The following is a 72,089-nucleotide window of genomic DNA, read 5'->3' as shown; positions in this document are numbered from 1 at the left end:
GCACATAAATATGAGAAAAAACATCACAATAATTAAGAATTTCATTAAAATAACATTGTCCATACAATGAGAAACTACATAATGGAACCAAGTCCCATATTCATTACATGATCCTTGAATTTAAATGGTGGCATGCCCTTAGTCAAAGGATCAGCGATCATCAACTCAGTGCTGACGTGCTCAATGACCACTTTCTTTTCTTTAACACGTTCCCTTATAGCTAAATACTTAATGTCGATGTGTTTATTTCGACTCCCACTTTTGTTGTTTTTAGCCATAAAAACAGCACCTGAATTATCACAATATATTCTCAATGGCTTAGAGATAGAATCCATAATTCTAAGCCCAGAAATGAAACTCTTAAGCCATACACCATGTAAAGTAGCCTCAAAACAGGAGACGAACTCGGCTTCCATAGTGGAAGTGGCAATCAAGGTCTGCTTGGCACTCCTCCATGATACAGCTCCACCGACCATCATGAAAATGTAACCTGATGTTGATTTACGTGAATCAACACATCCAGCAAAGTCAGAATCTGAGTAGCCAATTACTTCCAAGTTGTCCGTCCGTTTATACATAAGCATGTAGTCTTTGGTTCCTTGAAGGTACCTCATTACTTTCTTTGCAGCTCTCCAGTGGTCTAAACCTGGATCACTCTGATATCGTCCCAACATTCCCACAACAAATGCAATGTCAGGTCTTGTGCAGACTTGAGCATACATTAGGCTTCCGACAGCAGAAGCATATGGAATGTTCTTCATTTGTTCCCTTTCAAAGTCGTTCTTCGAGCATTGGTTCAAATTGAACCTATCACCCTTCACAATGGGAGCTACACTTGGTGAACAATCCTTCATCCAAAATCTCTCTAAAATTTTATTAATATAGGTTTCCTGTGACAGACCCAAGATGCCTCGAAATCTGTCTCTATGGATCTTAATGCCAATGACATAAGATGCCTCACCCATATCCTTCATATCAAAATTTTTAGAAAGGAATTGTTTCACCTCATGTAGCAAACCCTTATCATTGGTTGCCAGCAAAATGTCATCCACATATAAAACAAGAAAACAAATTTTACTCCCACTAACTTTCAGGTATATACATTGATCCATAATGTTTTCTACAAAACCAAAAGAATAAATTACATTATGGAATTTCAAATACCATTGGCAGGATGCTTGTTTTAAACCATATAATGACTTCTTGAGCTTGCAAACCAATTGCTCACCATCACTAGAGGGGAATCCTTCAGGTTGTTTCAGGTAAACCTCCTCCTCTAGATCTCCATTAAGAAACGTTGTTTTCACATCCATTTGTTGCAACTCTAAGTCAAAATGGGCTACTAATGCCATAATAACGCGCAAGGAATCTTCCTTAGATACAGGAGAAAAGGTCTCTGTGTAGTCGATTCCTTCTTTCTGAGTGAATCCCTTAGCAACAAGTCTTGCCTTGTATCTCTCAATGTTGCCCAATGAGTCTTTCTTTATCTTAAAGACCCATTTACATCCAATGGCTTTTGCACCATTAGGCAACTCAACAAGATCCCAGACTTCGTTACTCTTTATGGAATTCATCTCTTCCTTCATGGCATTGTACCATAGTTCTGATTCTTTGCAACTCATGGCTTGTGAAAATGACTCGGGATCATTTTCGGCTCCAATGTTGTAGTCAGATTCTTGTAGATACACAACATAATCATTAGGAATTGTTGATCTCTTTGGTCTAGTAGATCTTCTTAATGTTGTACCATCATCTTCCTGAGAAGTATGTGGTTCAACTTGTTGTTCAAAAGTTCTTGGCAACTCTTGAACTCCTTGATCTACTGGAATATCGTCAGCAGCTTGTGGAACTTCAACAATTGGTTGTTCAACACCAGTTTGTACTTGAGGGGTGCTATGAATAATAACCAATCTATCACTTGAAGTGGAAGGTTGAGATTCTGAATGATCCTTCTCAGAAACTATGTTTCTGGTTTGATCGCTCCCATTGATCAAGTCATTTTCAAGAAACTTTGCATTTCTTGATTCCACAATCCTAGTGCTGTGAGATGGACAATAAAATCCGTAACCTTTAGACCTTTCAGCATATCCAATGAAATACCCACTAATGGTCCTTGGGTCCAGCTTCTTCTCTTGTGGATTATAAATTCTCACTTTAGACGGGCATCCCCAAACGCGCATATGTCGCAAACTCGGTTTCCAACCTTTCCATAATTCAAATGGCGTTTTAGGAACCGCCTTGGTTGGAACTCGGTTTAATATATACACTGCCATCTTAAGTGCTTCAGTCCACAAGGATTTAGGAAGATTGGAGCTTCTAAGCATACTCCGCACCATGTCCAATAATGTTTGATTTCTTCTTTCTGCTACACCATTCTGGTCGGGTGAACCATGCATGGTGTATTAGGCAACAATCCCATGCTCTTGAAGAAATTTAGCAAATGGCCCAGGTGCTTGTCCATCTTCTGTGTATCTACCATAATATTCTCCACTTCTATCTGATCTCACGATCTTAATTTGCTTGCCGCATTGTTTCTCTACTTCAGCCTTAAAGATCTTAAAGGCATCTAATGCGTTGCTCTTTTTATGAAGCATGTAGAGATACATATATCGTGAGTAATCATCTATAAAGGAGATGAAGTATCTCTGACCATGTGAGTCCATGTCTGGACTACATATATCAGTATGTATGATCTCTAATATGTTCGAACTCCTATTGGCACCTTTCTTTGACTTGTTGATCTGCTTTCCCTTTATGCAGTCCACACAAGTCTCAAAATCAGTAAAATCCAGAGTATTAAGTACCCCTTCATTTACCAATCTTTTAATTCTTTCTATGGAGATATGACCTAGTCTCCGGTGCCATAATTTAGAAGAATCTTCATTAATAACACATCTTTTAGTGCCAGTGTGAACATGCATTGAATCATAAGTGACATTGTTTTGTAAATTAATGCAGTAAAGACCATTAGACAAAATACCATTCCCAACATAATCAGATTTATAGAATAGACTGAAAGATTTTTCTGAAAAGTTTAAGGAATATCCAAAAGGTACAAGCCTTGAAACTGAAATCAAGTTTCTAGAAAAACTTGGAACATAGAAGGTCTTTTCTAATTCTAAAACAAAGCCACTACTTAAATTTAAATAACATGTTCCTATAGCTTCCACATGTGAGCCCATCTTGTTTCCTGATAAGATGCTTTGCTCACTTCCCACTGGCTTCCTTAGGTTTTGCAAACCCTGCAAGGAATTCGAAATGTGAATTGTTGATCCAGAATCAATCCACCATGTGTTAATATTAACGTTAACCATATTAGATTCATAACAAACAAATGAGATTAAATTACCTTTGTCCACAAGCCATTTATGAAATTTGGCGCATTCCTTCTTCATGTGTCCCTTCTTTTTACAGAAGAAACACTTGGAATCCTTCTTGATATCGGCTTGGGGAGGTACTTTACCTTTCCCTTTCCGATTGGCTTGAGATTTGCCCTTTCCACGCGTTGCCAGCATTGCACTCTCTCCCAGTTCCATCACCAGTCTCTCTTCCTCTTGAACACACATGGTCATAAGTTCATTAATTGACCATTTATCTTTATGTGTGTTGTATGAGATTTTGAAAGGTCCATATTGGTGCGGAAGGGTGTTCAGGATGTAGTGCACTAGGAAGGACTCCGATATATCAACCTCGAGTCTCTTCAATTGAGCCACAGTGTCCCTCATCTGCATGATGTGCTTGCGCACACCTTTCACAATGGTGAGCCTTAGGGATGAGAACTTCATGATTAGGGTGCTTGCTAGTGCCTTGTCTGAAGTGACGAATTGATCATCAATGGCCTTCAACAAGTTTCGGACCTTTTCATGCTGATCAGCGGAACCACAAATACCAGCTGAAATTTTAGTCTTAATGAACATCATGCTTAGACGATTGGATTGCTCCCATCGTTCATAAAGCGTGATGTCCGCTGCAGTGCTGGTATTTGTGAGTGTCGATGGTTCATCTTTCCTAATAGCATAATCTATGTCCATCCATCCTAAATGAAGGAGAATCCTCTCCTTCCAAACCTTATAGTTATCTCCCTTAAGTTCGGGAATGTCACAACGAATTTCAAAGAAATTTGCAGGTTGTACAGCTGCATCAAAATTAAAAATTACATGCTTATGTTAAAATTGAGGCTTAGATAAAATTTCATGTTTTACCAATGTAAATCATGCTCAAAATTGAATCTAATGACATAAAAATTGCTTGTGGGCTAAATTTTCAATTCAAACAGATTCAATAAAACTTTATGATAAAACTTATTAATTCATAACTCCTGTGGGTAGGTTATGAAATTTTATCCTAATTAATTACATAAATATAATAAAAATTCCTGTGGGATAAAATTTATTATATTTAGTCTAATTAATTACAATTTAATGTCTAAATAATCTTTATGTGATCGAACCAATATATAATTTTATTTAATTAAAGATGTTGTGGCTATTCTCTAATTAATTAAAATTATATGGATCACTAGACATTATTTTTGTTGCATAAACAAAGCTTAACCAGAGAGAAAAAATAATGTTTACTGAAAGGAGTAAGTCAAAATGACATTTTAAATAAACTCCATATAACTGTAATAATTCTTCACAAAATCAAAATTAAGGTTAAAGCAGTCAGCATTACCGTAAATGACTGCAAATTGATTGTTCAATTTATAAACAAAACAAAAAATAGACCAGCAAACAAGCTATTTTGCTCACAAGATAAATAAAATTAAATTTAAATTTAAATTAAATTTCAACAACGCTAAATCTGAACTTCATGCGAAATAAACATAGAATCAAAAATGCCCAAATGAGAAATAAACCATTTCTTATTTCTTCTTTAATTACAAATGTTCATTATTATAAATGTACTCTTGCAATACAGTTCCAAAGAGTAGAAAACTGAGATGCAGAAGATAAAGTTGAGCGTTAAACAAGCAATGTAAATTACGTAATTCCCCATCTTAACATTTAGTGCTCTCAGTCTCTGGATTAGTAAAAACATCAAAGTCTTAAATTGAAATCGACTGAATTTAGATGCTTCCAAGTATCTATGATGCAAGCGGAATGTAAATTTTACAATAAATATGTAATAAAAATTATAAAAAATAAATGGCTACTATACCCTGACGCAATATCATATGATACAACATAGAATATTTAAAGTGCTGAACAACGCATTTACAAAATTCTACACAAATATTTCACAGATTTTTCTTGGCCTTTTAGTTATCTATAAGCAATTATTTCAATGCAATCAGCACCCAGTAAGGCTTTTAAGGACCAACTCTTCAAAGCATTGGCATTTCAGTTGAGAATAAAATAAGTCTGATAATTTTCACCATATCCGAGGCTCAAAATAAAATAAAAATAAAAAATCTTGCGATACCCTAAGAATGGAATAAAGCCACACAGTTAAAACCTTACGTGTTACTTTTGTCCATTCATTCAAGCGTTAGCGTGGAAAGGATAAAGCCATCTAAATACGTAAATATCACAATGCAGTGGGTTATCAAAACATGTTTATACGAAGTATTATACATGCCACTGCGCTCCATAAATACTTGAAACGGAAGGGAAAGCCATATAGTGGAAAGGGTAAAGCCATATTAGATGTGTGGAGGGCTGCCATTGAACAGAAATTTTAATGAATAAGTCAAAGCTATATTGACGAAAATAGATTGGATATTTTTCACAATTAAAATCCAAACCATAAAATACGCACTGCACTCCCCTTTTCTTCTTCTGTGCAACAGTTAACAGTGTTGGAATTTTCAACTCGAACAGGTCAAATTTGGCGGTTTCAAAATGCCCAAATATATTAACCGCCATTTGAATTAAAGCTTTCCCATGAAAACGAAACAGGAAATGGGGAAAAAAAGTTGACAATTAGGCTACGCTGTCAAGCTTAACTGAAACAATTAGTGGTGAAACCAATCAGGGGTATAATGCTATTCGAATCGCACACCAAGGCAGAGGTAAATTCTGGGCTCTGATACCAATGTTGTAAAGATTTGCAACAGCGATTCTATATGCGGAAAAACTAAAGAATCATTAAAATTTAATGCTCAGAAAATTAAATTACCTCCAGCCATTGATGACGTTCTTGCTGCAAACCACAGTCCACTTGCTTCTTTACTGAAAACAATACTCCAGCTTCTTCTAAGCAAAAGAAAAGAATACAGAAAATCTGAAGGCACTTCCAAGCTATGCTCTCTCAGCTAGATGGTGTAAAAACTGAAGGGAATTGAGATGCAAGCTTGGGGACCAAACAGATAGATTTATAGCCAAGCTTCCATCAAGCTTCTGATGGCTATGTGTCAGATGTTCCACAGATCAAGGTAGAGAACTCCAGATGGAGTAATGGACCACTTCAGTAGCTCCCAACAACAAATTTATTAACTGCAGTTGATTTCCTTAATTTAAGGAAATCACTGCAGTTGGTTTCCATAAATTAAAGAAAGACTGCAGTTTACTTTCATAATTGTAGGCAGCAGTGGTTAAAAAATTAATGGAACTTAACATGAATGTCTTATATATTTTTCTATTTTAAAAAGAAAATTATTTGCATTTATCTCCAATACTCTTGATTATAAATTTGAAAATGTTAATTATCTTAATTAACTAAATTAAATTAATATAATTCATTTTTTTATGGCAATAAATGATTAACTAATTAAACAAAGCCCCATGAAATAGCTACTATGTTATATATCACTGTTTGTCGAAACTTCAGTGCAGTTGCTTCATTGGATTAAAATCTCTAATGAGCATTAATGAAAATACGAAAACTTATTCAATTCTTATTTATCACTGTTCTCGAAACCTCGTTGTCGCTGCTCCATTGCATTAATTTCTTCAATGGCTTTAATTCAAATATACAAAAATACTGGCCTTTCTTATTTTTATATGAAAATAAAAAAGTAATGTATGGGTTTATTTATTTTTATATAAATAAATGTAATTTATTTATTTTTATATATATTTGTATTTGTGAATAAATGTGAGTTAGGTTGAAGTTAAGTTATCAATATATAAATATGGATTTTGTTTTTTAATCTTTTTGTGATGTAACTAAAAAAGTAATGTATTGGTTTATTTATTTATATATATATATATATAGTATTTGTATTGATGAATAAATGTGAGTTAGGTTGAAGTTGAGTTATCATTAATTTTTATTTTTTTGTGATGTAATTAAAAAAGAGTAATGATAAAAAAATCCTAGGAAATTAAGATTATTTTTTTTAATAAAAAATCTAATTATTTTGATTCAATTCTTATTTATCACTGTTCTCGAAACCTCGTTGTCGCTGCTCCATTGCATTAATTTCTTCAATGGCTTTAATTCAAATATACAAAAATAATGGCCTTTCTTATTTTTATATAAAAATTAAAAAAGGAAATGTATTGGTTTATTTATTTTTATATAAATAAATGTAATTTATTTATTTTTATATATATTTGTATTTGTGAATAAATGTGAGTTAGGTTGAAGTTAAGTTATCAATATATAAATATGGATTTTGTTTTTTAATCTTTTGTGATGTAACTAAAAAAGTAATGTATTTGTTTATTCATTTATATATATATTTTGTATTTGTATTGATGAATAAATGTGAGTTAGGTTGAAGTTGAGTTATCATTAATTTTTATTTTTATTTTTTGTCATCTAATTAAAAAAGAGTAATGATAAAAAAATCCAAGGAAATTAAGATTATTTTTTTTAATCAAAAATCTAATTATTTTTATTAATAAGTTTTTTTTTCATATATAGAGCAAATGTTAAGTATTATGCGGTAAATTAAATATCTCATTATATTTATTGAATATTATTTTATTGTTATTTAATAAAAATATAGTGAGACAGTAATTTAATAAATTGGATAAATAAATAGTAAGATAATAACTTAATATTGGTGAGACTATTGTAAATAGATTCCAAATACACTATAGAGATAGGAGTTGGTGATGAGATTTGCTTTCATATTGCTTGTATCTTTCTACATTATAGATTCCAAATACACTATAGAGGTAAAAGTTGGTGATGAGACTTGCTTTCATATTGCTTATATCCTTCTACAGTACTGAAGTATGGGTGACAAGACACTGAGATAGTAAACTAACTATTGTTTATATATATATCAAAACTATTAAAAATAAAAATGATAGTAAACTAACTATTGTTTATATATATATCAAAACTATTAAAAATAAAAATAAAAATAAAATAAACTAATGGTAAACACATTATTTAAAAAAAATCCTGACATTTACACTTGATCTGTCCAATAAAAAGCCAAAGTGTAATTTCTTTGATATCATAATAAAAAGCCAAAGTGTAATTTCTTTGATATCATAAAAGGCCACTGCAACTAAATGTTCACTTATCTTCATCTCAGTCCAATTAAACAAAAAAAAATCCAGAGAAAACAAGAAAGGCTATCTTCTCTTCTATTCCATTCCATATTTGTGATGCAAACAAACAAACACAGAGTTCCATCACTCCTTTTATACAAATCACAGCAATTATACACTGAGCTTTGATTTCAGTGGCTGCTTCTTCACAGCCCATGGAGGATAGAAGTGATTATTGAAGAAACCAAATTTTCATAACAGAAATGAAACATGCACTGAACAGCAACGTCAACCAGACTTGACAGACAATGGCGAGTAATCAAGAATAAGGATGTCTTCAATGGAAGCCATGAACTTTTCGGCATAGGATTTATGGAGAGGATGAGAAACGTAGGCACCCAGTCCTTCTGGCCCAGAAAATGTTATCACAAATATATGAGTGAACCCCTTTTGTCTCTTCACCTGTCCCAAATCTGTTCCCCTGTTATCACAAACAACAAAATTTAATCAATATCAAACAAAAAAATCTGTTTAAGTTGCTTTTCATTAATATAATTAATTCTAAAGATAATTTCATTAGGAATATGAATCACAAAAATCTGAAAGCTAACCTATAATTAACTAAATCATTAAAAATTAAAGAAAGGAAAAAACAATAACAAACCAAACTAAACTAAAACAAAACTAGTGTGATGGACCCAAATCTGTTACCCTGTTATCACAAAACAAATGTTTTTATCCAACGATATATGTGATAACAAATTTTTTTATCCAACCATATATTTTGATTATATCAAACCAAATCATCGAAAACAGAGGAAGCAGACAGAAAAAACAAAAAAACTAAAACGTTTTGATGTAAAATTATAAGTTCACCATTCAAAAGATTTAATGAAATCAAGGTGACAGCAAAGCTCTTCAAGTTCCCTAATGAGTTGTTGAAGCTCTTGGGAAGAAAGCTCTGGTTTGAACTTAGCCAACACAGTGTGCCTGGATTCAATAATTGCAGTTGCTCTGGTAGATTCCTCCTCACCCTTATTAGCCATGGCAGACAGACCTATGCCTGTAATGCAAATCTACTCCAATTCCAATACCAACACAATTCTTCCAGTAATGATAATATTGACGACTGCGATGTCAGCTTCCTTTGCTCTCACTTATATTGAAAAATCAGTACGCCTCGATCCTTTAGAGGGTCCCACGCGCGACGAAATAATGATGCCTCCGACCACTAATTTCCGCCAAGCCCTTCATCACATGCACAGACCAGATACATCTGCTACGTTTTTGACACGTTTCGGTATATATTAAAACCACCACCTCCCCGCCTCCTCATATCACGCTGACACTTTGATAGGGAAACGAAATCGGTATTTCTGGTTGTTGAAAAATATTTGGATTTGGAAAGCATCGTTGAAACTCAAAATACTTACTATTCTTGTATGGGATAGTTTGAAGCACAGTATTAGTGGGCCTGGTGGATGTGACATGCGTTTAATTAAGGACGAATCAATTCGATATTTATTTTTACTTTTCTCTTTTGCTATAAAAGTATTTGGGAAGGGGTGTTACATTTTCTTGATATCAATTCAGTTTGGGTTTCGGCCTCTCTCAATGATTGTTTGCATATTGGATGATGAAACATCACGTTTAGAAAGCACTTCCATTGTTCATTGTTCATCTGTTGGTGTTGGTGTATATAGAGTAGGAAAAACTCAAACATTTTTTTTAGGGGAAGGTGCTTCATCTCTTTTTGAGCTCTCTGAAAGTAGTTGTTTATTTCACGAAGTAGGAGAAACATAAAATTATTAGGAGGAATTAGTCTCCATGAACTTGCAAATTCTTTTCCAAATGCTTATTTTGATAAGGCTTCAAAATTTTCACATTTTGGGAGTGGAGGAATTATATTTTTATGAGAGAATCATAGTTACAAAATTTTCTGGGAAATTGGAGAGGGCACAAATACTTGGGCAAAATTATTTGTTCTATGGGGCATATTATTCTTTGCGAACAGGTAAAAGATTGCCTCTTTAACAGTGTTTGGAGATTCCAAATTTTGCATTGATTGGGTAAATGATAAGGAGGCACTTGAGGTATCATCTATCCACAATTGGAAGTAGAGGATCAAACTTTCGCATAGTCTTTGAGGGATATTACCTTCCACCCTATATACACGGAATTAAACAAGGAGGTGAATCTGTGATCAAAGAGGGGTGTAGGTCAACAAAAAGGCTTTAAGTTTTTTGAGGAACACAAGGAATAAGCGCCAGTGGATAGAGGGAAAGTGTCATTAACAATCAACTAGCAATATGAGTTTTTGTAGATACATTTCTGCGAGTTGTGATCATTCCATTTTTGAACTATTAGAGGAACAATTTCTATATGTATTGTGTAAATATAGGTCAGAATTTACACTCGATTTTGTTGATGTAATCATTGCATATGGCTATTTGTGTATGCACATATGTAAATAATTTTCACTTTAATGAAAAATGTTGGTTTTTTCCTTCTCTCAGGGGAAAATAAGTTTTAGAGTTTTTGGCCAGAATAGAACAAAATATTTTTTATTAAATTGTGATATTTTATTGTTTAACATGTGTTTTTGATTGCAATGATGGATTCAACACTCTGAAAAATCCCTGAGCACTTAGAGTGTGGAAAGTTCACAACTCAAACTTGTGATTCTAACAAATATCTATTGGATTCTAAGCAATTTGACCATAAAATATGCCCCAAAAAACTCCAAAACACATAAAAAATAATTTCATAAAAAATGTATAGTTGTATTTAAGAAAAGCAAAAAAACAAAATGTAAAATTAGACTGTGACATCTGATAATATGTTTTATACAATAAAATTAATTATAATTTAATTTTTCATGGGGAGTTACCAGAGTCACTACTTCCAAGAATGTTTAATTTAAATACATTATTATTTGGAATTTTTTTATTTGTTTAATTATTTTGATCTAAAATTTGATTAAAAAATTAAAATATATAATGGAATTATTAATATTGGAGGTAATAGGAATTTTTTAGGGTGATGAATCTATGTATACATTAAAAAAATGCAATAAATTGACCCAAAATTATATCTTTAAATGCTAAAAAAAAGCGTCATTTCATTTTAACTCAAGATGTCGCAAGTCTCAAGGGGGATTAAATCTCTCAAGATTCATCTCTCTTTTTAAGTGTAAAACTTGAAAAGGATTTGCATGTTGAGAGATTTGATTCATCTCAATGCTTGGTAGATCTAGAGCTTAGATGAATCTATACTAGTTCTTAATAATATTATTTATATTTATTTAACTTTCACTTCTTTATATAGAAATATTCTTATTTATAAAGCTTAGATTTTAAAAGATTTTAAAAGATTTTTTATTAAATTGTGATCTTGTATTGTTTAAAATGTGTTTTTGATTGCAAAGATGGATTCAGCACTCTGAAAAATCTCTAAGCACTTAGAGTGTGGAAAGTTCACAACTCAAACTTGTGATTCTAACAAATATCTACTGGATTCTAAGCAATTTGACCATAAAATATGCCCCAAAAAACTCCAAAACACATAACAAATAATTTCATAAAAAATATATTGTTGTATTTAAGAAAAACAAAAAAACAAAATGTAAAATTAGACTGTGACATCTGATAATATGTTTTATACAATAAAATTAATTATAATTTAATTTTTCATGGGGAGTTACCAGAGTCACTACTTCTAAGAATGTTTAATTTAAATACATTATTATTTGGAATTTTTTTATTTGTTTAATTATTTTGATCTAAAATTTGATTAAAAAATTAAAAGATATAATGGAATTATTAATATTGGAGGTAATATGAATTTTTTAGGGTGAGGAATCTATTTATACATTAAAAAATGCAATAACTTGACCCAAAATTATATCATTAAATGCTAAAAAACAGCATCATTTCATTTTAACTCAGGATGCCCCAAGTCTCAAGAGGGATTAAATCTCTCAAGATTCATCTCTCTTTTTAAGTGTAAAACTTGAAAAAGGATTTTCATGTTGAGAGATTTGGTTCTTCTCAATGCTTGGTAGATCTAGAGCTTAGATGAATCTATACTAGTTTTTAATAATATTATTTATATTTATTTAACTTTCACTTCTTTGTATAGAAATATTATTATTTTTAATCTTATTAAAACATGATAATACATAGCATTATATGTTTTATAATTTTATAATTTAATTTTTAATGTAATATCCTTAGCATTCATTTTATATGTGTGTAAAAATTATTATAAATATTAGTTTTTTATATATTTATTAATTAAATTTAAATGTGTGAAAGCATGAAGATGGGTTACACTTTTGGGCCAAATGTAGAGATGAAATTTCAAGTTTTTCCTCTTTTATAGAATTGAAGCCCTCTAAATTCATATAAGCGCTGTGAATTTTGATACAGAGTAGAAAGACAAATGGTGGAGAATTATGTTATTGTCCTAATGATATTTTTTTCAAAAATATTTAGTGCCTTATAATATGTCAATTTCCATTAAATGAAATGTTTTTCCTTACAAACTTTCATACATCTTAAGAGGTATGCGTGTGTGTGTTCACGTAGTATAACTTAGTCAACAAAATATTTTTTATGCAAAAATATATTTTTTATTATTTTTTGAAGTTGGTGCAGTAATATTTCAATTGCATTTTGCAACAAGTGTGTTCACTTAAGGTTTTTTTCAACTATTTAAATAAATTGAAAAACCAAAAGTAAGCTTTTGAAGAGGAATAGTAAACGAAGATATTGGTATTTTTGAAATTTTTTTCATTGTGTATTTTATGATATTGATTTTTTATTCAACATATTTTAAATTCAAATTCAAATAGTTCCATAGAGCTACCTTTTTAGCACCCAAGGAGCTCCATCGAGCACTTAAATGACTCGATCCAGCGATTATTTTTTCCACCTAAATGCGTCCTCTTTCGCCAAAAAGTGTAACCCTTCTCCATGCTTTCACCCATATGAATTATGAGTTATTTATATATATATATAGATAGATAGATAGATAGATATATATATATATATATATATATAAAGTTTTTTCCACCTAAATGCATCTTCTTTCGCCAAAAAGTGTAACCCTTCTCCATGCTTTCACCGATAATAGTTAAGAATATGAATTATCAGTGTTATATATATAATTTTCAAATGTTTATTAATTATATGCTTTAAAATATGAATTATTATGAATCATTATTATTTAAATTTATTTTAATGTGATAAGTATATTATGATTTTTTTTAATTGTTTTTTATTTTATTAATAAAAATAAAATTACAATAATCAATTTATTATTTTTATTTAGTTATTTATTTTTTAATCAATTGAACATTATGTTTTATTTATTGATTCATTTTATGGACATTACAATATCTTCCTCATATTGAGCCAACATTTAAAGGTTTACACTTATTTATGAACACTACAACATCTCTCCCATAATGAGTTGTCAAGTGTCTTTCCACTCATTGATTGTTAAATAAAATCTAAATCATTTAGGCTTCTAAAATAACCATTCAATGGTTTGTAAAGGAATAGAATTCCCCTTATGCTAGAGGTTTATGTGTCTTTTGATTTGTTAACATTTTTCTTTATTTTTAAAGAGAACACACTCTTAGTTAATCAAAGGAAAATTTAGTTTTTACTTCAAAATTAAAAGGAAAATTTAAACTAGATTGTAATTGCTAGAGAGCCATTTTCATAGCCCCAAGAAGAATTGCACAAATCAAGAGGCATTATGTATTTATGGGTGTGAAACACCAACGCCTTTCCTCCTGATGGTCTACCCAACTTGGTTGTACTAAACTTGGACTACACCTCTCAACTCTATTTAAGTAGAGTAGTTAGCAATTTTTTTATACTTAACCAATTTCTTAAATTCAATTCAAATTCATATAACATGCAAAAGACACAATTTTTATGTCAGTGCCCCCAACAATTTAACACCCAACTTATAAAAATATGTCAAATCCTTTTTACAAAATTGGCCCAACTTGGAATTTATGCCAAGTAGCCCAACCCAACCTTTACATCGTATAGCTCCCTTTACATCACACCACCAAACTGGCTTACTACCTCTTGACCATTGGATTGTAATACAGTAGAAAAAGTTGCAACAAATCCCCCACAGGACCCTCAACCTAACCGAGTACATGAAACGCCAATTTACCAAGGCCTACATGACCCCTACCTAAAACAAGTTGTGCACAACCTCAATCGTGTGCCTTTCCATCCAAACTCCATGCTCTTCTTTGTGTGACCAAACTGTTCCAAGTGGGAGTGCATTATGTGTGTTCTATCTACCTCTTAAATCGCTCCACCGATTAAAAATTTCTTATGTGACCTCCATGCACTCCAATGGACCATTGTATTGGTTGGTTTAACCAGCGCACTTGTTGTCCTATGCATCTTCACCTTCTCGCAATTCACATTATATGTCCCTATTTGTTCACTTGAGCCAACCTGTCTTCATCACATTGGCACTTTGTTCTAGTTGATGTTACACCACCCATGATTGCATGATGAGAACCCCAAAATTTTATTTTCATGCGACATGACGTCTTGTGCTAACTTTACTCACCCAACCCATGTGCACTATCATGTTGTTTGTTCGACCGATGATATAGATGGAATGTGATCTACTCTAAACCACCAACATGGAAGTACTCATGCCATGCAACCATTCCTCATCATGTTGCAACTCAGCATTGTGCCTAATATTGTCTAGTGCATCTTTCCCAACTATGTGTGTTCGATCCATCTCACCTAATCGTCAAATTTGGGATAATGTGTGAACAACCCTCATCCTTTGGTCCATGCGTGCACCCATGCCATGTGACCACCCAACATGTAATGAAACATTGCAACATGGTGTGTTTGTCATGTAATGTTAAGGTAAGGCAAACCCAAATTTAGTGTGGGTAACTAGACCAAAGATAAATTCCCAAGTGTTATTATGCAACTAACTTGCCCCCAACTATGAGGGTATTTCATCCTTCCCCACTTAAAGTCATTAACGTCCTCAACAATACTCCACTCGTAAACTCAAACAACCAAGTCACCAATTGAAGTTACTCTTGGTGATCAAATCGTTGCCTTATGATATGTTATTGTACCTCTACTATGAGTTACTCTCGTGTGTTTCCATGTGTGATAGATTCCCTTGTTCCTCTAACTAATTGGGTAGCTAACCTGATTATCTCGTCAAAGCTCACAAGAACTTACATTCCCATGCAAGTGCACTTATTTCAATCTAAGTGGCTCTTCCATGCAACTCCTCAATTTCCATTCATCCTCCTAGATACCTCCATGTCACCCAAGAAAACACTTTCCATCTCTCTATGGAAGTGATCCATACCATTGTGGGTCAATGTGAGGAAGAGGTGGATCAGTCTCCATGGCTACCACCCCCATCTCCATCTAATATCTACTCTACCACTACTTGAAAAGTCCCCCCGTACTTCTTTGTTACATATATAAATAATGGAACATGAGAGTCAATCCTACCTTTTTCCTCCTCTATGATTTTCTCCAACTCTAGATCATATGGCTACTCCTCCCTCCAAGTGTTTACGAGATCAAACCAACCTTCTCTTTGACATACTTGTGAAAGGGTGGATTGTACCATGCTCACACTCCTAGATCATGGGTGAATCATCAAAATGATATTTGAAATGATATGGCAGTCTTGTTTTCTCATTCTCTGTACGTCCTAGATCTTAAGAATTACTCATAACTTAGTCTCCTAATTCCTCCAAGATGTTTGAATGTTGTACCAAGATATTCTATACCCTATGAAATTTACCCTCCAAATCCTTGTGCTCCTAAAAAACATGTCTGAACACCTCAACATCTCTTGGCCCCAGAGTACATGTCTGTGAACATTGATGAACCTCATCAACCATGCACATAGAAGTCACTCATTCTCCCAATTCCACACTCCCCCTCTTATTTCATACAACCACTAGTGTGGGGCTCAAAAATATGGCCAAACTATCCAAGTGTGGGATTAAAATCACTGTCTTTTCCCTTAGAAACTCTTATTCCAAAACCACCTTGTATTCATTCAATGGACTAATGGTGAGACTTGTCTCACCATACTACTCACTAAGTTGATCAATAAACATTGGACTATATCAACCACCCTCTTCTCTGCTTAGTTAGTATCCTTGAAGGGAATATGTGTTGGCTCAAGTGTCAATCTGAATTGTTTTGAAACATCCTCTCTAACCAAGTTGTGAGTCACTCCATTTTCAACCATCTATCTCTCATTTATTTCTGCATAGAAATAGATTTGTTGGGTTTCCTCTAGGTCTTGATTTAATGCAGACTATGCCTCCATGACCACACGCAAAACCTGCAACACGCCCATTATTGGCTTCTCTATTTGCTCCAAAGGTAACAACTACTTTAAAGGACAATCCTTTACAATGTTCCTTAGCACATATCCAACACAATGTTGGACTTTTCTCCTTTGTATCATTCATCTTCTTGACTTCTCCTTGTTTGGACACCTTTTCCCTCCCCTTATCTTTTTTCTTCTTTCCCTTGTAATTGTGCTCTTCTTTGTTTATTTTTGGACTAGACTTCCCCTCACCTATATAGTCCAATACTTTATCTCCTATGGTGATAGTTGCTACAATATTCTACACATTCTATTGTCACAACTCAATTTGTGCCCATGACTCTAGTCCATTCATGAAATGGAACAGTCTCTCCTTCTTTGACATATCCTTGATCTCTAACTAGGGAAAATTTTAGGGGCTAATATTCGCAGGTGGGCTAATTTTCCATGTTTTTTTCCAAAAAAAAGATTCGCTAATTTTCCTTTTTTCTAAAAACGATTCGCCCAAATTTTATAGTATAAAATTATTTCACCTTAAAAATCGCCAAAATTTTATATAGAAACTATACAAAATTATTACAGATTTGAATATTTTTACAAAAATATTGTCAAACAGCTAGAAAAAGTTATCTACAGCTAGAAAAAGTTCTAGAGTTTGAGCTCTTTTAGTGAAATCTAGGTTTTGATACGCTTCTGTTAGGCTTTCATGAGAAAAAGGATGGGTTGGCACAATAGTTGGGGCCTATAACATCTGTTCAGTAGACTGGGCATTTATGGAGCACATGATTTCTCCTATAGGTGAGATAATAGCTCTTTGAGTGGGGTCATAAGATGCATGGCATTTTCTGACAAATTCAAGTGCTTTGTGTATCTGAGGGAAGATGTAATGAGGAAGGTGGGAGTCCCAAAGTCCTATTTCATCCGTTTGATCAACTAATTGGTCCTCCATCCAGCAATAGATCTCAAACAAATCAAATTCGGACAAATACTCATGGATTTTACAGTCTGTGTCAACCGAGGGAGTATAATGGAAATAAACTTGTGGATGAATGACAGGATTTGGAATTTCTGCAACTTCCTTCCCCTTAGGAGGCATTTTGTTAATTGAATTGCAAGCTGAAAGTGACAGAAATGGGAAGAATTGGACTGAAACACAATGATAACAGAATAACAATATAAATGAAAACAGATTAAGTGGACCTGGATGCTGGCTTGCTTATGAACATAATGGAAAATTCGGTTGAATGGTGAATTTGTCGCTTTGGCTGCAAGCTACAAGTATCCAATGATCAATCAAGTTACGGGAATGCACTGTGTAACCATTTATTATGAAAGAACAGGTTTATAAGGCATAAAAATGGAGCGGGTCCATTAATCAACAGCTCAATTGGTATTAATTTCTCAATGGGACTGAGAAACGGATCTATGGAATATTTATTTGAAGGGGTGGAGAATTAAATGGATAATGGGTAGACAGGCGAAAGCTAATTGGACAGAGGAAGTGACATGGGAGTGGAGGTGACAGAGTGGACTGAAAACCACGTTTGGGAGTAAGTTCGAGTGGTAAGCGGTTTGGGATTTTAAGTCCCGAATAACTAGGAGCGGGGGTTGGCAGTTTCGAAGGGCGGTTTCCAAAAATGCCAACTTTGGACCCCTCCCATTGATAACGTTCAGACAACAAGTGAGGGCCGAGGAGCAATAAGGGTTGTTGGATCGAAGGGAGATGTGCGAGATGGAAAGAAAATGAATGAAGTTTAATGAAGTGAGACGGAAAGTGATGGTGGGGTCAAAAAGTTATAATGAATGTGACAGGTGTGGGGCTTCTCAGCGAATGAATGGATAAAGTGTAAATATTACAACATAACATTGAGATTTAGAAAATAATGGTTAATTTAAACCATTCGTTATATGCGCATGTATCCAATGTTCTAACTTAGGATAAAAATCCTATCATGCTCCAATTTCATTTCATTTCTCTACCTACCCTTAACTTTCCTAACATTTTTACAATCTTAGTCATCCGAGTGCATTTGGACTAGCAACTCAACATTTTCCTTTTAATGATTAATATATTTCTATCCCTTATTGCTTCCATTGGCTTAGATTAAATTGTTGAGCCAATTTTATTTTATACCTATCAACAAACAATTTAAATCTAATCCAATCATTATTAAAGTGTACAATTGGATTGTATGAACTAGTGTTGCATTTAAACAATCTGCACACAACTTTTATTTGCAAAAATACAATTGACTAAGAGTAGTGGCATTTGGATTTGCAACACTTTCATAATTTATTATTTTTTTCTTTTATTTCTAATCTAACATTTTATTTTTTGTACCTTCCTTTTTTAGGGCATCTATTCTAACATTTTATTTGATTTGGACTTAAATATACCTAACATTTTTTCTCTTTATTCTTTTGTCCATATCCCAACTTAACATTTTCTCAAAATATATTTTTTAAATGCTAACTTACCAAAATCAAAAATTTCTACAACAGGTAGTAAGGGCCATACAAGTTGGGAAAGATTACTATTGAATATGTGGAAGAAATGGAATGATTAGACAGATAAATAATGCCTAGAATATCCATAGTTGTTGAGGAAACACCTTAGGATTTCCAACTCTATTATTAGTACTCATTGAGTATCTTCAAGCCCCTTTTTTTTTTGTCCCAAAATATTACTAGGTGGTAACCATTAGATTGGACTATTTATGAATGTAGAAAAGAACATTGGAAGAGAAAGATATTCTGAGGGACTATTGAGTAAAGAAAGATCAAAACCCCATTTTGTTGTAAAGGGTAATGGAAGAGAGTGCCAATGTTGGTTTAGTGGTTGGATGAGGGCTTCAAAAGCTCTGTAGTGAATATATGGCTTATCATGAGAGTAATGGATTGGGTTGAGTGAGATTAGAGTCTTATAGGAGCTTCATTTCTCTTAGTGGTATCATGGTCTAAATTGGAGGCAAAATTTTAAGTTGATTCCCATAAGTGGGTGGAAAATCACTACTTAACAAATAAGTTAGTGGGCATCGATTTAATATCAAGTTCTCATGATTGTCTCTTTATAGAAACCTTTTTTGTTTTGTCAATACATTTTTTTTTGTAAGCTCTAAATATTATATTAACCAAGAAATATGTACAATGCATATGCTTGGATGACACCCCAATTAGCCCCAATCTTCCAGTCTAGAAACTAGATTAGAGGAAATAATTGGGGTTCAATCTTGAGTTCATCAAATTAATCGTGTTGTGCATGACATAGTATGTGTTATCATTACAAAATATTGGCATCAAATCCATGAAGACTATATCAACTTAGAGATTAAAACATATTAATTAGATAGCATATAAACCATAAAGATAATTGTTGGTTGTAGCATACCACGATGAAGCTAGTTATCCATATCAGAGTGTACAGGATGGCCTAGTGGTGGATCTCATTGCGAAGGATGATGGATTCCATTCTTTAGATGCACTTGTTCATAATATGGTATAACAGGTGAAATCCCTCCATACAAAGGAGAAGTTCATTATGACTTTCACTACAATCAAATAAGACCTTACCTAGTAGGTTCTTGAGGTGACAATATAGATTTATAGTATGAAGATATTGGTTTCGACACGCTCTTGGAGTGCCCAAATCTAGAACCCAATTCACTTGTTATTCCAAGACCTTTGAGTTTGATATATTATTTCTCTCATCCACAATTTTTTGTTCAATGCCAGCAATTTCATGTTGGGAAACTAGTGGTATATGCTCATGATATCTATCGATTGAAGCTTGTACTTGAGCTCAAGCCTGGGTTTTGGTGTAAGCACCACAACTTCCACCACCCCTCCTTGAACGAACCGTTTATCATGTCATAGAGTCAAATCATAAGATGATATGGGAATGCATAAAGAAGTAGTGGAAATTTCTTGGCAAGATGGGGAATTTGAGGGAGATAAAAGGCTAACAAGGAAATCAAAGAGCACAATGGAGAGGGTGGTAGGCACAAACAAGAGTATGAGAGAAATACATAGGAAAGAAATAAGTAAAGGTAGGCGAGTTTCCAATAGAGTAGAGCACACAAGTAATGAAACAAAGACACAACCAAACAAAAGTTGTGTGACATGGATGCATAATAATATTGTATACCTAAATATGCCAGTAGTGACAACACAAGAGAGAAAGTCCCCACAAGATCATGCAAGTTCCACCACCTATGAGGACCCACCAAAGACAAACAACACTACATAGAGTGATCCACTACTAGAGAAATGAAATGTAGAGGGAGTAGATTAGGCTAGGAGGGAATGGTCTTTTAGATTGAAAAGTGAAGCTCAAGCTCACCTGTAAGCTTTTCCCTATTTGCATAGTAACATTACCAATTTCCCCTGCATAAATCAGTGACCACAATAGGAACATTCCAAAATTATTCATGGATTCTCTAATATTTTCCTTATTCACACATTAACATTACCAATTTCTCCTACATAAATCAATGACCACAATAGGAACATTCCAAAATTCTTCATGGATTTAGTGTTTAGTGTGTTGGGACTAATGGTGCCCTTAGTGGCAGCCTCTTAAACCTTCGGCTTCTTCATTGCAGAGAGAATGTGATGAGACTAGCACCTACTTGGAAGAGTGATAAAGTGAGGTGAAATCAATGTGAGGATCGTGGTTCTCTTTCTATGTTGCATTCCTCGAGATTGATCACATGTGACTGGCTGCATGATTGTTGATCCACCCAAATATGTGGAGGAAATCCCTTTTGAGCTTTCGGTTGAGTGTATTAAAACACCCCAATCAGAGATGCTAATACATTGAATTAAATAATAATGAATGAATTATGATTATGTAATGTTCTTTTCACTACTATTTTATATTTATACGTGAATTCTATAATATGCTATTGTTAGAGTTTAAAATCGAACTTTGTAAAGAATTGATGAGACTAACAAACATGGTTGTATTGTTGAATGGTAAAGAAAAATATCTAAAAACACTATAAATACAACCATTTTCTTATAGGTTTTCCTGAAAAGATAAAAAAAAAAATCCTAAAAAAGTAAATAGAGAGAAATACATTGTAGTAAGAAGATCCACTCACATTTAGTGCAAATCAATAGTTTTGAAACAAACATGTGAAAAATAGTTTCATGGTTATAAAGTTGGACGAGAGGGAACCATGTGTGAAAAGGACATTGTAAGTCAAACTTCATATGGACTATAAATGAAAGCTTCAAGATGAAAATGAGCAAATCAAGAATAGAGTAGCATTTCATCAAAATGAGCAAATCAAGAATAGAGTAGATAAAGTTGCATTTCATCAAAAATATCGAAGCTAATGAAGATTGTCTACCTTCTTTGAAGACAATCGACGGTATGCCCATGTGGTAGAGTAATTTGTTGTCCCCAAAAGCGGTAGGTTACAACCAATGGCCCCACTTAAATTTAGGGGACGGAGGAGTAAGTGAATTCAATTTATAAACCCCACGTTCTCTCAATTGGTTTGTGTCGATGTAAACTCAAATCGTTATCCGGAGTATCGAGGTATTTTTTGGAATTTGATAATAATAGAAGTTTCTCAATTATATATATATATATATATATATATATATATATTTATTTATTTATTTTTTGTAAAGATTATAATTTTTTTTAATAAAATTATAATAATATAAATTTTAAAAATAATAAAATTAAATCATTTTGAAATAGATTCTTAAGAATTTTAAATTTATTATTAATAATTATTAGGTGGATGGTAATAATTTATTTTCTATTAAATATTTTAAAATATTTTTGGTAGTAGTTATAGATTAAAGGTTGAGATTTATCTTAAAAGTAGTTATGTTTTTATTTTCCTTTTAATTAAATGAATTAATTAAAAAAATGTTAGATGAACATAAGTTATGATTTTTAAGGCATGTGATATTAGTAAGCGATGCTATTGTAACAAAGCCTATTTACATGTTAAGAATCTCTATGATGAAGTAGCAACGAATATGGTTAAGTGTATTAACCCAACAATATAAATTAAATAATTGGTAAACTTTGATAGACACCAATCCAGAATAAGCATAAAAACATCTACTAACACTTCATCTCATATTGTTAAAATTAAAGAAATTATAAAAACTTATTGAATTATAACTTTACTTTAAAAAATTATAAATAATAAATAATAAAAAGAATTCATATATAAGTTAGACATATATACATTTAAAAAAATATATGGAACAAGATTCTTAACCATGGAGATTTAGCCGACTTTACCATGGAGATTACTAATCTATAAATAGGTTTTGTTATAATATCATCGGCCAATAATATGGCTTACTAATACCACATGCTCAAACAAATCATAAATCTTTTCATATGACATGTTTTTAATTAATTAATTTAATTAAAAAGGAAAAAAGTGCATAACTACTTTCGAGATAAATCTCAAACTTTGATTCCTGTATAATACTATGAATATTGTAGAATAGGATGTAGAGGTTAAATCTTTACCATGCACTTAAAAGTTAATAGTTATTGATAATTAAATTAAAATTGTGGAGCCATATTCCAAAATAGATAGGGCTATGCCATCTAATTTATATGGTTGTGCTAGTTAAAAAAATAATTGAACTTTTGAATACATTCACTTAGTAAAATTATATTACATGATCTAGTGACTACATAAGTGGATCAAAGTCCGTCCACATCTCCTCCCTATAAAGAGATAGAGTGCATAATTAAGGCACTTCTTGCATTGATTGAAACCTCACCATATGTGTGCTTGGGTAGATAGTGGTTGGAATTGATCCTATGTATCATGTAGATCTAAACTTGCTATTGGAATTGACCCCTTGAAATAAATACAGAAGCCAGATTTAAGAATTCACAGCTCAACCCCTTGTCATGTAAATATGAGTTTGGTAATCTAGTATAATGTGAATATGAATTTGTTAGAACTTGAAGACTCGCAAAATGAGCTTCTTTATTTAATTACCCATCACCATCATTTATACATCTATGAGTTGGAGAATCAACAGTGATCTCCACCGACTCCTACTGACTATTGATTACCCTGTCATCATATAAACAGGGTTTGTCATCACATGAATAGTCACAACTTACGTCGGAATTAATACTCTAACACCTCCCCTTAATTATGACGACCTAAAATTTAAGGTGCCTGTCGGTCTCAGTCTCAGCTAGGGCTTAAAAACTTGATAACAAGGTTGTCTTCTTACTAAGTTATAATGATGCAACTTTTTCTTCAATGAGATCTCTTATTCGGCAACAGCCCCAGAGTGTTTAGTATGGCTCCACCTAACAGAGATAGTGCGCTCCTCTCATCGACCTTCAAATTCCAAAAAACAATGCACACCAAACACAGTTTTGGCTTCAACACGCCACACCAATATTTTACCACAAATTCACGTTCCAACACACCTTCATGACGCTCCCAGGTGGCACACAATCCACCAATATTTTCTATAGGCCGGGTGAGATCGCTCGCGGCCCAACACACCACAAGGACGGCCTCACCAGTTCCGTCGTGGTTATTTATATTAAGACTCTTCTACTAGTGCACTTCTGACCTAATTATATAGTCAACGACACTAGAGAGGTCGACTTATGTTTTGTTGGTGTGTTGTCGACCAAAGAATACACCAACAAGGTTCACGCTCGCTACACCACACACATTGTAGTTAAACTCCAACTTACACAATCTCCTCAACATGCCAAACTCCACACCATACTTTCAAAAGACAAAGGCTTTGGCATGCCTCTTTTGTTGTCTACAGTACAGCTCAACGCTGAGACAAACATCACAATACGGGTCCACGACATGCTTTACTCCTCTCTTCAACCTATGAACAACGCTGCTACAGGACATCCATAGGCCAAGTGAATGACCGACTCCACAAGTGACTGAACATTCTTATGCGCCCTCACACAACTAAAAAACATGTACAGGAGCTAATACTCAACTCTCCCCTAACTAAACTAACACTCAGCTCTCACACATATCAATTCCTCAGCGTTCACACAATATTATGTGCCTCATCCAGGTTCCAACACCACTGCAAGATCATGCTCCACTAGTCGACACCCAATAGTCTCACAATAATACACACTTCTCCTTCAAGTCCACGATCACAACTACAGTAACCCAGAAAACCCTCACTGATTTCGACCCTCCTATTCACGATGGCAGCTGCAGCAACATGCTAAACATTGGCTGCAATAAAACTAGATCTCTTAAACGATTGGTTTAACAACAAACAACAATATTCTCTAGCAGACCCTTTGGCGACTACCACTGCACTCACTCTTCAAAACTCGGTGGCAGTAGGTTCCTTCAACTACAAATACTCCTCACAATTGTAAATACTCTATAGGAAACTCTCTGCAGTCTATGCCACCAGGCGTCACGGTCAGCAAAATCCTCTTCAACGGACACTCAGTTGCAGACACTCCTATCTGCCAACACTCCAATGGAAGCTCTCTGTGATCTACACCAAACAGGGGTCACAGTCGGCACAACCCTCTTCAGTAGACACTCGGTTGCAGACACTCTTATCTGCCAACACTCCACTGGAAACTCTGTGATTTATGCCACACAGGTGTCACGATTGGAAAAACCCTCTTCAATGGGCACATGGTTACAAACACTCCTATCTTCCAGCACTCCATTGAAAATTCTTTGTGATCTATGCCACATAGGCATCATTATTGTTAGAGAATCTAGGGAAAAGTAGTGTTGTGATGATTCTCTGAGACTTGATAACAATTTGTGAAGTCTTTTTACTTTTCTTAATTAGCTTATACTTCTTCTTCTTCTTATTAGGGCATATGTGTGTGCTTCATCAAACTCCTACCAAAACAAAATAACAAGAACACAAAATTTGGCTCTCTGCTAGGGACAAACCCTCTCCACTTTTGAGAGGGAACCCTTTGTAAGTTTTCTCTTATTGAAGCTTCTTATTTGAACACTGCTAAATCCTAGACCCTTGACTAAGATATCCTCTAAGCATGAGTCAAATCCTTCCTCTTTCAGCACTGTCACTTCCGACACTTCTTCCAACACTTTGTCCTCTAGGTTAGGAAACCCTAGAATATTATGGCTTCTCTTCTTCGCTATAAAGAGATCCTTTTTCACCTTTCTTTGGATACCTTGTGGACCTTAATACACAACTGAATGAGACCATTTATGCTGCTTCCCTTGACTGTTGTTGAATCCGAAACAATTACCTTGTTGAAGTGTTCACATGTGCTGATAGAAACCCTAGAATATCCCTCCTTTCTTCGCTTTCCTTTTCTTCCTTCTTTGCTGGATGAGGAGGCCTAACAACCCTTGTATATTAGCCCAAAATAGAGAGATGGTTCTTGGTGCACTTGAACGCAGACAAACCTCTTTTTCCCTCGCATGTGTAGTTGTTGATGCCCTAGAGAATAGTTTTATAACTTCGTTGTCCTTCCTTGCCCTAACAGACTTCTTATCCACCCTTACTTGGTTGTCCTTCAACGTTCTAGTCACCCTTTTCTTTGCAGATTTCATAGATTATGTTATATATTCAAATGGGGAGTGGACAACCTCTATTTATAGAGGTTTATCCCTCCTCCTTCAAGCTGACAGGATTGACCCTCAAGTCGACTTACAGTTTGTGCCATAATTCGACATTTCTTCATCATTTTTTGCTGCTTGTAGTCTTTTTTGCTGCTAGGAGAGGATTTGACCATGCTTGGAGTTCTTCCCTTGACTTTGTATGATGTCCTACATGATGTAACATGTCTTCAAAGGGTCTTATCATAATTACGTTTTGACTTTGACTCCCTAGAAGCACTTCAAAATGTGTTTGACCTATTTTCAATGAGCAAGAAACTCATTGACAAATAATATCAAAATAAATTCTCCTTTTTTTTTTTTTTGGTTATGTTTGTGGAAAAACCTGTGAATAGTTTTTGAAACCAACGTTTCAGACTAGCTTAGTGAGTCCATCATCAGGTCAATGTGATTTGTATTTCGAGAAGAGAGAGCGTGAAATTATGGAGCTATTAATAGTTATTTGAAAAAATATTTGATGTCTTTTTTAATGTCGACCTAACTGATTAATAATTATATATATCTATATATATATATATATATATATATATATATATATATATAGTTATTTATTTATTTTTAATAATGACTGGTTTAATTAATGATTGATTATATTTAAATGTATTTATTTGTTTTATATTTATTTATTTATTATAATTATTATTATTTATTTATTTATTTTTATTTTTATTTTATTTATTTTTATATTATATGTTATATATATAAGTTTTTTGCTATGTATTAAATGCTTTTGAAGTAATAGTTTGAAGGTTTATTTATGTTGACTTATTAAATTATATTTAAAAGGGAGTTAGATAGGGTTGGATATATTTATTTATTTATTATTCTATTAATTTGTATTTACTGCTTTTTTATTTTATTTAATAAGGGTTTCCAGGTGCTACTTAATTTTAGTCTGTCATCTCTATTCATGTTGTTGGAGGATTTCTCAATTTCAATTGCCTCTTTCACCCTTCTTTTTAAATAATGGTCTTCCTTGTGAATTAATTTTGCTTGTTCCATACAGATATAGTGTGAGGAAGAACATGCGTGCTCTGCCAGACCTGATTTTTCTGACCTGTTTCTTGTAATATCATTAATGTGTTCTTTTAATCTTATGCCAAAGGATCTCCCTGTTTCACCTATATATACTTTTCCGCATGAGCAGGGAATCAAGTATACTCCTTTGTGATTTTTTGGGTCTATTAAGTCCTTAGCAGAATCAAGCATGTTTTTGATGGTGTTAGGGGGCATAAAGGCAACCATGATGTTATGCTTGGTGAGAATTCTGGGAATTTTGTCTGTGGTTCCTTTTATATAGGGTAAGGAGATTCTAGGGTTTTCAAGGGTTTTTCTTTTTTGGTTATTGGATATGGATTCTTTGATTATCTTTTGGATAATGTTTTTCTGATAGCCATTTTTTATAAAGATCTTGTGGAGATGGTTAAGTTCTTCATCTAGATGTTCAGGGTCAGAGATTCTGGAAGCTCTGGTAGCTAGGGTTTTGATGACACCAAATTTTTGCTTCGGATGGTGGTGGGAATTTGAATGAAGATATTTGTCAGTGTGAGTCTGTTTCCTGAAGACCTGGTGGCTTAGTTTGCCATTTTTCTTGGTAAGGAGGACATCTAGGAAGGGGAGTTGGTTGTCTTTTTCAATTTCAATAGTGAATTTTATGTGTTTAGAGAGGTTGTTTATGTGTGATAAAAATTCATTAAGTTTATCTAAACCATGGCTCCATTTAGCGAAAATGTCATCTACATATCTTTTCCATTCTTCAGGGGTAAAGGGGAAAGACCTAAGGGCCATTTGCTCAAAGTGTTCCATGTATAAGTTGGCAATCAATGGTGATAATGGAGAGCCCATTGCAACACCATGAGTTTGCTCATAGATTTTTCCTTTGAAACTGAAGTATGAAGATTTAAGGCAAATGCCTATTAGTTCCACAGTTTCAAGGTCTGTGATTTTCTTCAATACTTCTATGGCTTCATCTACTGGAATCATAGTGTAGAGAGACACTACGTCAAAGCTAACCAGTAGGTCATTGTCACTAATTTCTAGGTTTTTAATCCATTCTATGAAGGAAGCAGAATCTTTGATGTAAGAGGGAGTGTTACCAGATAAAGGTCTAAGTTTGTTTGCAAGGTATTTTGCTAACCAGTAAGTGGGTGATCCTATAGTGTTCACTATGGGTCTCAATGGAACTCCGGTTTTATGGATTTTAGGCACACCATATATTCTAGGGATGATGGCATTATTAGGTATTAACCTGTTCTTAATAGTAGAATCAAGAGAGGAGTTTTTAATTTTGTTACTCACTTGGCGAAGGATTTTGTTGCTAGGGTCCTTGTGAAGACCGAACCTAGCTACATCTTTTTCAACAACGATCGGCACAACCCTCTTCAACAAACACTTGGTTAATGCTGGCAGCCACCGTAGGGTCAATTCTCGGTTAATGTTGGTAGCGAAACACAACAGATTTAATCGCAAACACATACTCCCTTTGCTACTAGCCTCACACAACAATAGTCGACTCACACAATGATCAGTTCACTCCAACTCAGCTTCTAACAGCCCACAACTAGAGTTCAGAGAATGAACACAACAACTTGGCCGATAGCGCTACAAGTTCACTAAAAAACAAAGAATGATCTCCTCCACGAGCAAAGATTCGACACCATATCTCTGTGTCCTCCTCATACTGAACATAACACAATTATGGCAGCAATACACATGCGCTTCTCCAAGACTGTACCGGCACTATCTCGCAGCAGTTGTCACACAACAACACTACACACTCAATGTCTTTCACATGCTCCAAGCTTACACACAACCACACCACCGAGCTTGCACGACTCCTCACACCACAAAGCCCAGAGCTCTGGCTCTGATACCATGTTAGAACTTGAAGGCTCACAAAATGAGCTTGTTTATTTCATTATCCATCACCATTATTTATACATCTATGAGTTGAAGAATCAACAGTGATCTCCATCGACTCCTACCGACTATTGATTACCCCACCGTCATATGAATAGGGTTTGTCATCACATGAACAGTCACAAACAAGGCCGAAATTAATACTCTAACAAAATTACCATGCCTCTAAACAAATATATATATATATATATATATATATATATATATATATATAAATTGGTTAACAAGATGTAAGATTTTATTCTATAGTTATGTTAAAGATTAATATAATTTGAAAATAATTTTAATGATTTAAATAAACCAATTTAAGAACAAATTAATTTCACAAACATAATGAGAAAATAGATGAACTTTTATATATATATGGTTGATCAGTTAAACAAATTAAATAATTTCAAATTTTATAAAGTAAAACTTTATAAATTAATTTTGTATTTAAAAAAAATAATATGACATTTATTATTAATACTATTAACCTAAAATTTGAACATATTATTTTATTATGTCATACCTCATAAGTCAAGTCGTGATAAAATATTTATAATACAATAAATACATAACTTTTCAAGTAAGTTTTTTCTATTGAAATTAGTTAAATTTCCCATTTTCAATTCATTAAGCAGAAGCAAGTCTCTCATGAACTGTAACTACGGAGACCTCATTAATTAGTCTCCGCATATCAAAGTCCCTTAGAAGCATATTTCAGACCTAAACAAAGCGCGGCCACATGAAATGAAGCACGTGCAGTACTCACGGTCATTGCATTGGAGACGCCATTTCTTCCATTTCCCGAACATTTGAAGAGAAAATAATAATTTATCAAATTAAAGTATTAATGCTATTTATTTAAATTATTATTATTTTCAATATATATGGATGTAAATTAATTTATATCAATTTATTTTGTAAAATATTTTTAAATATACTAAATAAAAAGAATGACTAACATGGAAGTGATGAGTTTTATTTAATGTTATGTGCGGATTACAAACTATAGTACCATAGTTATTTGTTCTACGTGTTAGTTGCGTTTAATTTAATTTTTTCAGAAAAATATAATGTTTTGAACAATAATATTAGATATAATTATTTGTAAGAAGAGTTTTAGTGAAAATTACATCATAATTTATTTATTGACACTTTTCTAACCATAGTTTATTGTCAGGATAAGTTAAAGAATCAGATCATGGTTGCATGTTAAATAGGGAGAGCAGGGCATCCAACATTTATATTTGATTGGAAAGAGCTATATTTGACTGGGCAACTACACTGGACCAATGACTATGTTTGATTGGGCAACAAGACCAAGTTGGATGCCCTGCTCTCCCTATTTAACATGCAGCCATGATCTAGTTCTTCAACTTGTCTCCACGATGAACCACACTCGTTGGTTCGAAACGCTATGATTTTTGTTGAAGACTCTTCTCATAAACTTGATATATATCATAGAAACCTTAATTCAGCAATAATTATTTGTTTTAGATATATTCAAATTACGATATATTTAAAATTTATAAATTTGATTTTGATAATGTAATCTTTTTTATTAATGTTGTAATTTTGGTATAACAACATTTTGTTATTATTGGTCTCCCAATGCATGTGTGCATCTCGAATCTCATTAGGCTAGTTTTTGACATGACCTTCCTATATTCATCCTATGTACAATCTGGAACTATATCATGTCTTAATATAACACTATTACAGCTTTTTTTCTTCTGAAAAAAAACATTTTGTTATTATTATACCTAACACTGAATTTAGTAAATAAAACTAAATTTAATTATTATGAAATTAATTCAATTGCCCGTGTCATTTAGAACATTGCTTTTTTCACGGACTCTCAAGGCACACTTGAAAATTTGGCAAGCTAAAAATTAAATGTAATAATTTATTTAAAAAATTGCATTGATCATATGAATTCACTGAGTTTTTATAATAGCTTTTAAATCTAGTAATAAAATATTGTTGTTACATTCATTTTTATTTTATTTTGTGATGTAACTGCTTTCAGGTTTTAGCTTAGTGATACTGTGAATGTCTTATATATTTTTTTATTTTTATAAAGAAAATTATTTGCATTTATCTCAAATACTCTCGATTGTAAATTCGAAAATGTTAATTAGCTTAATTAACTAAATTAAATTAATATAATTCATTTCTTATGGCAATAAATTATTAATTAATTAAACAAAGCCCCATGCAATAGTTACTATGTTATATATCACTGTTTGTCGAAACTTCAGTGCAGTTGCTTCATTGGATTAAAATCTCTAATGACCATTAATGAAAATATGAAACTTATTCCATTCTTATGTATCTATCTGCTCCCTGCAGTGGTCATTGAACCTTCACTGTTCTCGAAACCTCGTTGTCGCTGCTCCATTGCATTAATTTCTTCAATGGCATTTAATTCAAATATACAAAAATACTGGCCTGCCTTATTTTTATATAAAAATAAAAAAGTAATGTATTGGTTTATTTATTTTTATATAAATAAATGTAGTTTATTTATTTATATATATATATTTGTATTGGTGAATAAATGTGTGTTTGGTTGAAGTTAAGTTATGAATATATAAATATGTTTTTTTTTTTAATCTTTTGTGATGTAACTAAAAAAGTAATGTATTTGTTTATTTATTTTTATATAAATAAATGTAATATATATATATATATATATATATATATATATATATATATATATTTTTGTATTGGTGAATAAATGTGAGTTAGGTTGAAGTTCAATTATCATTAATTTTTATTTTTGTTTTTTGTGATGTAATTAAAAAAGAGTAATGATAAAAAATCCAAGGAAATTAAGATTTTTTTTTTTAATAAAAAATTTAATTATTTAATAAGTTTTTTTAACCTCTACACCAAATGTTAAGTATTATGCCGTAAATTAATATTTCATTATATTTATTGAATATTATTCTATTGTTATCCAATAAAGAAATAGTAAGACAGTAATTTAATAAATTGGATTAATAAATAGTAAGATAGTAATTTAATATTGGTGGGATTATTGTAAATAGATTCCAAATACACTATAGAGGTAGGTGTTAGTGATGGGATTTGTTTTCATATTGCTTGTATCCTCCCACAATACAGATTGCAATATGAGTTGGTGATGGGACTTGCTTTCATATTGCTTGTATCTTTCTTCACTAGGGAGATACAGAAGACAAGATATTGAGATAGTAAACTAACTATTGTTCATATGTATATCAAAACTATTAAAAAATAAAAATAAGAAAATAAAAATAAAAAGATAATAAACTAATAATAAACACATTATTTAAAAAAAATCCGGACATTTACACTTGATCTGTGAAATAAAGAACCAAAGTGTAATTTCTTTGATATTATAATAAAAAGCCAAAGTGTAATTTCTTTGATATCATAAAAGGCCACTGCAACTAAATGCTCATTTCTTTGATATCATAAAAGGCCACTGCAACTAAATGTTCACTTATCTTCATCTCAGTCCAATTAAACAAAAAAAATTCCAGAGAAAACAAGAAAGGCTATCTTCTCTTCTATTCCATTCCATATTTGTGATGCAAACAAGCAAACACAGAGTTCCATAACTCTTTTTATACAAATCACAGCAATTATACTCTGAGCTTTGATAGAAGTGATTATTGAAAAAACCAAATTTTCATAACAGAAATGAAACATGCACTGAACAGCAACGTCAACCAGACTTGACAGACAATGGCGAGTAATCAAGAATAAGGATGTCTTCAATGGAAGCCATGAACTTTTCGGCATAGGATTTATGGAGAGGATGAGAAACGTAGGCACCCAGTCCTTCTGGCCCAGAAAATGTTATCACAAATATATGAGTGAACCCCTTTTGTCTCTTAACTTGTCCCAAATCGGTTCCCCTGTTATCACAGACAACAAAATTTAATTAATATCAAATAAAAAATATCTGTTTTGGATTATAATGAAGTTGTTTTTCGTTGATAGGATTAATTTGAAAGATAATTTCATTATCGATATAAATCACAAAAATCTAATCTATCATTAAAAACCCAAACAAAAAACAAAAAAAAACTTAAACTAGTGTGATGGACCCAAATCTATTACCCTGTTATCACAAACAATTTTTTTTATCCAACCATATATTTTGATTATATCAAACCAAAACATTGAAAACAGAGGAAGCAGAAAGAAAAAACAAAAAACTAAACCAGTGTGATGTAAAAATATAAGTTCACCATTCAAAAGATTTAATGAAATCAAGGTGACAGCAAAGCTCTTCAAGTTCCCTAATGAGTTGTTGAAGCTCTTGGGAAGAAAGCTCTGGTTTGAACTTAGCCAACACAGTGTGCCTGGATTCAATAATTGCAGTTGCTCTGGTAGATTCCTCCTCACCCTTATTAGCCATGGTAGACAGACCTATGCCTGTAATGCAAATCTACTCCAATTCCAATACCAACACAATTCTTCCAGTAATGATAATATTGACAACTGCGATGTCAGCTTCCTTTGCGCTCACTTATATCGAACAAGGTCCCACGCGCGACGAAATAATGATGCCTCCGACCACTAATTTCCGCCAAGCCTTCATCACATGCACAGACCAGATACATTTGCTACGTTTTGACACGTTTCGGTATATATTAAAACCACCACCTCCCCCCTCCTCATATCATGCTGACACTTTGATAGGGGTATTTCTGGTTGGGTATTGGCAAATGATACTTACTGTTATGATGATACGTAGAATGTGGTTGTTGAAAAATATTTGGATTTGGAAAGCATCTTTGAGACTCAAAATATTTACTATTCTTGTATGGGATAGTTTGAAGCACGGTATTAGTGGGCCTGTTGGCCGTGACATGTCTTTAATTAAAGAGGAATCAATTCGATATTTATTTTTACTTCTCTCTTTTGTTAAAAGTATTTGGGAAAGGATGTTACATCTTGATATTAATTCAGTTTGGGTTTCGGTCTTTATCAATGATTGTTTGCATATTGGATGATGAAACATCACGCTCAGAAAGCATTTTCATTGTTCATTGTTCATCTGTTGGTGAATATAGAGACGGAAAAACTTAAACATTTTTTTAGGGGAAGGTGCTTTGTCTCTTTTTGAGCTTTGTGAAAGTAGTTGCTTATTTCACGGAGTCTGGTCTAGAGGAAAAACATAAAATTATTAGGAGGAATTAGTCTCATGAACTTGCTAATTCTTTTCCAAATACTTATTTGTGATGGGGCTTCAAAATTGTTACATTGTGGAAGTGGAGGAATTATATTTTTATGAGAGAATCATAGTTACAAAATTTTCTCGGAAATTGGAGAGGGTATAAATACTTGCGCAAAATTATTTGTTCTATGGGGCATATTATTCTTGCGAATAGGCAAAACTCTGTTTGGAGATTCCAAATTTTGCATTGACTGGGTAAATGATAAGGAGGCACTTGAGGTATCATCTATCCACAATTGAAAGTAGAGGATCAAACCTTGGCATCGTCTTTCAGGGATATTACCTTCCACCATATATACACAGAATTAAACAAGGAGGTGAATCTGTGATCAAAGAGGGGTGTAGGTCAACAAAAAGGCTTTAAGTTTTTTGAGGAACACAAGGAACAAGTGCTAGTGGATAGAGGGAAGGTGTCATTAACAATCAACTAGCAATATGAGTTTTTATAGATACATTTCTGCGAGTTGTGATCATTCCATTTTTGAGCTATTAGAGGAACAATTTCTATATTTTACACTCGATTTTGTTGATGTAATCATTGCATATGGCTATTTGTATATGGACATATGTAAACAATTTTCACTTTAATGAAAAATGTTGGTTTTTTCCTTTTCTCAGGGGAAAAAAAAGTTTTAGAGTTTTGGCTAGAATAGAACAAAAGATTTTTTATGAAATTATGATCTTTTATTGTTTAAAATGTGTTTTTGATTGCAAAGGTGGATTCAACGCTCTGAAAAATCTCTAAGCACTTAGAGTGTGGAAAGTTCACAATGATTCTAACAAATATCCACTGGATTCTAAGCATTTTGACCATAAAATATGCCCCAAAAAACTCCAAATCACATAACAAATAATTTCATAAAAAATGTATTGTTGTATTTAAGAAAAACAAAAAAACAAAATGTTAAATTAGACTATGACATCTGATAATATGTTTTATACAATAAAATTAATTATAATTTAATTTTTCATGGGGAGTTACCAGAGTCACTACTTCCAAGAATGCTTAATTTAAATACATTATTATTTGGAATTTTTTTATTTGTTTAATTATTTTGATCTAAAACTTGATTAAAAAATTAAAAGATATAATGGAATTATTAATATTGGAGGTAATAGGAATTTTTGAGGGTGATGAATCTATTTATAAATTAAAAAATGCAATAACTTGACCCAAAATTATATCTTTAAATGCTAAAAAACAGCGTCATTTCATTTTAACTCAGGATGCCCCATGTCTTAAGAGGGATTAAATCTCTCAAGATTCATCCCTATTTTTAAGTGTAAAACTTGAAAAAGGATTTGCATGTTGAGAGATTTGATTAATCTCAATGCTTGGTAGATCTAGAACTTAGATGAATCTATACTAGTTCTTAATAATATTATTTATATCTATTTAACTTTCACTTCTTTATATAGAAATATTCTTATTTTTAATTTTATTAAAACATGATAATACATAACATTATATGTTTTATAATTTTATAATTTAATTTTTAATGTAATATGCTTAGCATTCATTTTATACGTGTGTGTAAAAATGATTATAAATATTAGTTTTTTATATATTTATTAATTAAATTTAAATGTGTGAAAGCATGAAGATGTGTTACACTTTTGGGCCAAATGTAGAGACGAAATTTCAAGTTTTTCCTCTTTTATAGAATTGAAGCCCTCAAAATTCATATAAGCACTATGACTTATGATTCAGAGTAGAAAGAAAAATTGTGGAGAATTATGTTATTGTCCTAACGATATTTTTAAAAAAAATATTTAGTGTCTTATAATATGTCAATTTTCCATTAAATGAAATGATTTTTCTTACAAATTTTCACACATCTTAAGAGGTATGCATGTGTGTGTGTTCATGTAGTATAACTTAGTCAAAAAAATATTTTTTTATGCAAAATATATTCTTTTATTATTTTTTGAAGTTGGTGAAGTAATATTCCAATTGCATTTTGCAACACGTGTGTTCACTTAAGGTTTTTTTCAACTATTTAAATAAATTGAAAAACCAAAAGTACGCTTTTGAAGAGGAATAGTAAACGAAGATATTGGTATTTTTGAAAATTTTTCATTGTGTATTTTATGATATTGATTTTTTATTCAACATCTTTTAAATTCAAATTCAAATAGCTCGATGGAGCTACCTTTTTAGCACCCAAGGAGCTCGATCGAGCACTTGAAAAGGCTCAATCAGCACTTAAATGGCTCAATCAAGCGATTGTTTTTTCCACCTAAATGCACCCGCTTTCACCAAAAAGTGTAACCCTTCTCCATGCTTTCACCCATAATAGTTAAGAATATGAATTATGAGTTATATATATATATATATTAGTTTTTTCAACCTAAATGCATCTTCTTTCGCCAAAAAGTGTAACCCTTCTCCATGCTTTCACCAATAATAGTTAAGAATATGAATTATCAGTGTTATATATATATATATATAATAATAAATTTATTGAATTTTATATGTTTATTAATTATATGCTTTAAAATATTAAATTTATTTTAATGTGATAAATAGATTATTATTTTTTTTAATTGTTTTCTATTTTATTAATAAAAATAAATTTACAATAATCAATTTATTATTTTTATTTATTTTTTAATCAATTGAACATTATGTTTTGTTATTTGTATTGTTTTATTTATTGATTCATTTTATGGACATTACAATATCTTCCTCATATTGAGCCAACATTTAAAGGTTTACACTTATTTATGAACACTACAATGTATCTCCCATAATGAGTTGTCAAGTGTCTTTCCACTCATTGATTGTTAAATAAAATCTAAATTATTTAGGCTTCTAAAATAACCATTCATTGGTTTGTAAAAGAATTGAATTCCCCTTATGCTAGATGTTTATGTGTCTTTTGATTTGTTAACATATTTCTTTATTTTCAAGAGAACACACTCTTAGTTAATCAAAGGAAAATTTCGTTTTTACTTCAAAATTAAAAGGAAAATTTAAACTAGATTGTAATTGCTAGAGAGCCATTTTCATAGCCCCAAGAAGAATTGCACAAATCAAGATGCATTATGTATTTATGGGTGTGAAACACCAACGCCTTTCCTCCTGATGGTCTACCCAACTTGATTGTATAAACTTGGACTACACCTCTCCACTCTATTTAAGTAGAGTAGTTAGCATTTTTTTTATACTTAACCAACTTCTTAAATTCAATTCAAATTCATATAACATGCAAAAAGACACAATTTTTATGTCAGTGCCCCCAACAATTTAACACCCAACTTATAAAAATATGTCAAATCCTTTTTACAAAATTGGCCCAACTTGGAATTTATGCCACATAACCCAACCCGACCTTTACATCGTATAGCTCCCTTTACATCACACCGTCAAACTGGCTTGCTACCTCTCGACCATTGGATTGCAATACAGTAGAAAAAGTTATAACAAATCCCCCAGAAGACCCTCAACCTAACTGAGTACATGAAACACCAATTTCCCAACGCCTACATGATCTCTACTTAAAATAGGTTGTGCACGACCTCAATCATGTGCCTTTCCATCCAAACTCCATGCTCTTCTTTGTGTGACCAAACTGTTCCAAGTGGGAGTGCATTATGTGTGTTCTATCTACCTCTTAAATAGCTCCATCGATTAAAAATTTCTTATGTGACCCCCATGCACTCCAATGGACCATTGTATTGGTTGGTTTAACCAACGCACATGTTGTCCTATGCCTGTTCACCTTCTCGCAATTCACATTATATGTCCCTATTAGTTCACTTTAGCCAACCTGTCTTCATCACATTGGCACTTTGTTCTAGTTGATGTTACACCACCCATGATTGCATCATGAGAACCCCAAAATTTTATTTTCATGCGACATGACGTCTTGTGCTAACTTTACTCACCCAACCCATGTGCACTTTTATGTTGTTCGCTCGACCGATGATATACATGGAATGTGATCTACTCTAAACCACCAACATGGAAGTATTCCTGCCATGCAACCATTACTCATCATGTTGCAACTCAGCATGGTGCCTAATATTGTCTAGTGCATCTTTCCCAACTATGTGTGCTCAATCCATCTCACCTAATCGTCAAATTTGGGATAATGTGTGAACAACCCTCATCCATTGGTACATGCATGCACCCATGCCATGTGACCACCCAACATGTAAAGAAACATTGCAACATGGCGTGTTTGTCATGTAATGTTAAGGTAAGGAAAACCCAAATTTAGTGTGGGTAACTAGACCAAAGATAAATTCCAAAGTGTTATTATGCAACTAACTTGCCCCCAAGTATGAGGGTATTTCATCCTTCCCCACTTAAAGTCATTAACGTCCTCAACAATACTCCACTTGTAAACTCAAACAACCAAGTCACCAATTGAAGTTACTCTTGGTGATCAAATCGTTGCCTTATGATATGTTATTGTACCTCTACTATGAGTTACTCTTGTGTGTTTCCATGTGTGATAGATTCCCTTGTTCCTCTAACTAATTTGGTAGCTAACCTGATTATCTCGCCAAAGCTCACAAGAACTTACATTCCCATGCAAGTGCACTCATTTCAATCTAAGTGGCTCATCCATGCAACTCCTCAATTTCCCTTCATCCTCCTAGATACCTCCATGTCACCCACGAAAACACTTTCCATCTCTCTATGGAAGTGATCCATACCATTGTGGGTCAATGTGAAGAAGAGGTGGGCCAGCCTCCATGGCTACCACCCCCATCTCCATCTGATATCTACTCTACCACTACTTGATAAGTCCCTCCATACTTCTTTGTTACATATATAAATAATGGAACATGAAAGTCAATCCTACCTTTTTCCTCCTCTATGATTTTCTCCAACTCTGGATCATATGGCCACTCCTCCCTCCAAGTGTTTATGGGATCAAACCAACCTTCTCTTTGACGTACTTGTGCAAGGGTGGGTTGTACCATGCTCACACTCCTAGATCATGGGTGAATCATCAAAATGATATTTGAAATGATATGGCAATCTTGTTTGCTCATCCTCTGTACATCATAGATCTTGAGAATTACTCATAACTCAGTCTCCTAGTTCCTCCAAGATGTTTGAATGTTGTACCAAGATTTTCTATACCCCATGAAATTTACCCTCCAAATCATGAATCATCTCCTCGTGCTCCTGAAAAACATGTCTAACCACCTCAACATCTCTTGGCCCCAAAGTACATGTCTGTGAACATTGATGAACCTCATCAACCATGCACATAAAAGTCACTCGTTCTCCCAATTTTGCACTCCCCCTCTTATTTCATACAACCACTAGTGTGGGGCTAAAAATATGGCCAAACTATCCAAATGTGGGATTAGAACGACTGTCTTTTCCCTTAGAAACTCCTATTCCAAAACCACCTTGTATTCATTCAATGGACTAATGGTGAGACTTGTCTCACCATACTACTCACTAAGTTTGGTCATTAAACATTGGACTATGTCAACCACCCTCTGCTCTCCTCAGTTAGTATCCTTGAAGGGCATATGTGTTGGCTCAAGTGTCAATCCGAATTGTTTTGAAACATCCTCTCTAACCAAGTTGTGAGTCACTCCATTTTCAACCATCTATCTCTCATTGATTTCCGCATGGAAATAGATTTGTTGGGTTTCCTCTAGGTCTTGAGTTAATGCAGACTATGCCTCCATGACCACACGCAAAACCTGCAACACGCCCATTATTGGCTTCTCTATTTGCTCCAAAGGTAACAACTACTTTAAAGGACAATCCTTTACAATGTTCCTTAGCACATATCCAACACAATGTTGGACTTTTCTCCTTTGTATCATTCATATTCTTGGCTTCTCCTTGTTTGGACACCTTTTTCCTCCCCTTATCTTTTTGCTTCTTTCCTTTGTCATTGTGCTCTTCTTTGTTTATTTTTGGACTAGACTTCCCCTCACCTATATAGTCCAATACTTTATCTCCTATGGTGATAGTTGCTACAATATTCTACACATTCTATTGTCACAACTCACTTTGTGCCCATGACTCTAGTCCATTCATGAAATGGAACAATCTCTCCTCCTTTGACATATCCTTGATCTCTAACCAGGGAAAATTTTAGGGGCTAATATTCGCAGGTGGGCTAATTTTCCATGTTTTTTCCAAAAAAAGATTCGCTAATTTTCCTTTTTTTCTAAAAACGATTCACCCAAATTTTATAGTATAAAATTATTTCACCTTAAAAATCGCCAAAATTTTATATAGAAACTATACAAAATTATTACACATTTGAATATTTTTACAAAAATATTGTCAAACATTTTATAGATTGCATATGATGGACTACGAGATTCGCCAAGGTTTCTAAACATCAAGATAAATTTCCATCCTTAAAATTTTCCCTGTTTCTAACATAATCAATGAAAAATATATAATGTACGTTTGGATTTTCCCTAAATACTTCAAGGAAAACAACTGGCTCGGATTTATCCATGCTTGGTTACCAAGGCCAAATTGTGCATGCAAAGCAATCTTCAATTTTCCCATGTATCAATCCTTCTCATGGCGTGACCTATTGTAAAGTACCCCACTTGGTTCCTCTTCCATAGCTCAACGGTTCATCTTAGAAATGTGGTTGTTGCATTCACCTCAGACTCATCCAAACTCTCATTCATCCAATCCAAATACTGCTCTATATCCCAATAGAAATTCCCTAGTACCTTCACACTTTTCATCCCATCATATAATTGTGGTTCTTTGATCTTGATCCACACAAGTGAATTGGACACACCTTTTCTAACAAGTATTTTCAATATGCTGGTTATATTTTCGTGATCTCACAACTTTTGTTGAATGGATATCAACTCATTCTTGCATCCTTCAATTTGTTTGCCACATTCTTGTCCTTAGACTGGATGATTGCATATGTAGTGTCATGAACCTCTTTGATTTCTTGATTATATGTCTGTGTCATCTGTTGCATCTTTGTTTCTAATCCATGTGTCTTCTTTCCATCCTCGTGTAGTAAGTCCACCAATGACTTGCACCCTCCTCGACATTTGCCACAAATCCTTCATATTGGGGGTTTCTGAGTCCCTCTCTATGTCATTGCCTCCCTACTATACATAAAACATAGGTGTACACTAACTTTCCACACTAATAATCGTTGATCTAACCGGTTACCTATCCTGTGATCATCTTGTCACTACTTGCAAATTATTATTATTATTTTTTTTTTTCTCTAAAATCACTTGTCATGATTGTGATAGTGTGATGAAGAGCACCAAATTGTCTTCACTTCAGCTTTAATACCACCTGCCACCACTGCAAGAAGACATGTATAGATCAAGGCACTCCAAGGACTTCCAAGCATGTGAAACCAATACCTTTCCTCTCGACGATCTTCCCAAATCAACTATACTAGACACGGACTGAGCCTCTTAACTCTCTTTAAGTTTAGTTAGTATAATTTTTATATCTAAATGATTTCTTAAGTTCAATTGCAAATCCATACAACATGCAAAAGACACAACTTTTATGTGGGAAACCATCCATCCTAACACCCAACTATTTATAAAAATATGGAAAAATCATTTTTACCAAAATGGCCCAACCTACCTTTGCATCACATCCCCCAACTCAGCCTTTGCATTGTATAGCCCAATCGAACTTTATATCACACAACCTAGTCGGCCTTTACATCAAATGGCCCAACCGACCTGCTGCCTCGTGGCCACAACTTGGCCTACAATACAACAATATAATTTACAACAAATTTCCCACACAGCCCTCAGCCTAACCAAGTACAAGAAACCCCATATTTCCAAGACACACATGCCCCTACCCATGATGGGTAGTGCGCAACCTCAACCATGCATCTCCTCCATGCCAAACTCTATTGCTTTATTGTGGCTACATTCTTTTCTTCATGTGATTGAACTGTTCCAAGTGGAAGTGTCTTGTGTGTTATTGTTTTTATTTCTTAGATCATTCCACCAATCCCAAAATTTATATGTGACCTTTGGGCACTCCAATGGGCTGTCACGTTGATTGGGTTAACCCAGGTTGACACGTATTGTCCTATGCTCGTTCACCTTCCTGTGACTGAAATTTTATGTTCTCACTAGTCTGCCTAAGCTAACCTATCTTCGTTGTGCTTCCGCACTCAACTTTGTTCTGACTGACATTACACTACCCACACTCACACAATGGGAACCCAAAATTTCCTTTTGCTTACGTTGTTATGTCTTATGTTGACTCGCCTCACCCAACCCATGTATGCTCTCAAGCTATTTTCTCAGCTGATGATATACTTGGTGCGTAATCTACTCTTTCCCACCAACATGGGTGCACACATATTGTGTGGCCATGCATCATCATGACGCAACCTGCCATGGCACACAAACTCCTATATTGCATCTTTCATGACCATGTGTGTTCGCTCCATCTTACTTGATCATTAACTTTGCAATTGCATGTGACCAACTCTCAACCACTAGTCCATAGATGTGCCCACGTTGTGTGACCACCTAACATGCAGTGGCACATTGCAACATGGTGTGTTGCCCATGTGATTCCAAGGTAAAGAAACTCAAAATTTAGTGTGGGTAACCAAACCAAAGTGAACTGTCCAAGTGTGTTCATACAATAGGTATACCCCACACTTAAAGATCTTACAATAACTCACCCTTGTCATCATTGAGCTAATTTCTCTTAAGATCATCATTAAAACTACATCTAATGAAATCATCTACTTTTAATTTGCATTTAGACTAAACCTATATATAAAACTAGAAACTACTTAGAAATTACAATTTATCTTTTAACTAACCAATAAAAAAATAATACTATAAAAAATAAATTTAAAGATATTACTGAATTATTCACTCATTTAGAATTATGATAGGATTTTGTTGATCATGATATAAATGTATAGTTGGAAAGTGAATCCATTTACTACCAACCATATAAATAATTATATCAAATTTTAATATAATTAAATAAAATTAAAATTGGAACTCCTATTAAGAATGGTTCAAATCCTAATTCCTAAATACTTATTAAATTATAATAAAACAAATTGGTTGTTTAAGTAGGATTTTGATATTATAATGTTTAAACCGTCATATCACAATTTCATGAGAACTGCCTAACAACTGCCTATTGCATAAAGCTCGTCATCCCACATGGTTCCACACTTGCTCACTGAAGTAGAATGTGAGAATGGATTGGGACTTCACAAATTTCAACCTGCACATGGTTTGGAATTGGGGACTTCACAAATTGCAATCCGCCCATGTGGGAGTTGGTGACCCTATTGTCAGCTTTTATAAATGTCATTAACAGACTCCAACATATGGACGGATATGCCTACTCTATATCAAGCCCCTCCCTCCCTCTCTTTGCAGTCATCTCGGCTGAGAAGGTGGCTTTGTCTAGATGGAAGTTGGATTTAACTAGGGTGGGTTTTTTTTTCTTTTATTAGGGATGGAAATGGAATTTGATTGGAAAATTATAGGTTGATTATTTTGTTTATTAAATATAATTAAAAATATTAATTATGTGTTTTTTAAATAGGATTTTCATAATTTAGATTTAATTATTTATAATTAGTAAGATGTTAGGATATAATTTTTGTATAGTATTTTAAAATATTTTTAGTAGTAATCACATATTATTAAAGGTTGAGATTTATTTCAAAAGTAGAGATGTTTTTTCTTTTTTTTGGATATATGGTATTAATAAATTATTGGATTAAATCATTGTATTGTAATAAACCCTATTTTCAAGTTAAGAATCTCTATAGTAAAGTTCAAGTAAATCTTCATAATTAAAAATCTTATTATATATTTTTAAAATGTATATATATTAAAATTAATAATTAATTAATAATAATTTAGAATACAATTATTTTTTATAAAAAATTTAAATTTTAGTAACGTAAGATATATTATTTAGTTATTTGAGATGCTTTTCACTATTTAATTTATATAATTAAACTACTCATTATCATTTGTTGAATTTAGGTTTTTGTGATCCATATCAAGTTTTTTGAGAAGATTTTTCGGCATAAATCACATTAAAATGCATTTGTCGACGCATTTCGAACCCATGTGTGTGGTTCATCGTCAGGACAAGTTGAAGAACCAGATCTAGGCTACATGTTAAATAGATAGAGCAGATCATCCAACGACTATATTTGACCAAGCAACGACTATATGGGACTGGGCACTTAGACTGGCTAACAGCTAAACTTGACTGCGAAACGGCTAATTGGACTGGACCAAGGTATAGGGACAGGAAAATATAATAAGTTAAATAATTAGTAAGTGAGTTGTATACCTATTATCATATTTAAATAAGTTAATGTATATATATATATATAATAAATTAAATATAGTCGTTGGATGATCTGCTCTATCTATTTGACATGCAACCTAGATCTGGTTCTTCAACTTGTCCTGACGATAAACCACACTTGTGGGTTCAAAGTGCGTCGACAAATGCATTCTAATATGATTTACACCAAAAAATCTTCTCAAAATACTCATTATCATTATTTGAAAAAGTTAAATTTGATAACGTATTTAAAGTTAAAAAGTTAAATTTAAAAAATAATTTATTTTGAAATTTCAACCATGCTAGCCATCCAAGCTAAGTTATTTTCATGTCATGGAAGCATTATACGTCAAATTCACGAAGAATGTATTGTCTTGTTGGTGGCATATTTGATGAAGTGCAATGCAAAACCAAAGGGAGTAGAGTATGTATGCCTTTGTAGAATTAGTGGTCAAATCATTGCACAGAGGTGGGTCCCTTGTCCCACAAACAAGGGGGTATCATACCCCAATTAGGTGTCTGGCTTGACCGTGACCTTAAAATTTGATAATAATAATAATAGTAATAATTAAGAATGCTTCAAATTAAAGGAAGACCTTATGGGTCACTTTCATTTATATGAGTACATGATATCTACATTGTGTATTTATTTATTTAAATTAATGGGTATTTTAGGAGCGTTTTATGCGATGAATATTAATATTAAGTAATTAATGATGATTTCGTGGGTGTAATATTAAATATTTGAGTTCTTAATGTGTTTTCGGGGTTAATTTAGAATAATAATATAAATATGGATTAAAAAATGATTGACTGCAATTATTTTAGATTTATAATATTGTAAATAATAATGGTTAATATTACATAATTAAATTATAGTAAAGGTATTGGGCTATGTTGAATCCATTAATATACCATTATTAATAATTTTAAGAATATTTTTTGAATGGGTCACTTGCGTGGGATAGTGGGAAAGGCATTGTCGTCATTCTAGTCATTAGTATAGAAGATGGACATGGCAACACCTCCCCCCTCAATGACAATGATACACATATCATCAACCTCGAACAAAATGTTCCTTAACTTGGTGCACATGACGAAGGTTTGGCCTATTCAATGTCATTTAGTGCTTGAACTTTCTTGACGTACTAAGGGATTTAGTTGGTTTATTTCTACCTATCCTCACTTATTGATTGCCACATTTAGGTATGAGATCATGACTTATATTTGTCATTCATGGAGCTAGAGCACTCTCATAATGATTAGAACAACCTCCTTGCACATGAGTTACATTGATTTGCTTTGGCGCACAAGGTCATTTCACCATTTATGGTTAATCATGGCATAATTGTGCATATATTTGTTGATCTTGCTATAGGTATTTCTATTTCTAGATTTTTCTTTATTCTTTGTTTCTTGTTTTTTGTTTAGGTCTAATTGCTCCCTCTCCTCCCTCGGTGAAGACTCTATACTTTCCTCTTCCAATGGTTCGTTCTGTCCTTGTTTTCTTTCTCACTTCTGCTTTTGGTTTTTGGCTCCTTTTGCTCCTCCTCCAAGTCTATTATTTGACTTGGCAGTTTCTTCTGTGCTTTTGCACACCACCCCCTGTGTTTTCTCTTTGCACCACCCCTCTTTTCCTTTCCCCATCACTCTTGTTGCACCCTCCTAACCCCCTACATTCTAGCCTCTATCAGTTTCGTGCTCCCCCTCCCCCCCAAGCCTTGTATTTCCCCTTTGGAAGACCTTCAAAATGCCTCACAAACATGCTAGAGTGAGGTGTGGCACAACCTATTATCAAGAGTTGGGTGGTTCTTGGACTTAGTAGAGAGCGGAGAGCTCTGCTTCTTGCTTTCACACCCATTCCCTACCACACATTGAATAAGGAATCTCACAAGCAGAGCGAAAAATCATAGATTAGCACCAATGCCTAACAAATTTTGAAGTGTTAGCTAAGGTGGTGGGTTAAGTTCCAAATATGTGACATTCTCAAGACCACTTCAACCACTACATGCACATTGTGGACCTCTAGTGGAATTTAAAAACTTTGTTGAGAAAGGTGTTGATCGACAGGGATGAGGTTCGGTAAGAAATTTTCCTTTAGTTGGATGAAATCCAGATGCATGTGTGTCCATGGATCGAAGGCTCAACAAAATTGAAGCTCACCTTGGCCTATCTCCAACTGCAAGTTTCTCTCTAGAAGGTATCAGGGACCCCATCCCTATTGAAGCCTTCGAATCTAACAAGTCATGAGTGGTCTCTTGGTTTATTGGTTTTTCATTTCTTAGACTTAGTTTCTCTAGATTTTTGGCTAAGAATTAGACTTTTTTACTATTTTCCTTATGTTTTGGTTCAAACTCAACAAAATGTTTGTATGGTTATCATAGAAACTAAAATTGTGTGCTTGGTTTGGTTTCCCTAGTAACTAACTAGCACAATATTCTATAGTTTTGATGTAAAATTTTGTTTACGGGAATACAAAACTTAATTTTACACAAAAAAATCAAAATAATAATTTCAATATAGATTTTTACAACAAATCAATGTAACAAGAAGAAAATGTTCTCTCTTTCTTTCCTCTATTGAACACCTTCCCCTTGTCCTTTTCCCTCCTAAGATTCATTTCCTCATTTCAAATCAATCTTTCTAATTTCCCTCCATTTTATTTCATCATTTGCCTATCTTTTCTTTCCCTCTTAATACATTTTTCTTCTTGTGTCTCTCTTTTTCTCTTCCCCATGACTCTCTCCATGTCTTTTCACAAATTTTTCATTTTATTATTATATCTCATTTTTCTTCCTCTATGCTTGGTTATTTATTCTAAAAACCCCTCCCTTGCCCCCAATAAATGTTCCTACCCTGTTTTCTCTTTATTCCCCTTTCCAATGCCTCTTCTTTATATTTTTTCTTTCCTTTAATTGCATTATTCTCCTTTATTTGCTTTTTATTTTTGTTTCCTTTTGATCCTAAACCTTTTTATACTTTTCAATCCTCATTTAATTTTTAGTTATTATCGCCCTTCCATCTACTCTATTCAAATTTATTTTTATTTTCATTTAAACCAATTTAATAATTTAATTTTCTTTTCATGTAAGTGGATTTATTAATTTTGATAGTTATTATTTACCTTTCCCCCTTTTACCTTCTTTATATTAAGTTATATATATATATATATATATATAATCTTCTTTATTTTATGTTATCAAAAGATATATTTTTTTAAATAATTCTAACAACTAATAACTAATTTCAACTTTAATTTAAGCAATTTTCTTTCTCCCCTTAATCTTGTCCCTTCTTTATATATTTTCCTAGCACTCTTACATCATTATTCAAAAACCTTCTTTTGTCCCTAAAGACTCACATCATTATTCAAAAAACTTCTTTTGTCATTGAAAATGGGTAAAGTGTCTGCCCAAAACGCAAAATATTTAGCTTACTTCATTTCCAAAAGTTTATCTACAATACAAATTCTATAATGTTTAACCTTCCTTATTAATAAATATTAATACACATTTATTTTAACTTTCAATTTAATTAATAATTATCATAAATGATAAAAAAAATTAAAAATATAATTTTTGTAAATTTATATATTTATTAATTTATTTTTTTTCCAATTTAAATTATTAATATTATATAAATTTAAACTATAAATACACCTCATTACTTTTCATACAATTATATTCCTACATCATCCTAAAAAAAAATCATGTATAATGTGCATAACATGACTATGTAGAAATTCATGCATAGTTGTGAGTAGCACGACTTTGTAAAATTCATGCAAGTTAGATGTCAATATCATTTATGTTCTTATTTGTTTGAGAAGTATTTCTATATTTTTAAAATTGACTATTTGTATTTGTTTTTTTATCTTAAAAATATATATTTTAAATTTAGCTATCTATTCTAGTATCATGGTGTGTAATATAATTTAAAAAATAATGCATAAATGTCAATAGCATGACTTTATGGAATATATGCAAGTATCATGGTGTGTAACATAATTTAAAAAAATAATGCATAAATGTCAATAACATGACTTTATGGAATATATCCAAGTGAATGAGTTCGTGGGATATATGCAAATTATATGTCAATATCACGTTCTTATTCAAAAGCATTTTTACCTTTTAAAATTGACTATTTATGTTTTTATTTTTAGAAATATATATTTTAAATATAGCTATTTATTCTAATGTTATGGTGTGTAATTTTTAGTATTTAAATGAAAGTTTGTTGATGCATTTGGGAATATTATGGTGTGTAACTTTTTAGTATTTGAATATAAGTTTGTTGATACATTTGGGAAGAAAAAGAACCAGTAAGTTTATATTAAAATTTTATTTTAAATTTGATTGGTTATTTTTATATTTATTTGAATTTAGTTATTGAAAATGCGGAAAGGAAAATGAAAATAGCCTCTTTGAGTTTAGAGTGGGTGTCTAACTCTAGGGTTAGGTGAGAGGTTTTTTCTGGATGAAGATGGGCCTTTGTCCTTAAATCTTAGGTTATATTTACACCCTTACTTATTACTAGATGTATCATTCCAATTACTTTAGTTGATATGTATATGGTTTGTATAGGCTTATTCCCAGTATATAAGAGAAACAAATGATTCAAATTGATGAGCTGCAGAGGAAACCACTTCTAGACTTGTGCTTTGTATGAGAGGGTGTTGATATAAAACATTTTTAGTAAAGAGGTCCAACAACTGCATGTGGTGGTTTGGTCCCCACAAGTCCCGAGGTCCATTCTCGAGCAGGGCTATGTAGTGACTCTTCCTTGACTCGTGTGAATATTAGGAAAAGTATATATATGTATAAAAAAAGTATCTATATTAAATATAATGTATAGGATTATATATTTATATATATATATATATCTATATATATATATATATATATATATATATATATATATATATATATATAGTGTATGTATGATATATTAAGTAGAGTTATTTTTATATTTATTTGAATTTAGTCATTGAAAATGTGGAAAGAAAAATGAAAATGGATTGATAGTTGTTAAAATTGTTATAAATAATGTAAAAAATTTGAAGTAAAAAATAGATCTTAAAATGAGAGAGGCAGGAGTGGGAGGGGTTATCCTTCGCCCTGATTGAGAAATTGAGAAAATGTTTGCATGGCAGTTGGGTATTGCCTCAAACAATTAGGCAGAATAAATATGTCTTTGGCAAGGGCTGAAGATTGTAGTGGCTGAAGGAATACATCAGTTAAGTGTATTTGGAGACTCTCTCATCACTATTAAAAAATGATATAAAATGAAGAATTGCAAGGATAATGAATTGAGGCCAACCTTTCAAAGAATTCAACTTCTTATGGAAAAATTTGAAACCCTGGATTTCTTTCATATCAAATGTGAATATAACTTAATGGCAGATACCCAAGCTAACATAGGGGTTAATCTGGCCCAAGGGGATTTGTTGGAGGCACATGGAAGAATAACCATATGTCATATTCCATGACCATAAACAATTCAAGGATTTCGATTGGGGTGAAGGCCATTAAGGTGGAATTAGTGTCTAACAGGGAACATAATTACAGTAATAACTCCAAGACACATTTGTTATCCGATGAATGTTCCTGTAGGTTTTCGGATCCTTCATTCAATAGGTGGGATAGTGTGAAGGGCATGGATAAGCATACAAACAAGTGGTATGGCATAGACAAGGTTTTAAAGTCGGTCAACAGAGAAGGATATGCTCGTACCTTCGTCGAGGAGGAACGATATTGCTTGATCGTGTGTGTCTTCAGTCCAACTCAAGTAATAATGAAAACTCAATTAATTACAGAGTAGCAGAATGAGGGAGACATTAAATATGAAGGGATTCATCCCGTTGCCTATTTGGAGCCAAGTTTGGTTATAAAGGAATGGTTGTGTAGGCTTCAAGTACAATGGCTCTCCATAAGGCTACTTCTCATTGGTGGTATGGCCTCCACTTTAGGGAATGACGTTGTTGGCTCTCTAGATGAGAAGTTGCAGGTTTTAAAGTAGGAATTTGAGGCGATTATTTCCAGGATTGGTGGGCCAATTATCTATGAAGCTCATTCCCACTTTGCTTTAGTCACGAGCTAGCTTAGAAGCTTAAAAAAGGATGTCAAAAATGTTCATGCAACAATGGAGCTAATTGCAACTAAAATAGAAAATTTGGACTTCAAATTGGACAATTCTAAGGTTAAGGTGGAGTTTGTAGTCATCAACATTATGAAGGAAGCCTTTGGTCTCAATGATCATGTTGAGAAACACATGTATACTAATGAAGGTGGGGCACTCCCTCCCTTGTTCAATGACCAACAAGAGTGCAACAAGAGCAGGGCCAACAAGTGGTAGCAGATTCACTTCAGCGGGTGGAAGCAGATAATGAAGACATGGAGGAATACATTGAGAACCATGAGGAGGGCTCTGGGTAGTTACTTTCATCGCTAAAGTTTTATTATGTTATGTAGTTTTGTTAGAATTAATGGGGTTTTTTTTGGGAAATTATAAGAAAAATGTTGTAGTTAATCTGGAAAATATATATCTGAATATCAAAAGACAATGGTCAGAGCAATTTTGGAGGAATGTGAAAATTTTTATACTTTTGAATGTAATCGCAATGACCAGATTCCAGTTTGCTTAATAGAAAGTTAATCGTTGCTTTAAAAAAAATAGATCTTAAAACAAAAATTAATTTTAAAATAATTAATAAGATTTAAAACGATAATGTTATCTTCAAAGGGTAAATATTTTTGAAAAGAAAAGAAGAAAATTATTTTTTAATTATATTTTTGACTTATTTTTTTATAAGTTTACTCAAATGTCAAGTGTAGGTAATTGTTGAATGTGGAATTAAATCTCACATCCAATGAGTATCCACCATCCATATTTTTGAGTATGAATAAATGAAATATTTAAAAAAACATGTGAACATTTTAAAATACATGTGTTTCCAATTTTATTTTGTTGTGGATATACTCAAAAGTATAAAGAGTAGATTCCTTTATAAGTTTACTCAAATGTCAAATGTAGGTAATTGTTGAATGTGGAATTAAATCTCACATCCAATAAGTATCCATCATGCATATTTTTCAGTATGACTACATGAAATATTTTTAAAAACATATGAAAAATTAAAAATACACAAAATAAATATTTTGTCACGTGTTTCCAATTTTATTTTGTTATATGTATACTCAAAAGTATATAAAGAATGGACATTTAAATTATATATATATATATATATATATATATATATATATATATATATATATATATATATATATATATATATATATATCCACGGATCAACACTAGGGACATTGTGACCTCCCGATTAGCGAGGCACTAATTTGACCGATTGAGCTGGGGCATATATATATATATATATATATATATATATATATATATATATATATATATATATATATATATATATATATATCCTTTATTTTATTATTTAAATAATATATCGCTATTAAAAATTTCTTAATATCAATTTGTGTTATTTATTTATGCATTTAAACTTACTCATCAAAAAGTATGAAACTGGAATTTTCTTTTCCCGTAAGAAAAAAGTCGTAATTTTATTCAAATTGATAAAATTACATTTTGTAGATGCATGAGGCATATTTAATGGTTGTTCCTGTAGTGCCAGGCAGCAAACAGAGTAAATGAAAAACACAAATTTGCAATTGACTGTTCTTGTTGTGACAGGGTACAGAAAGGGATATAAAGAAATCCCATTAAGACTAGATTTTTCTGCCCTTCTTCTTCTCCACCCGACGCCAACCACCAGTGTCGGGAGTGGGTGTAATAATGGCTAGCTGATTTTCCATAGGAATTAGTTTTAGTTCTTTGTCAGATTCCGAGCCCTCTGATCCATGGGTTCTTTTGATGCCACTTATTTCCATTTGTGGCTCTCGTTGCAGATCCAAAATGTGAGGCCCCGAATGTGTAGCTGGAGCGCTCTCCTCCTGTGTAAATGTCTGTCTCATTTGAGTATCGGGTTCTGTCTGATTCTCTGTAGGCTCCACGTTTGTGTCCTCTTCTTCCACTGGTTCGGTGTGCTGCCAGCCTTTGGGCTTTTTCTGTTGTTTCTTGGTTTTCCTGATGTCCTTTCGAGCAAATGGGCAGTCATATTGAAGGTGCCCTGTTTGCATGCATCCCCTGCACCGGAACGCTGTATTCTCATAGTCGAGTTGTTGTATCCGTTGAGAGTTATTGAAGTTCAACTTGATGTGGTCAGGTAACCCCTGACTCAGGTCCACTTCTACACATATTCTGGCAAATGTAAATATTCCCCTGATAGCTCTGTCTTCATCCATTTTTAGGAATTTCCCCAGGGAATCCCCAATCGCAGCTAATACTTTGTGGTGCCAAAAGTGTAGAGGGAGACCATGTAGCCTCACCCATACAGGCATCGTTGAGACTTTCATTGTATTAGCGTCGAAATCAGGAAACCAGGGGGTAAGGAAGAGGCCAGCATTGCCCCAGAACCAAGGCCCCTGATTGATAATGTTGTCTCGTTCTTGTTCTGTATTAAATCTGACTATGAAGTACCCTTTGGGACAAAGGTAAATTTCACAGCTTGATGTCCATGTTGTATAGATCCATTGGTGCAGGGCATCTGATTTTGGCCAAAAGCCATTAAATCTGCAAATAACTGCATTTTTACATAAATCAGAATGTAAACTAGTTACCTCTGGTATAGAGACTTGTAGCGTTGGTGATTCTGGCTTTTGTTCAACAATGTAGGGTCCTGGCGTCTCTGATGGTGGTGCTTCTTTATTTTTCATTTTTTCTTTCCCTTTCACAGCATCCCGAAAGGAACCTGTATTCTTCGAGCTGGTTCCAGTGCTCCCGCTACGCAGTCGGAGGTTTAAGATAATGGTTGAATCTTTAGTAATGCCGTATTGCTGAAGAGTTTGTTTGTCCTGCATACTGTATCCTGCGTATATAAGATTTTGGTATTGTGCTGGGGTTCCAAGATATCCCTGGATTTCCTTTTTTAACGCATGGATGCTCGATCCCTTACTGAGCCGCATGCAATGGTGTTTGCCCTCAGTTGTTTTAATGAAGATCTGGACCAGATCTGCATCCATACAAAGTAGATCGGTCTTGTGGAGTTCTCGTTTTGCTGGATCTAGCCAGCCGGGAGAAAGTGGCGGAGTATTTTGTTCAATCCTCATCTGCGCAGCCATTTCCCGCCAGTATATATCGCCCTTGTCTTTATACCCGAGTATAAAGTCAGAATCAGAGTGGGCTTGCAGATCTGGGCGTTGTCGAGTTATTTCATCCTCTGCATGTCTGGTTATACCCTGTGACAAATGACCCCATGCTTGGTCTTCGAACAATCCGTTTGAGGGCTGCCTGAATGTGACAGATCGGGCCCACAGCTTTCCAAGAGGGGGTAGGGGAACAGACTGCCAGATATTTTTTCTGTAGATGCAGGCGATACTTCCCATCCAGGACGTAACCCTCGCTGGGGAGAAAGCAACTGCCCAATACTGGTTGGGGTCCGACAGATTTGAGGCAAGACGCCGAAAGCAGTGAAGTAAGGTACCCAGATCCATCCTGAGAGAGACATCCTGGGCCGAAAAAGGAGGGAAAATCTCCAAACTCTGTTTGCTCTGTTTCGAGTCATCATACCCCTTTCCCGTAGAAGATCCAGGCCAAACCCGAAGGGTAAAATCAATTTCAGCGAGCCCATCGGCCAGGCCCCAAGCCATTCCAAGGTAGCGCTGGTCTTTGAGGGCAACGACGGCGCAGAAATGCCCTTCTGAAACCCTGAACTCTCGAGAGCCCGCCATCGTTCCCTTGTACTCTGGAAAGGTTTATCTTATTTGAACTATGATTTAGAGAGGAACAATCTTAAAACCCGAAACTGGAATTTTCATAAAACTTTACCTCCCATTTTTAAATAATATATCACTATTAAAATTTTCTTAATATCAATTTGTGTTATTTATTTATACATTTAAACTTACTCATCAAAAAGTGTGAAACTGGAATTTTCATAAAACTTTACCTCCCATTTTGTTTTGAGTTCTTCCTCTTATCTCCCAAATAAATCCTTCTCTTAAGGGGGTGGTGAAGACCCTCAATGAAGGCTCTGGTTGCTCTGGTATAGTTAAACGAGTTAAATTTTTTTATTTTCTTTGGAAATTTGACTATTGATTAATCCACTCTAAATACTATCAAATTATTTTTAAATTCATTTATAATATAAATTTAATAATATTATCTCTTTTAATTTATTTTATAATTTTCTTTTTAAATAATTAATATCAATTTTAAAAATTCTCACCACTAACAATAATAACATTTTAATATATTTATTTTCAAAAAAAAATAATACTCTTAAACCATAAAAAATGACACTTCTCGCTTAAAATGAAATGCTTCACTTTTATTTTTATATATCTATATATTTGCTGCATAAACTTCTTTTCCACTTTCTCACATTATTCACTTATACTTTTATATATATTTGCTGCATAAACTTCTTTTTCACTCTCTCACATTATTTAATACGGTAAATATTTTTTTAATAACCCGATAAAATTGGAAAAAATTGTAAAATATTAACTTTTTCCAACTTCCTCACAATATTTTATACACCAATTACTTTCTGATTGGATAAAATTGTATTGTATGATGATTTGAGTTATAATCCTTATGCTTATTCATAATGTATAAATTCACTAGTTAGCTCTTTCATAATAAATTGACAGAAAGATATTAATTGTTATGCTTTGGGGAAAGTAAAGATATTATATTAACATAATAATTATTATGTTATTTCATTGCATAATGTGCATTATGAGTTGCATCATTGAACATAGGCTCTAAATGTAAACTCATCAGTAAGGATTTACATATCTCAATCTAACTTTAGATGTATTCTATCATCATTGATGTGCATTGTGAATTTCTACAAATTTATGAGTGGGAAATGACTTAGCTTGCCTTGTCAATCTATTTAATTCATGTGTATCAAAGGCTCTATAGAAATGATGATGATGATGGCCTTACCATTTCCCTTGTGCATGATTTGGTTATTTGTTAAATTCGAACTTTCTTTAATTTATATGAGGTGTAAAAAGATAAATTAAAGGCAAAAAATTATGTGTAAACAAAATAAACTTAAAAAACAAATAAATTACTTAAAAAAATAATGTAAATTTTTTTTCTACATTTTAATATATGTTTATTTTTATTATCCAAATTAAAGTTATAAGTATAACCTAACTCTATATTTTTATTATCCAAATTAAAGTCATAGGTATAGCCTAACTCTATAACATATAGCATATGATTTGAAATTAAAATTGTACTAACTCCAATGTCTATCAACAACCAACCAAAAAGTTATATGACGAGACATATGCCCAACTACAACTATGACCATGTCATAATATTAACTAATCAACTCAAGGCAAAGTAATATCAACCAGCCACAAAGCTATATAACAAGACATATTCCAAGGCTAAGTAATATCAACCAGCCATAAAGTTATATGACTAGACATATGCCCAAGTGCAACTATGACAATGTCATGATATCAATCAATTAACTCAACGCTAAGTAATATTTAATTAAAAACCAATTAATCGTTTATTAATGCATAATGATGGTGGTGTTAATAAATGATAATGTTGATATAAAAATGGTATAGTTTATATATATATAAACAATTAATTAATTGAATGTAGTGTAAGTGGTTGGGAAAATTGTTACGAGGTTTTAGTTTAACGGTGAAAGAAGTATTATTAAGACACTTTTATGTGATAAGTTACCGGTTCTAATTCTTGTAAATGTTAATTTATAAAAAAAAAAAGAAAAAAAATGTTATTTTCTTTATTTATATTTAATTTATATTTATAACTCATAATAAATATATCTTTATAACAACTTTGAATTTTATTATTTGCTAATTTCTCACGACCAAAACATAAATATTTTATATAAAATATAAAAATATTTCTTCATTAAAAATAATAAAGTTATTGTATGTAAAATTGAAATTTTTGCATATAGTTAATGTATATTTATATATCTTATGGTTATACATTTCGACCACCGTTGTTTGGAATGCGAAGACACTAGTGTTTCTCAACGCTTTGAGAGTTGGTAATGCACCACGGTCCACCCACCACTTCTGACTTTAATGGACTTAAAACAAAATCGTACTAACTCAGTGGTTAGATATAGATTCTCAAGGTCATTGTACGCCTATGATTAAGCACAAATAGTCTCCCTCTTGGATTCTTTTAGTACATGCACAGAATATTGAAGAGTCTATCACAAATTAAATATTACCATATATTTCGGGAATCGCTTGCCTGCCCCCCGCCGCAGTGGTGGCGTGGACGTGGGTGGAGCGGGTTGCGTGCAGGTCCCTCCGCACGTCACCACAGGTGGCCGGGGAGCGGAGGGGTCATACTCAATATTTTTTTTAATAATAATAAAGAAAATTGTTAAAAATCTATTATAAATTATAATTATTATTATTATTTTTTAAATTAAAAAATTAAATTTGTTTAAATTTTTTTTAATTGACTTGTTTTTAAATAAAAATAAAAATGTTTTAAAAAAATTTAATAAATTTTTTTAATAAAAAAAAATTGTTTAAAAATTTATTTATTTATTTTTTTAAATAAAAAATGTAGGTTATAAACTGTAAATGTTTATTTATTTATTTTTTTCATTTGAAAAGACATATATTTTACGCCATTTTCATTTTTTTTTTTTTTTAATATTAATTTTACTAGTTTTTTAATTTTTTTTTGTTAATTTTCTATTTTTTTAAAACTAGTTTGTTTTTAATTTTTTCTTTCCTAGTTTTTGCTAATGTTTTTTTTCTTAATTTCTCTATTTTTACTTATATATATATATATATATATATATATATAAATTTTATTTATTTATTTTTATTTTTATTTTTTATAATTTTGAGTCTTTTTTTATTTTTATTTTTAATGGTTATGAGATAAAATTTTTTTAACATTTTTTATTTTTTATTTTTGTTTTATATATATATATATTTAAGTAATCAACATTTTAATCTTAATTTTAGTAGTTTTTAATGTTTTTTTTGTTAATTAAATTTAATTAATTAATTAATATTATTATTATTATTATTTTTTTTTTTTTTTTTAATTTAGTTTGTTTTTAATTTTTAGTTTGTTTTTTTTTGTTAATTTTTCCATTCTTGCCTACTTATTTTTTAGTTTATTTTAAATGTTTTGTTTTTCGTTTTTGTTTTTATATATATATATATATATATATATATTTTTTTTTTTTTTATATTTTTTTCTCCATATATTTTATTTTATTTTATTTTTTTATGGTTTACAAGATAGATATATATATTTTCCAATTTTTTTTAAATATTTTTTTCTACTATTTATTTGTTTATAATTTTTATTTTTATTTTTTAGTTTTTTAATGCTTATCATTAATTTTATTTATTTTTTATATTTTACTTTTTATATTTGATTTTTTTTTAGTATATATTTTAATTTATGTTTTGTTATTTTTAAATTTTTTTTTTTTGTTTTGTGTTTTTTCATTGTTTTAATTTATTTATTTATTCTATTTTATGTTTTCATTATTATTATTATTATTTAATTTTAATGTTTTTTGGGGGCACGATAAAATATTTTACGCCATTTTTTCAAAATGTTGAAATTTTACTTTTGAAAAAAAAAAATGTTTTCCCAGTGTTAACACTTTTCGTTTTGAGAGTGATTTTTGGACAATTTTTGTGCAAAAAATTGGTTTTCATTGCCATTTTTAAAACATGTTGAAAATTTGCCCAAGAAAACAAAAAAGGTGTTATTCCAGCATCAACACTTTTCGTTTTTAGACCTGTTTTTGATGTTTTTTGGGGGTTTTTTGGCGAGAGTTCCTGTTTTGAGTTTATAGTTCCCGTTTCAAAGTTTACATTGTTTCTCTCTGCTTCACCTAGTTTTTCGACATGCTTATTCTTTTCTACTTTCTCATAGCTATTGCCACTGTGAGCAAGGAAATAGTGCATTTTCTAGAAATAAACAGTGATGCACTCCTCACACTAGTAGAAGTCTCCAATGGCGAAGAATTGATGAATTTATCTTCCTGCCTCATCCTCACACGCCTAACATCAAAGATCAATACTCTAATTTTTACATGGTTAAAATCTTTCAAAAAGGAAATAGTGCATCGTGGAGGAATACGCAATGATGTACTCTCACTCTCACACTAATAGAGGTCGTCAATGGCGAAGATTCGATGAATTTATGTTGTTGCCTCATCCTCACATGCACAACACGTTGGTGTTGATCAAAAAGCTAGCTCGCACACGTGTCTTTAAGCTCCCAAATAATTAGATTCACAACACGATGCCACAATGTCCCTCGAGGCCCTTTAGTTTTCGCCAAAAAATCCTTGTTGTCTCTGCCTCACCTGGTTTTCCAACATGCTAAGTCTTTTCTTCTTGCTCATAGCCACTGCCATTGCCCCCCTCTACATGCTCTATAAGCTCAAGCTTCCTAGGCATTCACTAGGAAACATTTCCATCGAGTGCTTCAACTTGACCAAGGATCACAATCTTAGCTCTAAGTTGGATGTTGGTGTCCAAACTCAAAATCCAAACAAAAAGATTAGAGTTTACAAACTAAGGTGTGTTAGTAGATACAATATTTACAAACGAACGTGTGTTAGTAGATACAACAAGAATATGTTCATCAAGGAAAGCATCCTCAACTAAAGGTACACCATTATGCGTGGTAAGCCGAAACAAAGTTAGCAACAACATTATCTCTCCTAGGCTTTTCCATAATGGTGATCTCAAATTATTACAATAGTAACAACCATTTGGTCACCCTACTCATAGTAATATGTTTATTCATTAAATAATGTATGAAAGTGTGGTCAATATGTAAAAACAATAAAATACCTTGTTATGTAATGTCAAAATTTATTTATGACATATATAACAATAAGAAAATTAATTTTTGTGTTATAGTAAAATGTAATTAAGCAAGGGTAAGATTCTTACCAATGAAATAAGGCTTATATTCTTCTTGTGACATGAGTACTACCCTAATGGAGGTGTTCTAGGACTCTATAGATATTTTAAATAGTAGGGACCACTTTGGTCGCATTATGATAGGAGTTGTGGTCAATTTTTTCTTCAAAGGCATGCTATAAATTGTTAGTCTAAACAAACTATATATTTTTAGTGAGCAATAAAAATAAGGGGCATCCTAGTTTGGTGAAATTTTCATTGAAGTTTTTGTAATATCTAACATGGCCCAAGATTTTGTGTGCCTATTTTCGTGTCTTTATATTTGGTAGATTTATGGTTACCTATATTTTTTATGGGTCCACTTTAATGGCCTTAGAGAAAATATGGTGCTCCAACACAATACCCTTTGTCCACATCATAGTGAATTTTTCAGTGTTGAGAGCTACATTAGACTCCTCTCCATTTTTAATTACTTTCTCTAGGTTAGCTAAGAATGATGTAAAGGTATCATTGTAAGTCATGAAACCATCCATACATACCACTATGTAGCCATGTATACGATTAGAGAATATGCCCAACATTGCTTGCTAAAATATGGTTGGGCCATTGCAAAGAATGAAAGGAAAGACATGACATGCAAATGTCCCCCATTAGTAGGTGAAGGTGGATTTTTCACGGTCCTAGGGAGAAATCTAGATCTTATTGTAGCTACTAAATCCATTAAGAAATGGAATATATTTATTTCCTGCCAATGTATCTACAACCTAGTCAATGACAGGTAGTGGACAATGGTATTTATGAGTGGCTTTGTTTATATCTCTGTAATAAAAATAGATTGAATCCAATTACCATTTTTCATTGGGACAATGATGAGAGAGGAGATTGATTGGATATCAGAAGTGGGGTAGATAAAGTTTACAAAAAGAAATTTCAACAATTCTTTTTAACTATCTCATTTAATGTTGAATTCATTGTTTGTCGAGGTTGGTGAATGGGTCCGCAACACACATACATACATACATACATACAAATACATATACATATACAAAGATACATATACATATACATATACATATACATGCCATATGCATAAGTTTGGGTAGATTCTCTTCATGTTGGTATAATATCAATTGAAAGAATTACTATTGTTTTGCATAAATTTAATAATTGTTCCCTTTGTGATTCGGGAAGCTTATGATTGATGTTTTTTTTTTAGGCTAATTTCCATTGGTTTGGTGATGGAATTACAATCTTCAATAGAGACTTCACCCTTAATCCTTTGTAGTGTGTTGGTCGTAGATAATTTTTCCTTGGCTTTAGGGCTTAGGATCTAATTAGGGATGTGTTGAGAAGGTGATGAGGTAGAAACTATAAAGTCACCAATTTCATCATATTATTTTTTCTCTCTAAAGGAAAGATATCAATCGAGAATAATTACTTGTTGAGCAACTTCCTTATCATCACTTTCTTCCCCATTTACCCAAATAAATACTTCTAGCTCGACACTAGGATGTATGAGGGGTATAAGGTGAGTTGATTGGTGGAATTCTCGTGAGGAATTTTCATATTTCTAAACCTATAGCTTATATAGGCATTAAAAATTACTAGCCATGGCCATACTAAAATCAAAGGACAAACCCCCCAAGGTCTGGTATATAAGACCACAAATTTAGTGAGATTCTTCTAGGTATCCACTAAGATTATGATATCCTCTAGGATACCCTCTTATCTTACTATAGATCGATTTGAAAGTTGTAGCACTATAGGTTTTTGTCTAAGGCCTGTCAGTTCTAATATTTCTATAGTATCATAGGTCATGAAACTAATGGAAGCTCCCAAGTTAATTAATCTATTAGGAATAACAATATTGCTAATTTTGAATATCAACTATGGGGATACTTTTAATATACCCAACCCTTAAGGTGAGGTTATGGAGGCAGGGTACCAAAATTTTTCACTTCCTATGACTATCTTAGACCTCTCTTTTGAATTATCCACCATCTTCTTCTCTTTAAGATCATTCCCATGACATAAGTTTTGCCTCATTATGAGCTCTAAGCACAAATTTATGGGCCTTGGAAGAATTATTGATTTGTGCCATGTTAGTTCTTGTTGCATTGACATGTGGTTAACACATGATAGTCCTGTGCCATGAATACATTTTTTATCACCTATAATACCATGTCAGCTTGACTCATGGATTGACACTTGACAAGCATCACTCATGTGTATCCACCATTTTGTGCCACATATACAACTAACCAACTCAACTCCACTCAACATCTATCGAGTGACTTGAACCACTAGGATATCCTTCTCACATCCCTTTTATGTGATCTTGGTTTAGTGGAAAAATCATCAAATTCTGTAACCTCCTTTCTCTGCCAATTGATCCTCCCATAAATCAGGACACTGAGCTACTGGAATATTTAGCCTTTTATCTTCCTTACTTGGCCCAGTACGATTGACAAATTTTTAAATGACGAGACTCCCTTTTGCATTAGTTGACATTTCTGTCAATAGAGAACCAGGACATTGGGGTATTTAACACTTTGTTTCACTTTATTTGACCTATTGTGGTTGGTGTAGTATTAATTGACATGACCCCCCTTTCCTTTAGTTAACATTTTTTTCAACAGATTTAAAATTTTGTATCACTTGACTTGGTCTAATTTAGTGTATGGATCATCAGTTGAAGGGATTGCCCCTTTCCTTCAATTGAAATTTCTATTAACCGAACACCATGCCACTAGGGTATTTAACATTTTTTCTTGCTTGAAAATGGTACAGTATGATTGATAGATTGTCAATTGACAGGACTCCCCTAGATAACATTTCTATTAACTAGGAACTAGGCCACTAGGCTACTAAAAATTAGATTTAGTAGGGTTATTCATGGTTTAGTTATTGAATAAAATATCCCAACAAGCATTCAACTATCAACAATATAAGCATATAACTTAAATTGTTGCACCTAATATGATTAGCACATACATTAACTATTGCGTACCGGGCTATTGGGAATCTAAACATAAAGTTAGGGAGTCTGAGGGTACTATAATATTTGGGGGTTTTCCAATAGTGCCTAATCATTAAGATCATTGATATTGAACAACAATCCCAATAATATTATAGTACTTGTGGACAACCCCCAAAAATTAATGTACCCTCAGACAACCTAGTAATCAACAATCCCAATAATAATTGATATTCATTTCCTAGATAAAATCAATCCTAATAATCAACAATCAACTAGTACCACATAAACCTAAATTCTATAACCTAAGCCTTTTCCTTCAATATAAAGTACCTCGATCTCCAATCCTAGTATTACGTCAATGATACTAGTCTCAACCCACATAGTGGGAAAAAATAACTTATATGTGCATTTTTTCTTTCCTTGACAAGTGGCACATGAGGAACTCACTCCCCTTACTTTGGAATTATAATACATATTCCTTTCATAAATATGGGTTTTCATTCGTAAAGTGACCTTGTGAATATTTTATGATAATCATTTCCTAGGCTTCAAAACCACATCATGGTTCTACCCTCTCACCATTTCCTCTTGTGGAGTTCTCTTCCCCCATAATATTTATGTCAAAATAAATAAACACCTAAGTATACATGGGCATGTAAGCCCCACACAACCTGGATCACCAACCCAGTAATAAGAAAATTGATTACATATAAGAGGTCATCTTGGCAATGTCACAATCCTCTCACCCTTATTTATGCATTTCCCTTAGTGCATTATCTACACATGTAATCGTAGTAATTGAAACCCAAACTTTATTCTCTTTCTAGGTACATAATTTGCATGATTTCCATTCCTTTAATGTTTAGTTATTTTTATCTATATGACCATTCTTAAGCTTTACCAACTACCTTGAGAAACATAGTTCATCCTTGACACACACTTATGGTTCCGTTCATAAGTCATGTTCACCCTTCCGACTTAGACATTCCCTTCTCTGAACTACAACCCTTCAGGAAATCCTTCATTTTAAAAGATGTTTTGGAGCTGCCTCTCCTTGTTATACTCATTCTTGGATTAGGTATCCCCTTATCTACACCATATTTCTATAGGAAATCCTTCATTTTCCAATATTTTTTCATGCAAGGAGAGGGCCAATCTAGTGTCACTAATGTGGATTTTCTCCAAGATTTTATTACTTTCATCCATCTTAGTCTAGATTTCTACCCTCTTGATTGTGTTTCAATGTAGTCTTTGGATATTGACTACTTTAACCTGCAACACCTATTGTAGTCGATAAAAAATCATTGTAATATACTCATACATAAGAGTTAATGATAATTCACTTTTTCATCTATTAGAAAGAACATTTTCATAAACATTTTTCATGCAAACATGCATTCACCTTTACAATTAACAATGCATACCATTGTATGTACCGATGTATCAACATATCTATGTATATGGCTGCCAATTGCACACTTATAACATTTACATTGGCTAACACTTCCATTTACTATATATGTATGTATGTATGTATGTATGCATGGAGATGGGATTATTGACCAATTTGTTTTATGAACATGATTAAATTTTTGATCTTTTGACCTAAAATCCATGGGGTAATTATATATGAACAATTTCTTAGCATGTGTGTCATTGATATTCATGTTTTATTTTTTAGAATCCATTATCTATGTTGTTATCGAGAACAAAATTTTATGTGGGAAAAATAAGTCCTTCACATATTTAAGAGCTTATGTAAGAGTATGTGAAAGATAAATGCAATGAAATCCATGGAAGATGAAGAGGAAATGGCCATTTATTTAGTGCATCATTGCATTGTTTTTTCTTTTATTGTATCGTTTTAGAGGTGATACGTTACCATGGTGAACTTGGAAGTTTTGATGTGCACTTGGTCAACTTATCCATACTCTTCCACATTACTTGTTCAATTATTTGAATATTTTGTATTTCAACTTGAACACAATACCAATGGATTATCATCCTATAATGAACTTTATTGTTGGAAGTAAGCAAATTTCCCAAATACCACTTATAGTAGGGACACCTTTGAATATTTAAATAGTGCCATAGATGTTTCATATCCATTTACCTATGGCCTCACACAAAGTTAAGCTCATTGATATTAATTTTTTGGCTATTGCTTTTAGCCAAAAGAAATCAATATTTGTGCATACAATATCATTTATATGATTTATTGTTTGGTTATAAGTTCTCTTGCTTCCTATTAGAACATTTGGGTCAATAGATTTTGGCATCAAAAAAAACTATGAATTATCTCAATGCATTTCCAATTAGAATTAATTTGAACTCATAAGCGTATTAATCACTTAGCTAGCTATTATCCTTATTGAGAACTTTCATAATCACAATTTTAACTATTGCCCATCATGATAACTTTCACCAACACAATTTTTTAGGAACTATATCATCTCCTATGTAATGGCAATTTATTGCCTTAAGCATATCCCTCTTGGGTATTATGCAACATATGATTATGAATAAAACAAAATATCAAAATTATAGCTTAATTTGAAAGAAATTTTACCTAATTCCTTTAGCTTCTCTTCCATTATTACATCGCTTCTTTATATTCCTTTATGATTTGTACCACCATTTATACTTAGCTAAAAAATTTCTCAACGAGTCTATCTGGCAAGTTATTTACTTTATTTTCCATGTATTCTCCTATCATTGTCCTCTATATTTCCAATTAGGAAGCTTTTAATATCAAATTTTCCGAGAACAAATTGCATCCTTGATGCACAATTTCATTATTTCTTTGTTGTTACTCAACCATTGAAGTCACGTGGTAAAATATTATGAGTTAGCATCGAATTTATGTTAATTTTCAAGCATTCATTCTTTCAATTATGCACTTTTTAAATGGTTCTTTTATGCAACATCAACAAAGAATTTCCAAGCATAAACTAGGTTATAATTCAGTTGGTTCATTTTAAAGAGAAGGCTTAGTAGCTAATACAAAAATAGTTCTCAAGGGCCAAATCTTCTTTTCCAAATTATTACCAGCTTGAGGAATCCATAGTTCATATGTTTATATCATCCCATTCAAGTCCTCTTGAATTTTTTTGTCCAGTTATTCCTTCTTATTCCATTTTACAATTAGCTCAAAAAGGGAATTTTGCAAGCTCATTTGGACTTAAAAGTTTTAACATATGCAATATTTTTTTATTAAAATAGATTTTATTTTCTTAATAGGATTGCAAGCCAAAATATATCTTAATATCTTAGGGGAACCCTCCCCCTTTCCCTCATGTGCATAATAGCTATATCCACATATATTATACCATCATCTTTAATTGGCCCACATGATTTAAGACACAACTGCCTTCAGACAAGCAAAAAATGATTTTATTATTTGCATAAATCCATCTTCTTTTCAGAGTCCTTCCATAGTCCAACCAAGAGGCCAACATTCCACACAAATTTCCTGTTGCATATAACTTTTTTTTTTTGATCAAGTAAGTGTGAATCCTTCCATTAATCTGAACAAAATACATATTGTACAACCCGGCTCTGTGATATTTCAACAGAAACCAGGGATGGCAGAAGCCCAAACTGAATTACAAACAAAATTACAAAAGAAACAAGGGCAAGATAATCTACCCTACGATGAGTGCCCAGTAACTAAGCTAAACCCAAACAGTTCGCCCTAAAGGACCATTAGACTAAAAACCTGCTTATCGACCCTTGAAGGACCAAAGACCCAAAACTATGCCACAATGCAATATCCTTAAATTTCGAATAACAATCAAACTCAAAGACCGTGCGATCTCGCCCTTGAGGATCTAACATTCCTGATTGATTTCGGGCCTAAACCTCACTTGTACTTTAACCTTTCTAGTGGACCCAAAAAGAATATAAGTCACTGCACTAAACTATTTCGGGTCCGAATGACGAATTAACCGTCGATCATTTTCTCTGCCCGAAATCCATAGGATGGGGGATTACCAAAGCAATCCCTCCAACCAGCCCACTTGTTAACCTGTCTAACGGACTCGAAAAGTTTATAAGCTACCACACAATAAATTTTCGGGTCTGTTTCGGGAATTATTTCTCGTGCAGCTTTCTGCACGAAATCCAAGGGATGAAGGATTTCTTACTAGATCTCGTTAAACTTGCACACTTTTTACCGTTTCTAATGGACCCAAAAATTACATAGGCCACCACTTATAATAGTTCGGGTTCGTTTGGGAGATTAACCTTCATGCATTTTTCCGCTTGAAGTGCATAGGATGAAGGATTTCAAAGGAATCTTTGGTTAGCCGCCTTCCAACTTACCTGCAATTTATCACTTTCTTCTGCCCTGTGATTGATCCACTACCTGCTATTTTCATTGGTCTTCTCTCTGTTCAGTTCTCATTTTTTGAAAGTGCTCCCTATCTTCGATAGCCTGCCTGTGGCAGTCCTCATGCAATTTCCCTAAAGGCATCCTCATCCAGGCATATCTTCTATTGTTCTTTGAACATAGTACTCCTTTGTTCGCCAACCGATCCACTAACCTGTTAGCTGTTCTACGAACGTGAACAAACTGGAGTGTTCTCAAGGCTCTTAGGTGGGATTGAATGCGTTGATAAACCTGCAATAACCGCCAATGTTTTGACACTTTTTCTGGTGTTGTACCATTGCATATCTTCTTGACTGAGTTAATTATCAGTTCAGAGTCTGCTTCTACAATGGCATTGTGTGAGTCTGACTCAATCAATATTTCTAGGCATTGCTCTAAGGCCATGAGTTCTGCCATATTGTTAGTGGCATTCCCCAAATGACTGTGAAATATAGTTTGTATGTATCCCTTCTCATCTCTTATGACACTGCCATAACCAGCCACTCCAGGGTTTCCTTTAGAGGCTCCATCTATGTTGAATTTCAGAAAACCATGTGAAGGAGGTTGCCAGAAATCCTTGCCCACTGTTATATAGCTTGTATTCTTGCTTGTGCCCTGGGGGACCATCAACTGGAGACCCAATTGCACAAGTATATGTGCATCCTTGTTTATAGGAGGGTTTTCAGGGGGTTGCTTAAGACAGGTGTTTACAATTTCTTTGAGCTGTCTTTTAATTTGATCTATGATGCTTTGTGTCGAACCAATTCTATTCTTGAAAATATTGTTATTTCGTTCTTTCCAGACATCCTAGATCAAGAAACCAGGGATTATATTCCATGTTTTGTTGACAATTTCATTTTCTAAGAAATCTTTCTGCCAATTCTTTAAAGTGTCAATAATGCTGGATTCGTCCTTGTTAGTTTGCCTGCAAATTGAGGCTACCCAATTCCATAAGGTAGAGGTGAATGAGCAGATGTTAAGTAGATGATCCATCATTTCTTCTTGTAGACCACATAACTGGCATCTAGAAGGACCAACTAGACCTCTTTTTCGAAGATTCTCCCAAGTAAGAATTTTTTTATGATGCACCAACCACATGAATATTTTAATTTTCATCCAATGTGAGTTTTGCCATAGGTCCTTCCATATTTTATCAGGGGTTGGAATGTCAAACCCAATGGCAATTCTTTTGGCTTCTTTGAGGTTGAAATTGCCTTCATTGTTTCTTCCCCATGTTAGCTAGTCAGACAACGTAGATGTTAATATCTTTCTTTGTTCCAAGATGACTACAAGAGTTTCTGCTTGGGCTTTCAAAGGGTTTTATTCACTATATCCCAGGTTATTCCATGTTCTCCATTTATCCTTGTATCTTGTTTGATCCTAGAAATCCCTTACCCTGAGTAACCCTTTATTATCCGTGTCATCCTTAAGATTGGCTAATTATTCTCTACATAGGTTAGGTTCCTATTGCCAGTTATCCTCCCAAAACCATGCTAGGTTTCCATCTCTGATCTCCTAGAAACTATGCTTCTGAACTATAGCTATATTCTCCTGAGCACTATTCCAAATGTGGGAGCTTTTGATGTGCCCATACATCTGAACATGATCCATTTCTTGCCAATTGTTTGCATACTTTTGTTTCCAAAGCTTGGCCCATGGGGTTACCGACTCCTTTAGCCATCTCCACCAAAGTTTTGCCCCAAAACTTTGCTAAGGGTTTCAGGGTCATGAAGTCCCAGACCCCATGGTTCCTAGGTTTACATAGCTTTTCCCAAGCTACCAAAACCCATTTATTTTTCTCTTCCCCTTTGCCCCAAATAAAATCTCTTTGAATAATTTTGATTGGTTGCAAAACTCCTTTCAGAGCAGGAAGAGCTAAGAACATGAAGGTGGGAATAGTTTGTAAGACAGCCTTTGTAAGCACTAGTCGTCTAGCTAAATTCAAAGCACTGCTTGTCCATTTCCTGATTTTATCATGCAGTCTGTTAGTCACTGGCTCCGAAACTTCCTTGCTCAGAGGTGTATCAGTGAGAGGTATTCCCAGATATTTGGATGGTAGTTGATCTCTTTGAAAGCTGAGAATTCTGGAGAGGTTTCTCTAAACAACAATGTCAGTATTAAAAAGAAATTTTTTTATTTTGTGAGGCTTACCTCTGTACCAACGACCATAGCAAAGTCGTTCAAGATTTGTTTGAACGCTTTAGCTTCCTTGATCGTGGGTGTACCCTGCAGCATAGTTTCATCCACAAATTGTTGATAAATCCAGGTGTCCCCATTTGGGGTGAGTTTGAGACCTTGGATTCATCCTTCTATGTTGGTGGATTTAATGGCTCTGCCTAATCCTTCCATCATGAGAATAAAGAGGGAGGGGCTTAGTGGATCTCGTTGACATAGGCCTCTCGAAGGCCTAAAGGTTTTGGATGGAGAGCCATTAAGTAGATTGAAAAATTAGTTGTAGTAACCAGGGCCATTATCCATCTGATCCAGTTGTGGTCGAAGCCATATGATATTAGTACTTCCCTTATGTACGACCAGTTAAGCTTGTCATAAGCTTTCGCTAGGTCAAGACGTATGATTATCCCCGCTTGCTTATTTCTCTTCAGAGAATGAACCACCTCATGAGCTTGAATTATGTTATTTAGAATATGCCTTCCTTCCACATAACTAGTTTGCTCCTCATACACAAGCGTTGGAAGTAGGGGCTTGAGTTTGTTTGCAATTACTTTGGAAATAATTTTGTACACCACATTGCATAAAGCTATGGGTCTAAATCTGTCTGGTGTCATATATTTTTCCTCCTTTGGAATCAAAGCTATGAAAGAAGTATTAAGCACCTTCAAAATGGTTTTGGATCTCCTAGAGTCCTCCACAACTTCAAGGATATCTTGTTTGACTATTTCCCAACAAGCTTTAAAGAAGTCAACATTGAACCCATCTGGTCCTGGAGCTTTCCCATTTTGCATTTCTTTAATAACTTCAAAAACTTCCTCTTCATTCACTGGCATGTTAAGGTTGAAATTGTCTTCCTTGGTTACAAGCTTTGGAATATACTTTGTGAATTTGTTGATAAATTGTGATCTGTTTATGAGAAGCTCCTTTGCAATGCCTTGGAAATGTTGTACTAGAGTACATTCCATTTCTTTGTGGGTGCTGAGCTCTTTCCCTTGAGTGTCTCTGAGCTTTGAAATCCTGTTATGTGCCTTGTGATCCAAGGTTGACTTGTGAAAAAACTTGGTGTTTCGGTCCCCTTCTTTAAGCCATTGCACTCTCGATTTTTTCCTCCAGAAGATCTCCTCTTACTAGCATCTGTCATCCCATTCCTATTGTAGAGTGTCAGCTTGCTTTTTTCTTTCCTCGGTAAAGCCATCTGTGATAAGCATCTGATTGATTCCTTGTAGTTTGTGTTCAACCTCTCTTTTAGCTTTGAAAATGTTGCCAAACTCCTTTTTGTTCCATTCTTTAAGCCCGAGTTTGATGTGTTTCAGTCTTTGTTGTAGGAGAACCATGCTAGTGCCTTGAACGAGAAAACCTTCTATCCACCATTTACCAATATTACTAATGAAGTTAGGGTGAGTGAGCCAGACATTTTCAAACCTGAAAGGTCTATTCCTTGGAGTACCTATAAACAAAGCTTCAAGTTGGATAGGCCAGTGATTTGAGCCTCCAAAAGGAAGGATTGATGTAGTCAAGTCAGGGCCAGTGAGAAATAGGTCCTCCGAGATTATAAATCTATCTAGTTTAGAGGCAACTTGAGAAGCCTCTCCCCTCTTATTGTTCCATGTGAAAGTACCATTTATTGTCTCCGTATCCACTAGCCTCATGTCAATTAGGAAGTTTTGGAAGGCAATGGAGTCTTTACCTAGTGTTCTAGTCCCGCCTTTTTTTTTTTTTCTGTAAGAGATCTGATCATATTAAAATCCCCTCCCAAAATCCAGGGCATAATAGGATGTCTCCCTCTCAACTCCTCCAGTGAGGTGAGAAGCCTGAGTTTGTCTTCTAGTTTTTGAGGACCGTATACATTTGTGATCATATATATTTCCTTGTCACCCAAAGGTTGGATCACCATTGAAAGGTAGTTCCTGGATGCCTCAGCATCTAGGATTTCAGAGAGTGAGAATCCCTCCTGCCATGTTGTTTGCTTTAACTTCTAGATACTCATACTTAATGAGCCATTTACTATGAATCTCTCTGATTTTATCTATTGAACATTTTGTCTCCTGGATAAACACCATGTCTGGTTTTTCTTCTTTTATTCTATTGCTAAGATTTCTTTGTTTCCTTTTGCTTCCTAGACCCCTAATGTTCTAGGTTGTGAGCTTCATTATGAAAGATTAGTAAATGAGTAACTAGTAAGATCTTTAATCTTACCTGAGTTAATCATGAGTGTCCCACACTCTGTCAGCAACTCATTCTGTCTTTTCTGCCTGGGTTCTTGGAAGTGTGTCCTGATGTTGCCTCCATCGTTTTAACCCCTCTATTTTCCTGGTTGTCATGGTTTCTTTTGATTCCAGAACCCTTTTCTTGAGATCTCCAGAGGAAGAACTATTGTACTCTGTCAAAATCCTCTTGTGGTAGAGAATCAACCCTTTGGTGGTTCCTTGCTCCAAGAAATTTTCTAGATCGAGGTTTTCCCTCTCAAGAATCTCCTGTAGTTCGTGGTCCTCTGTTCCCACTTCACCTGGGGTCATCTCATGGTACTTGCCAAGTTCCATGATGTTTGGCATATTTTCCTTAAGTTTCTATTCTCCGGTGCATCCTCCATGCGGGTGTCTTTTTCCTTCTCTACAGGATTATCCTCCGATGCTTGGTTCATCTCATTGTTCTCATCTTCTTCTTCTAAAATTTTGAAACTATTATGACTTGGGTGTTTATCCTCGTTAGTTTTCCTTTGGTTCTTTTT

General features: G+C 33.2%; 1 protein-coding gene and 1 pseudogene across 1 annotated transcript; both read right to left on the bottom strand.

The window, feature by feature from the left end:
• Nucleotides 1-8,616: 8,616 nt before the first annotated feature.
• On the bottom strand, nt 8,617-9,532 carry LOC149151904 (stress-response A/B barrel domain-containing protein HS1-like). Its single transcript, XM_089445056.1, has 2 exons — nt 9,270-9,532; nt 8,617-8,874 (listed from the first exon to the last, which is right to left on the bottom strand). Exons 1-2 carry the CDS (start codon nt 9,437-9,439, stop codon nt 8,682-8,684), a joined length of 363 nt encoding a protein of 120 aa, XP_089301182.1. The 5' UTR covers nt 9,440-9,532; the 3' UTR covers nt 8,617-8,681.
• A 23,470-nt stretch (nt 9,533-33,002) lies between these two features.
• LOC149151903 (stress-response A/B barrel domain-containing protein HS1 pseudogene) lies at nt 33,003-33,701 on the bottom strand (annotated as a pseudogene).
• Nucleotides 33,702-72,089: the final 38,388 nt, after the last annotated feature.

Source organism: Pinus tabuliformis, chromosome 9 (assembly GCF_031772625.1).
Source record: "Pinus tabuliformis cultivar Carrire ecotype Pingquan chromosome 9, CPIR1, whole genome shotgun sequence".
Taxonomy (NCBI): Eukaryota; Viridiplantae; Streptophyta; class Pinopsida; order Pinales; family Pinaceae; genus Pinus; species Pinus tabuliformis.
Note: the sequence above shows the minus strand (reverse complement) of the source record. Positions and strands in the feature narration are given on the sequence as shown.

What these genes read in the sequence shown, in the direction of transcription:
- LOC149151904 (XM_089445056.1), bottom strand. Translation starts at nt 9,439, where the DNA reads ATGGCTAATAAGGGTGAGGAGGAATCTACCAGAGCAACTGCAATTATT. An exon ending in TTCATTAAATCTTTTGAATG is followed by an intron (nt 8,875 to 9,269) that starts GTGAACTTATAA and finishes TTGTGATAACAG; the next exon opens with GGGAACAGATTTGGGACAGG.